The 72,089-nt window shown below is 36.9% G+C and overlaps 3 protein-coding genes and 1 long non-coding RNA gene across 4 annotated transcripts; 3 read left to right on the top strand and 1 right to left on the bottom strand.

Annotated features, from left to right (window-relative positions):
• Positions 1-4,312: 4,312 nt before the first annotated feature.
• On the bottom strand, positions 4,313-6,814 carry LOC141628646 (F-box protein At5g03100-like). The gene is made up of 3 exons (XM_074441755.1): positions 5,642-6,814; positions 5,126-5,308; positions 4,313-4,871 (listed from the first exon to the last, which is right to left on the bottom strand). The coding sequence occupies exons 1-3, from the start codon at positions 6,710-6,712 to the stop codon at positions 4,542-4,544; spliced, it is 1,584 nt and encodes a 527-aa protein (XP_074297856.1). The 5' UTR covers positions 6,713-6,814; the 3' UTR covers positions 4,313-4,541.
• A 20,354-nt stretch (positions 6,815-27,168) lies between these two features.
• Positions 27,169-28,359, top strand: LOC141635986 (uncharacterized). The gene has a single exon (XM_074446729.1). The coding sequence runs from the start codon at positions 27,169-27,171 to the stop codon at positions 28,357-28,359; it is 1,191 nt and encodes a 396-aa protein (XP_074302830.1).
• An 18,414-nt stretch (positions 28,360-46,773) lies between these two features.
• LOC141635955 (F-box protein CPR1-like) lies at positions 46,774-47,289 on the top strand. The gene has a single exon (XM_074446728.1). The coding sequence runs from the start codon at positions 46,774-46,776 to the stop codon at positions 47,287-47,289; it is 516 nt and encodes a 171-aa protein (XP_074302829.1).
• A 7,786-nt stretch (positions 47,290-55,075) lies between these two features.
• Positions 55,076-57,943, top strand: LOC141628642 (uncharacterized). The gene is made up of 3 exons (XR_012537170.1): positions 55,076-55,365; positions 55,572-55,911; positions 57,573-57,943. It is a non-coding gene; the product is annotated as an uncharacterized LOC141628642 (long non-coding RNA).
• The last annotated feature ends 14,146 nt before the right edge of the window (positions 57,944-72,089 follow it).

Raw genomic sequence — 72,089 nt, 5'->3', positions numbered from 1 at the left:
TACAACGTCTATTGTGATTTTTGTGAATAATCGTTGTTAAAGGGCCGTTGTGGTTGCCTGTATTTGTAGTAGTGCGGGTCGTGGGTAGGACATCCATTGTGTTCCTAGAGTCGATTCTTTTGACTATCAACTGTCTCTTGAGATTAAGACAGTTTTTGGGTGACTTTGGTTTCTTTCTCACGGTATACTGTAACTGGGGCTAAGTAGATCTTTTCTGGGTCATTTCATACTGTGCTTACATCTGCAAGATTTGAGTTGAGGAAAATATCCATCCCTTATCAGGTATAGTTATTTCTCAGGGCCACTCGAGGAGTTGTAACTGAAATGCATGGCCATGCTCGAATGTTGATTCGTTTATCAGTTAAGTTACTCTCTAGTCGGGAAAACCACTCTTGATACTGATCGCTTGTAAAATACGACCTTTGTGAATTCGGATTTGCAAATTGTTTTACATTGAGTGGGAGAAATTTTAAAGGATATGAGAATCGGTTATCGCACATACACTTGTGAGGACAAGTGAGAGTTTGTTGGAGCTGGTGTCCTCCACAAATTAGTGTGATAACATTTGTAAATCTCTTACAGGTTCACAAGGGTATACTTCGTATATTTAATCAGTTGATTAACGTTTACCTAATAACGGTTGGCTTGCTAGAGAGTTTGACGTTATTATCATACAGATGACGGTGATCAACTGGTCCCTAAAGGTCACACCTATAGGGCGTGTTTGAGAAATGTGGTTATAGAAATATAATTACATTGATGCCCAAAATGACTAAAAAGGTAGTCAATGTGTTGATGAGATAATTATTTAATGAAAATTAAATAATATTAAGTTGAGACGAATTAACTGTCAATTCGTAAATTAAATATAATAAGTTATATTTAATTAAATATATATAAGGTTAGTTTGAAAGAATTAATCTGTTAAATCGTAGTTAAATATAATCAGTTGTATTTAATATCAACAAGTTGAATGTGTCATAGTGGTAATAGTGAGGGTACACAAACCAAGAGGTCATGGGTTCGATCCTCACTAGATGACAATTTAACACACTTTATATATTTTTGGAAAGACCAAAAATAAGGAAATTTAATTCCTTATTTTCGGATCACATTGGCCGAAATTAGGAGATGTAAATCTTTCCGAATTGATTTCGGATTTCGGTCTATATAAAAAGAAAGGTGGAGAATTATTTCTAACCTAATTCTTTTTCTGACCTAGCCTCCTCTTTCTCATCACAAAACACAAAGACAATAAAATTTTACAGAAAATTTTAGATTGATTTCTAGCATAATCAAAGGGTATATCTTAGATCGTCTTGGGTGCAACTAATAGGTGAATATCAATTTTGATATTGTTCTTAGGCCAATTTTGCAAGGACCCGAGGTTAATTCTAAATCTTTTTACTTATGCTTATGTATTTTATTTTATGACCGTAGATCATCTTTATTATATCGTTATAATCCTTCATGTTAAAGGGAAGTATACAGATTATTTCCCACAATGAGATCACAATAAATTACAACCGAATCGATATTCCCATACATTTCGGGTAATACCAATTAAAAAACTAAGGTCATACTAAGTAAAAATTACATAATTAAAAAATTACATAAAATAAAATTATGTCAATCATAAATAAAATGCAGCATTATAATATGTATGAACATGCCTAATTTTATGTTAAATCGCCTTTAAGGAGCCAATATCATATATTAAACGGTTTTTACGGATTTGCGTGATTCAACCTTTTAAAATCACAATAAAATACATAAATTCATATTTATGTACAAGTTAATTACCCTTACCAACTTAGGACTCAAAATTAGTCTCCACTAACCATTTGACTATAATTAACTTATATTTCTTAAAATTGTTCATTAATGGACTCAAAATTACAATAAAATGCTATAAACTCCAAATAAATCATAAAAATTTCAAATAAATTTGAAATTTGAAATTTAAACTCATGAAAAATATGGAAAAAATACCATGACACTCATAATGTTCAAAAAACTTAGGTTAAAAATTTTGAAATTTATCGGGAAAAACAATGTTGCGGTTTATCGGATTTATCAATTATAATCATAAAAACATGAGAAAAAATTATATTCATCAACTTTTAAATTTTAGATCTGAAAAAGATAATAAAATGCAACATGTGACGTTTTTCCTTAGTCATGAAGTATGTTTTAGCAATTATTCACTAATTAAGTCACTATTTATGCTATTTTTCATCAAAAATTCATAAATCATGCATGAAGACTTCATTATAGCCTATTATTTTACACACATCTTGAAAAATTGCATGTGACAACATACTAAATTTATATGACCAGATTCGAAATTTATCTCATATTAACCCATTTTCATTTAAATCCGATTTTTATCATGAAAAATCCATATTTCGAGCATCAGAACTCCAAAAATTATGAAACTTTACAGGTCATCTAAATATAATCTATGTGAAAACATATCCAAAAACCACTATAAAATTCAAAGTTTAGCTAATTTTAGTCCGAAAATGACATTTTAATCATAAAATCACATTTTTAATGCCATTATTATATAAGATGAACAATAAAATCCATAAATTAACCAAAAAATCCTAAATACATTTTAGGATCAGAAAATTTAACATGCATAATTTATTTCGTGATATATCATAATAACACAAATTTACAAGTTTTATATGTTAATCGTATAACTCGGAAAAACTATAACCGATTTGCATGCACACAACCAAAGGCTCTTGATACCGCTTGTTGGAAATATATATCTCATTACCATACATATTCATATATATTTTAATTTTAATTTAGTCATAAAATTAAAAGATGATCTTATGCATGCAAACAATAAAAGAATAAGAAAGAAATCATCATCTTACATTGAAGATTTCGGATTATTTGGGCATAAGTGAGTTCTCCTACTCACTTGTTCTTGAGCTTCCTTAAATGGATGAACAAGGATTCAAGTAGAGAATCTCTCCCAAGGAATAATACCCAAAGTAACAACTTAATAAAATTAATATTATTATTACTAGAACAATATTAATTTTGTATAAAATTGACCAAAATATTATTTTGTTCTCTCAATATTTCGGTTAAGAGAAAGGGAGAATAAGGAAGAATTTATCTCTCTAAAAACTCTTATTTTAGATGAATAGAAAATGAATAATGCACTAATGTTTTAGGTAGTGTATATTAGGTAAAAATTAAGGAGAAAAAACCCATGGTTTTCTCCTCTTAAAACCGGGTGGAAGGGGGAGGTAGTGATGCCCAATGCATGATCAAAGTGCTCTTCACAATAACCACTAGGTATGCATGGCTAGGTATTAGGCAAATGATTATGTTTACCACTTACTTAATCAACATAATATTTTCCTAATATCACCCCTAATTTCGGTCCTTATAGTGTAAAATGGAAAATCCATTTTACACATTATTTTGTCAATTTGTCACATGTAACATGTCATGTAAAATTGTTATGTATTTTTAACATATTAAAAATCAACGCATTAATAAAAATACGTCATATACAAAATTGACTTAGTAATTCATAATTACTTGTACCAAAATATTTTACCAATTATAAATCACAACATCTTGTATTTATAATAATTTATTCATTCAAATGCAATTGTTTCCTTAAACAATAATTTCATCTAAGCAATAAAACAATTCAATTGCTTAGACCGTATCTTATTTAATCAAATTACAATGAGACACGTAAATATTACTTCCAAAATCGTCCGTCAATTTTAAGTAATTTAATTAACCCGTATCGTCATACGATCAATTAAATGATCAATTAAGAGTGTTACCCTTTAGGTATGACCTAAGGGGATCAACTGATCACCACCGTCGCACGACAGTAATGTCAAACTCTTGTCAGCCAATTATATATCTATATGTGTGGACCAGTTGACAGTAAAATATCACTTCGCAATTGTATTCTTTAGAATGAGACACACATATTCCAACAACTGTAAGAGTATAATCATCTATGTCTACCATGTTTACATGGTCCGTCTCGCACTATTTTGTGTAAGACTGTCTTTGAGAAAACTTGAGATCAGCCGCCATCTATTGATTAGACGTTACACTTAATAGCAAGTAAAACCGAAAATGCAACCCTTGGGCAAAAGATGGCTAAGGCATATTCTCAGAGCATTAGAATAAGAACACGAATTATTAGGAAAATGTGGTAATAATTATGGGGCAAAGATGATTTTATTCACCTTCAAAAAAAAAAACTATTGCATGACTTGAACATCTTGGACAACTTATCCATAATCATCTACATTATTTAAAACGATTTCACAATTTAACAATTAGTATTGTGAGTGAAACAAAATATCCAATTCTTGAAGAAATAACAAGACTAAGAAAAACAAGGGAACATGGCCAAAGCCGTTACTGCCTCTTTCTCAGTTGATAGTTATTTATGTTCGAGATTTCCCTCATAAAAAAAACACACAGTAGCTAATAAATTAGCATTTGGGACTGAGGGAGTATTCCAAACACCATGTGTGAGATTACAATAGTAAAACTCTGGCATGATGCGAACATCTTGGACAACTTAGCAATTTCAGCATTATTTGAAACAAACTTGAATGCCGTAAATCTGACGACCGAGATTGTCGGTAAGTGCCTTCACCTGCCTTTAACACCAATTTCTCCAAGACCTTAGCATGGTCGAGCACATACTCTGCTAATTCCGTCATGTACTTCGTCTCCATTATGTCGAATAACCTTATGAACTGTACAACCTTGAGGTGCTGCCATGGATTGTTGAAAGCCGCCCTTTCCGATGACTTCCAATAGTTTTCACAATTAAAGTCTTTGAGCACGGTTGGGTTTTCTACCTGATCAAAACAACATGAGCATTGAACTTAATCACCCTTCTCCCCATTTTCTATGTTCTTCCCATTTGTTTTTACACGGTCTCTAAAATGGTACTTTGACTGTATTAATGAAAAAAATACAGAGTAATATTTTGTGAAAGACTTTTTGATAACAAGCTTTGACAAAAAAAATAGAGATGTGAAGAACAAAAGGAATGCGAGGCCAGAGTATAACAATTATTATGTAATACGATTATACGAGAGTAATAGATTACCTCATGATAATCGAGGTGAGGTTGGAACGGTTCCGTATCAATGGTTAATCTCTCTAAGGAGTGTGCGCTCCGCAACAATCTGGCAATGCCTGGTATGCTTCTTTCATTTAATGAAAGAATTTCCAAAGTCTTGCATTGTAATGGTATTGTAGGCTCACCTTCCAACTCACAAATAGATAGAACCTAGAAACATTGTATTATTTAGAATATAGATGACAAAATATAAAAAAAAGTAACCAAATGACTCTCACGAGGTGAGTATTCAACTAATTAGTTGGTGTGAGTGGTAAGAGCTCTCATCTCTTAAACAAGTGGTCAGCAGTTCGATTACTGACGATTCTTGCGAATGATAAAACCAAACTAGAGAGGGGTTCACCCATTAAATTGCCCTGATTACCCGAAGGAGATTGCCTCAGCTGTCAGTAGGGAATACTCCTGGTCAAAAAAAAAAAGCCCAACAGACAAAGAAGGTGATACCTAGACTCGATAAATTTATACTAAGTAGTAAGTACTAACCTGTGTGCACCAACTCCCCAATGATAATTTCTCGACATGGCTAATATTTCGAACAAGCAGATGCATCATCTTTGAAGCAGCGTCGCTTAAATTTAGATTGTAATCTCTATGATAGACATCCAATTTAGAAGCATAAAATCGGAAATTCACTTGTACCAGTGAAGATACGTCTTTTAACCGGCAATTCTGCCATTCCATATAACCCGAAATCTCTAAGCTTCTAATATTTGGACCCGAAATCTCTAACGATTTATCACTTCTATCAGCATCGTCATCGTATCGGTTGCCACAGTAATTGATCACAAGATTTCTTAACTTACAACTAGAAGAAACATTAATCCGACTAAAACCCGCACAATGCGACAAATTAAACGACTCCAGTCCCGGACTACCCTCAATAATCTTATGAATCTTTTCATTAAACAAGTTTCTGATATTTTCTAAGCTCAATTTCTTCAACGATTTCCAAAAAACCGAAAAATGACCCCAATCGAATTTCGAAGCACTAAGACTTAATTCCTTCAAACTATCACAAGAGAAAAAACTATGAGGCAAAGGATACGAGTTTTCGTATCTATCAATTTCAAGCACGAGCACTTCAATTTGCTTATTAACTGCACATTGTAACCACAAATTAGTTGGCGGTTCGAGATCGTTGTAACCCTCAATTTTGGCTAATGAAAGTGTGTTAAGTTGCCCTTTATGTAGCATCAGAGTATTAGTAATGAATTCATTACTACTCTTAGGGGAAAACGTTAGTACTGGGCTTGAAGCCCAAAGGTAACGCCATCGTTTCGACAAGAGTTGGGTTTTCATGGCGGTTTCGACAGGCAATAGAGATAATATTTGTGTGATCAATGCATCAGGTAAATTGGTTATGCGGTCTACGTAGGTGCGTTTGATCCGCTTTCGAGGCGATTCTTGTTCATCGCTTGAATAAAAAGGATCAAATACTGGCAATTCGTGCTCGTCTTCTTGTTCATCGCTTGAAATAAGGTAATCGGATTGTTCTTCGGAGATATATTCATGATTTAGGGAAGAATTACGAGAATCATTGGAACTTGAGTCCATGATTGAAGAAAATTGTTTCGGAACTCTATCTTGGGTAAATCGTAGGGTTACTATATATTGCCCTAATATACTGGTAGTCTAGGCTTTGGTTAAACCCTAATTTGGTCTTTTTCCCCAAGTATTCTTTTTTTTTTTTTTTTTGGCATGAAGATGCAAAATGAACCAACAAATCTCGGTGCAATAGTTTATCGGAAGTTCCCATTGTTTGATGATTGATCATGAAGCAAAAAGCATGCGAGTGAATCAACAAATAAGTTTGTTAATATTCCTCCAAATTGGATCTTCAACTATGGAGAGGCTCTTAATTCTCCTCGAGTATTCTAATCCCTTACTTCCGTTTACCTTTATCTTTAGTTTTTGCACAAAGACTAAAAAACAGTGTGAGACCATTTGTAGTGATTATTATTGGATGACATGTGGACATAATGGATGTGTATGATCAAACTACTTACAAAATATCTCACTAATGAATGAGATTAGACACCGTAAAATGGAATAGGTGAACAAATGATCAAGACAAATGGAGTATTTTAGTCTACCTCACTATAGACCTGTCAAATTCTAACCCGACCCGAAAACTCGACTCGATTTTTTCTAGGCTCAAGACCCAAAAAAATCTCGCTCGCTACCATTTGACCTAACATGAAATGCAGAGAGATTTTAGGGGAAATGGGAACTGTCCCAACAGTATTAATAAGGACAGTTTGACTATTGGGGAAGGGACACAGAATATGGCTTAGGAATGGAATGAATTGAAGAAAATAAACTCTTATTTAAACACATATAATCACTAGCTCCTCTATCTAGAATCCAAGAATTATTTCAAGTAAAAAGTTGTTGAGGCTAAGTGGTGTTACAGGCAAAATTAGCATGAGACATCATCTGAGGAGCCGGATGAGCAAGAGAATTGTTCCACATCTCCATCAACTGGTCCATGGTAGGCACGGTACTTGAACTGGTTCCTTCAGTAACGTGAGCAGCCTCAAAAGCTCCTAAGATGCTCCCTGGATCAGAGGATTGTGCCTGATTGGCAAACTTCTTTCTGTTTTTACTCTCGAGTTTAGGACAATTGCTGATGAAATGGCCTGCTTGCTTACAGTAATTGCAGGTCTTAGGTTTAAACTGTCATCCGTTGGAAACTGAGGAACCTGAGGCACTGGGGGTCTGTATGACTTTGCCATGTACAGATTGAAATCAAAAGAACCAGAAGGGAAACCTGTATTCTTGTAGTTGTTGTACTGCTTCTGGTACTGGACGGGTATGGGATTGTTATGCGCATAGAAGGAAGCAGAATTTAACTGAATTGGTGTAGAGGTCTGCATCTCTCCAGGGCCGTCCCTGACACTTTGGGAGCCCTGTGCGATTTGAAAAAATAGGCCCTCAAAATATATACACTTATGTTATTATATAAATAAAAATAATTAATTTTTTACAAATATTAGAAAAAAAAGCTAAAAAGTCCAACAAGTATATATGATAAATTAAATTTCCCTTAAAATATCATTGATAGCTTCATTGCTCTCTTGGTTAAGAGTACAATTTGTCATAACTGAGGCAATTGAACAACTCGCTAATCCTGCTGAAATTTGACGAATTTTTCAGAATTACAACAAGTGCAGGCACATGAACACCGAGGATACTCCCATAACCTCAAGTTGATCCCACAACATCTTAAGCTTTGTGAAATAAGTAGTGATACTATCGTTTCCTTGAGAAATATCATTCAGTTTCTTTATGAATACCAAACACTTGAGCACTATTCGTTTTACCAAAACGTTCCTCTAATTGTAACCAAGCATCCTTAGCAGAAGTACGGTAAAGAATAGAAGCAGATACCTCTTCCGATACAGCGGACATAATCCATGCAAGAACCATCGCATCGCACCGTTTCCAAAGATCAGCCGTAGCATCAGTAGAAGCAGGTTTAGGTAGGTTGCTGTTGGGTTCCTTATGTTGATGATAACATGCCCATTTGACTTGTGTCATCTTAGTTTACCTTTTCAGGATATATGATCATATCAAGCATGGATTAAGAAGTGTTGAAGTTGTTATTAATCCCATTGTAATAAGTCATGTGTCATCTAATGTACAAGTGAGAAAGTAGAGTATATTAGAGTAATAGAAACAGTCCAGACGACTGTTGCTTTTACAAGTAAACAGCTGCTTGGATTGTTGCCACAACTCGAGAAACTTGAAGTCCCTTTTTATCTTTCAAAAGCCTTTCACTTGACTCTTATTTTTCAAAGATAAAAATCAGATTTTTATTAAGGAGATGGTATCCAATAAAGAGTGGTTTGAATTATTATTATTTTCAAAATGTTTCCTCTTTATGCAAATTCAACCCTTTGGTTCTTTAAGAAAACAAAGAATGCTTTTTGCCATTTTAGTGTTAACTTGTCATCATGTGACTTGTCTTTTCTCTCTTTGTTTTCTGAATTTGCAAGAGCTTTTAAGGTTATCTTTCAAACACTCTTTCTCCATTCTTACCTTTGCAAAAGAGGCCTTTTTGGTGCAAGTTTTGGGTGGTTGCTATTGCCCTTCACATGTGAGGTCTTTGACCCTTCAAAACCCTAGCAACCCCTTCACTCACCTCCTCTATATAAACCGTGCCTCACCTTCATAAATCCTCAAGACTTTTCTGAAATAATTCTTTCAACTTTGCAAATTGTTTTTAAGCTTAAAAATCGTGTTTATTTGCAAAAAACCTTTAAAAGTCTTCAAGTGTCTTCAAGTTGCTACAGTCGTGGCTACTGTTACTTTTCTATACTAAACTCTCTTGTTTAAGAATTGTTGATCTTGTAAAAGTTGTCCATCTCTATTCTTTGCTAATAATATGTTAGTGGAAACTTGATCCTATAACATTCTAAGTGTGTTAGTAGAGTTTAGGACGGAGTAGTCTTTAACTCTTGACAACCGGAGTAGGTTGTGAGTTGTTGAGTTCTAGGACGGAGTAGTCCTTTAACTCTTGGCAATCGGAGTAGATTGCGAGTTAGCTTGTCATAAGAACGGAGTAGTTCTTGTACTAGCTTTACAACCGGAGTAGGTTGGTATCTTTTATTACAAGGGTCTTTTAGTTGTTGGAGTAGATCACTAAAGGAAAGTAATAAAAAGGTATATTGGACGTAGGCACTTGAGTTTCTTGCCGAACCAATTCAAAAATCTCGTGTTCAAGTGTTTACTTTATTTCCGCTGCAATTTACTTTGTTTGTTTGTTTGTTTTGTTTCGCTTAACCTTAGAAGTAACAGTTCAGCATACTGTCGCATTTGGTCTGCAGTCATATTCCACAAACTGAGACAAATAGATACAGTCGGAATGATTGTTGCTTTCTTACTTCAGCAAACATTCATCGTGATACTTGTTCAATCTTTCAATATTATTCAAAGTATCTTCTCATCTCTTTTGTCCTAGTAACTCACTTTAATTCAATAAAGTTGGAGTTATAAATTTTTAAATAGTACCTAATTCACCCTCTCCCCCTCTTAGGTACTTGAATCCATAAACTCAACAATTGGTATCAGAGCCTCGCGCTCTTGATCGAGGCTAACCGCCTTAGAGTTTGATTCGTGGGTAATGGATTCCGAGAAACACTCCAAGATCCCGGTCTTTACCGGTTCGAATTTTGGATGGTGGAAACTCAAAATGGAACATTACATCAAAAGTATCGATTATCAATGTTGGAACATCATCCAAAATGGACCTCTTGCCATTGAGGAAACCGATATTCTAAACGGTTTCACCAAGACAAAAGAGGAAAGAAATTACAATGAGAACGACTTCAAGCTTGCCGAAAAAAATTCCAAAGCAATGTCGATTCTTCAACGTTGTGTTGGTGAGGGGGAAGTTAGTCGAATCTCCGGATGTCCTACGGCAAAAGCTATTTGGGATTCCCTTGTACTTGCCTATGAAGGGACGTCCCAAGTAAGAAAACACCGTATTGACTTTCTCATGCAACAATATGAGATATTTAGAATGTCAAAGGACGAGTCTTTAAATAGTTTCTCTTCACGTTTTTCTTGTATTATTAATGAGCTTAAAAGTATAGGAAGGAATTTCGAGTCCGAGGACATCATTCGAAAAATCCTTCGTAGTCTAACTCCTAAATGGCAACCTAAAGTCACCGCCATAGAGGAAGCTAAAGACTTGTCAACCCTATCTCTTCATGAACTAATGGGTTCACAAATGGCTCTTGAGTTTAACCTCGACAAGCATTCTAGTGAGTCATCAAAGGGAAAGAGTCTCGCCCTCACATCTTCTCCAAGTGATGAAGAAGATGAGGAGGAAGACGAGTTTGCTATGTTCACAAGGAACCTAGCCGGGTTGGTCAATGGACAAGGTAACAATAGGTTCACTAATAATTACTCGAAAAAACGCTTTCCTAAAAAACGACCTAACTCCACCGTGGGATGCTTTAAATGTGGTGATAAAACTCACCAAATTAAAGAATGTCCCAAGTGGGAAGAAATCAAATCTAAGGAAAGAAGAGAAAAAGTTAAAAAGGACTATAAACATAGAGTCATGAGTGCTATTTGGGGAATGTCCGACTCCGAGGAAGATGAGGAACTCATCGAGGAGGAACTTGAGGCTAAAATGTGTCTTGCAAATCATGATAAAGAAAAAGTCTCAAAAACCTCAAAATTTGAACACTTAAGATGCCTCATGGCTAATCCCGACGATTCCGACTCCGATTCCGACAAAGAAGTAAATCATCTAAAGGCCAAGGCTAGAACTTACTCCAAAGAGAAAGTATGTAAGCTTCTTGACCAACTTTTTGATAAGTGTCGGTTTCAAAATGATAAACTCGAGGTAATGCAAAATGAGATTGAGGAAATTGCTCAAGAGAACTTCAATCTGAAAAATGAACTAAAAAGCAACAGACTGCGTCACTGTCACCTCTGAGGCATATGATGAAGTTAAAAGAGTCAACAAGTTAAACAAACACTTGACTAAAGAACTAGAGCGTCTTAGGTCGACACCCACGGACGTCTCTGACCTTGAAAATGTCAACACTACCTTGGTGATGCAAGTTTCCTCACTAACCAAGGAACGTGATGATCTTTTGAAGGACAAAGATGATCTTGAAAATGAGATCTATGACCTTGTAGTTGAAGTTGTAGACTTAAGAGAAACAGTGTCTAAGACTGTTGCTTCTGACCACGATTTAGACAAGTCTAAAAGAAAGAGTGAATGGTTGGAAAATGAAAACGAGTGTCTTAAGAGTGAGGTTGTTTGTCTCAAGAATGAAATAGAAGATCTCCATGATAGGCTTACCTTCTTTCAAAAAGGTATGCCCGAATGTAGCACTTCTAGCTCTTCTCCTCACCATAGATCCGATGAAGTCGTTGATCTAAACAAAAGACTTGACAAGATGACATCTAAATATGAAGAGTCCAAAGAAAGAATCATATATCTCGTGTCTAAACTCAACAACCACACCCATGACTTCATTGTTGAGAAAAGATTGTCCATAGAAAGTACTAACAATGATGAACTCAAAAGAGAAAAAGAAAAGAATTTGCATCTCCTTTCACGTGTCAAAGACTTGACCAATGAACTTGTTAATGCTAAGAACATCACTGAAAAATGGGAAGGAAGTCAAACCGTGTTAAATTTCCTCACGAATCAAACCGAGAAATGCGATAAAGTTGCTGGTTTGGGCTTCAAATGGAACAATCGACCGATGTTGCATCCGTGAAGCCGAATAACGATTTTAGAGGAAGGAAGTATGTAGGTCTTCCCGAATACATCATTTGCAATTATTGTGGTGACAATGGTCATGTTTTTAATGGATGTACAAAACGGTTTGATGACATTGACAAGAACACCAAAACGTTAAAAGAAATGAGCATTAAGAAAGACACCACAAGTTATGTTGATCACAAAAAGGGACCCAAATTTATTTGGGTTCCTAAACTCAAAAACTAATCTTGTGTAGGGCTTGGTGAGAGGCGGCCGCAATTGGTACTTGGATAGTGGATGCTCTCGTCACATGACGGGTGATAGAAGCCAATTCCTCTCACTTAAAGCGTATGATGGTGGCACGGTAAGGTTTGGTGACAACAAGAAAGGTGAAGTAATTGGCATTGGAAAAGTTGGTAATTCATCCTTACTTTGTGTCGACAATGTGCGGCTTGTCAAAGGTTTGAAGCATAATCTCCTTAGCATCTCTCAACTTTGTGATAAGGGTAATTTTGTTGAATTTCGTGCCAATATGTGTCGAATTTTTGATGCCACTACTAATGAACTAATACTCGAAGGAAGACGTGTCAAAGATGTGTACTTAACTAATTTGAACACTCTATCCGGTCACACCATGTCTTGCATGAGTGTAATGAACAATGATTCTTGGTTATGGCATAAAAGGTTTGGTCATGTTAGTACAAAAACTCTTAATACCCTTAAAAGACTTGACCTAGTTGAAGGTATTCCTAACATGAAGTTTGAATTTGATAAAGTTTGTGATGAATGTGCTAGAGGTAAACATGTTAGAAGTTCCTTTAAATCCAAAAGAATTATGAGTACATCTCAACCTTTGCAACTTTTACATATCGACTTGTGTGGACCAATGAGAACTAGAAGTAGAGGTGGTAGTCGTTATGTGTATGTCATTGTTGATGATTACTCTAGGTTTGTTTGGGCACTCTTCCTAAGCTCTAAGGATGAGACATTTGATGAGTTTCTAATTTGGTTAAGAAAGATTCAAAATAAACTTGGTTTAAAACTTGTTTCAATGAGAACCGATCACGGAACCGAATTCGAAAACTCATCATTTGGTGCTTATTGTGATGACAATGGTGTAGACCATAACTTCTCGGCTCCTAGAACCCCACAACAAAATGGTGTGGTTGAAAGGATGAATAGAACCCTTGAAGGAATGGCTAGAACAATGTTATTATCTAGTAAGTTGCCTAAGAACTTTTGGGCCGAAGCGGTAAATACCGCTTGCTACATTCATAATCGTGTCATGATAAGGAGTATACTAAATAAAACTCCCTATGAATCGTTACGTGGAAGAAAACCCAACATTTCATATTTTAGATGTTTCGGAAGCAAATGTTTTGTTCATAACAATGGTAAAAATAACTTGGGTAAGTTCGATCCACGTAGTGATGAAGGAGTATTTATTGGGTACTCCGATCATAGCAAGGCCTATAAAGTTTACAATAAACGAACCTTGTTAATTGAAGAAAGCATCCATGTCATTTTTGATGAATCTAGTGTGCTTGGACAGGTACAAAACATGGATGATGATGAGGATGAGGATGACGAGTTTGAAATTGGTCTTGTTCGAAAGGACTTCGTGTTCACGGATGAAGAAGCTCCCAAAGATCTTGAATTGCAACGCATACGTAGACTGTCACCTTCAAAGGAAATTAGCAACTCGGGGGAACACGTAGCACCTCTCGCTCTTCGATTCTTCTCTGGAAGCAACAGACCCAACGATCGTTGCATCCACCTCCATAATCAAGTAACCCAAAACAAGTGAGGATGAAGAACCTTCCGTGCCAATAGAAACAGATTCTGTGATCGATGCTTTGTTGAGGGGGAACAAGAAACCATTGTTCTAAAGAAGTGGAAACATCAAAGCTCTCATCCACTCACTAATCTCACAAGTGATCTCAACTCGGGAATTCGAACAAGATCATCCGTCAACAATCTCGCTCATCTCAATGAGTATTGTGCCCACAATGCCTTCCTTTCTCAAATTGAACCTTCAAATGTAATGAATCGATCATTGACGATGAAGACTTGTTGCTTGCAATGCAAGAAGAGCTCAATCAATTCAAAAGAAACGAGGTATGGCACTTAGTCCCTAGACCGCCTAATCGTACCGTCATTGGTACTAGGTGGGTCTTTCGCAACAAGCTTGATGACTCGGGAGAAATCGTAAGGAACAAGGCTAGACTAGTGGTGCAAGGTTATAACCAACAAGAGGGTATTGATTACGATGAAACCTATGCACCGGTAGCTAGACTTGAGGCCATACGATTGCTTATAGCTTTTGCGGCTCACAAAGGCATTAAACTCTTCCAAATGGATGTCAAAACCGCTTTCTTAAATGGATATTTGGAAGAAGATGTCTTTGTAGAGCAACCACCGGGTTTTGAGAACAATGACTTGCCTAACCATGTTTTCAAATTAGACAAAGCTCTTTATGGTTTAAAACAAGCACCAAGATGTTGGTATGATAGATTGTCTAAATTTCTTATTGAAAATGGTTTTAAAAGAGGCTCCGTTGACAAAACATTGTTCTTGAAGCAACAGTCCAGTGAACTGTTGGTTGTACAAGTATATGTTGATGACATTATATTTGGTGCAACAAATGAACTCCTTTACTTATATTTTTCGAACTAATGAAATCGGAGTTTGAAATGAGCATGATGGGAGAGCTAGGATTCTTCCTTGGGCTCCAAATTAAGCAATCAAAGGATGGAATCATGATCCATCAACAAAAGTATATTAAGGAAATGCTTAAGAAATTTGGGATGACTAATGGTAAGCCTCATGATACACCTATGGTAGCCGGGTCCAAATTGGACAAAGATGAACTCGGTAAGAATGTTAGTGATAAGGTGTATAGAGGTATGATAGGCTCACTTCTTTACTTGACCGCAAGTCGTCCCGACATTCTCTTTAGTGTTTGTTTATGTGCTAGGTTCCAAGCAAATCCGAAAGAATCACATTTCAAAGCCGTTAAACGAATTCTTCGGTATTTGATTGGAACACAAAATCTTTACCTATGGTACCCTTTACATTGTCCTTTTGATCTTATAGGCTTTTCGGATGCGGACTATGCGGGGTGCACGGTGGATAGAAAGAGTACCTCCGGAATTGCAACGTTCTTGGGTCCTTGCTTGACTTCTTGGGCCTCAAAGAAACAAAACACGGTAGCTCTTTCTACGGCCGAAAGTGAGTACGTTAGTGCGGCACATTGTTGTTCTCAACTCCTTTGGGTAAAACAACAACTCTTGGATTTTGGTATTATTTTTGACTCCATTCCTTTAATGTGTGATAATACGAGTGCAATAAATATTTCCAAAAATCCTATTCAACACTCTAAAACCAAACATATTGATATTCGTCACCATTTTATTCGTGATCATGTGGAAAAAGGACATATTAAACTTATCTTTTGCAAGACCGAAAATCAAATTGCCGATATTTTTACTAAGCCACTTGCAAGAGAACATTTTGAGAAATTTAGACTAGAAATTGGGTTAATTAATAGCTTGTGATTGTTAGTGTGAGTTCTACAAATTTCCTTAATTGATTAAATTAAATTTGGATATATGTTATCAAGTGTTCTAAGTGCATTGAAATCATGTTTAGACCAAAAATTGACACCGTATTTGTGAGTCGGTAATCACTCAACCTCATATCTAAATTTACGTTTATTATATTCTACCTTGCGTTTTTATTTCGAGTGATTAAATATGCTTAGTTGGGCCAACCACCTCACTTACCACATTTAATGGGCCATTAACTACCTCAACCCACCTTCCACTCCTACCCGTCCAAACTTACTAACCCAAAATCCATCCATCTCTTCATCTCCCTAAACTTACCATATCACCTACCCTAACCCACCATGGTAAAAACATCTCTTAACACAATTATACCCATCAAACCCACACCACCTGTCACATCAAAACCACCGACAATAACAAATCAAACCATGCCTTCCCCTAAAGTCTCCCATGCCTTCCCTCCTCAAACTTCAAACATGACTCCATCACCTCAACCAAACCCAGACCTACCAAACCCTCAACCATCACCGAACCCCACTGATCCACCATCATCCGACGACATTCCCATCTCTAATATGGTAGGACGTCGCACACGTGGAGGTCGGAAGAAAAGCACCACTGTTCCAAGTTCGTCCTCTGAACCCGTTACCGTGGTTGTTGAAGATATTGAAGAAGAAACCGAGTTTGATTTGAATGAGAATCCCTCTAAGTCCGGCGAGTCTGACCCGACTCCGGCGAAAAAGAACCTCAAAAGAAAAGAAAAAGCCTCTTCATCCCAATTACCCCCAATTTCAGAAAATATCGAGCAGAGTAATGTTGATAACCCCATTGTTGATACTCCAATTGAAAATCCTAGTGAACCTCCCCAGAAAAAATCGAAACCTTTGAAGAAAAAGCTTGTATACCTTTCTCCCTCTGATCCGGTCTCCCTAACCTCGAAATGGGACTTGGCCATTGTTTGGGATCATCTTGAAAGTATTGACCTCCCTACCTCCATTTACAAAAACTGTGAAAGGTTGATGAACATCAAAGCAATCCACTCTCCTCGGGTTTACAACCAAACATGGTTCGAGCCGCCTGCTTTTCACTCAGTCCGTGACATGGTCTTAGCTCAAGGTTGGGAAAAATTATTGGAAATGCGTGAACCGGTCTTTGTGAGCGAGGTGATTCAGTTCTTTGCAACGGTACGGGTTGATAAATCGGGTGAATTTCTTACGGCTAAGGTGAACGGTAAGCCTCTTAAACTGTCTCAATCTGATTTCGCTACCGCCCTTGATATTCCAGTCGGAGGTTATGACAAACTCCCTTCCGAAACTTGGGTTGCTTTACCTTATGCCTCACCTCTTAGTGTTGCTCAAACCGTGTGTCCCAAAGCTGTCTCTCCTGGTCCAATTAGCAATACCCAAATCCCACCTCCTCTTCGTATCATTTTCAATATGCCTTGTCGCTCTATTTATCCCTCGGGTGATAGGGGAAAACTCACCATAGCCCAACAATACCTTATTTATCACATTGCAACCCATAAAAAGGTGAACCTAGTCGGGTTAATGTTTAAACGTTTTCAACTCATTTCGACCAAGCTTCGTCGACCTTCTTCTAGCATGATTCACTTACCCTATGGAATGTGGTTATCGGTTGTGCTCAAGGCACAAGGGGTTTTAGTGAATACTAGCTTGGGTTCGTTGGATATGTGTGATGTTATGAGTGATGGGCAAATGGGGAAGATGCTTATTAAAATTGAAAATGATGAATTAATTTCGGTGAAAATTAAGAAGGATCCGGAGGTTGGGTCATCGAGTCAGGTGAATACGGGTGGTATGCGGGAAGTGCTTAATGCCGTGGCTGAGTTGGGTGCGTGGCTTAAGGAAGATGCTCGTCAAAAGGACTTGGCAATCTCGGCCCTTGCTTCTACTATGGACCTCATCCGTGGTGAGGTGGATATTATTTCCACCCTTGTGTCAACAAAAGAAGTTGGTGATGATGCTCATGTGGATGATGATCCTTTGGGTAGTGGCTCGGATGGTGAACAAGCCTCCTCCCCTTAGCCTTTCCCCTCCCTCTCGGCCTATTAACCTTTTACCCGTACCCTTTCATTTTGTCCCACCGGTTGTGCCTCTCTAAAACAATATTTTCTTTGCTTGTTATTTTGACATTTGGTGGTGTATTTTAAACTATCTTTAGCCATGTTGAACTTTGATTAACTTATGTTTAATCTTTGTTTATGTTGACCTTGTTACCTTGTTACAATTACATGTGTCTTTTTGTGTTTTCTTGTGAATTATCTGCACTCTAATGCTTTTGACATCCCTATCCGTTTGATGATGTCAAGAGGGGGAAAAGGTAAACTCATGCTTTGAATCTCTTTGCTTATTGATTAAACTAATGGCTTGTCTAACCTTCTTAGCTTGATTCTTGTTTTGGGGCAATGTAAAATTGTCATGGTAATTTGATTCTAACTTTTGCCTTAGGTAAGGTAATATTGTCCCTTCTCTATCATTTGATCTTGCTTGCTTAAAATCTTGAATTAAGGTGTTTACATTGCTTATACATTCGTTTGGGCTTGTCATCATCAAAGGGGAAATTTGTTGGGTTCCTTATGTTGATGATAACATGCCCATTTGACTTGTGTCATCTTAGTTTACCTTTTCAGGATATATGATCATATCAAGCATGGATTAAGAAGTGTTGAAGTTGTTATTAATCCCATTGTAATAAGTCATGTGTCATCTAATGTACAAGTGAGAAAGTAGAGTATATTAGAGTAATAGAAACAGTCCAGACGACTGTTGCTTTTACAAGTAAACAGCTGCTTGGATTGTTGCCACAACTCGAGAAACTTGAAGTCCCTTTTTATCTTTCAAAAGCCTTTCACGTGACTCTTATTTTTCAAAGATAAAAATCAGATTTTTATTAAGGAGATGGTATCCAATAAAGAGTGGTTTGAATTATTATTATTTTCAAAATGTTTCCTCTTTATGCAAATTCAACCCTTTGGTTCTTTAAGAAAACAAAGAATGCTTTTTGCCATTTTAGTGTTAACTTGTCATCATGTGACTTGTCTTTTCTCTCTTTGTTTTCTGAATTTGCAAGAGCTTTTAAGGTTATCTTTCAAACACTCTTTCTCCATTCTTACCTTTGCAAAAGAGGCCTTTTTGGTGCAAGTTTTGGGTGGTTGCTATTGCCCTTCACATGTGAGGTCTTTGACCCTTCAAAACCCTAGCAACCCCTTCACTCACCTCCTCTATATAAACCGTGCCTCACCTTCATAAATCCTCAAGACTTTTCTGAAATAATTCTTTCAACTTTGCAAATTGTTTTTAAGCTTAAAAATCGTGTTTATTTGCAAAAAACCTTTAAAAGTCTTCAAGTGTCTTCAAGTTGCTACAGTCGTGGCTACTGTTACTTTTCTATACTAAACTCTCTTGTTTAAGAATTGTTGATCTTGTAAAAGTTGTCCATCTCTATTCTTTGCTAATAATATGTTAGTGGAAACTTGATCCTATAACATTCTAAGTGTGTTAGTAGAGTTTAGGACGGAGTAGTCTTTAACTCTTGACAACCGGAGTAGGTTGTGAGTTGTTGAGTTCTAGGACAGAGTAGTCCTTTAACTCTTGGCAATCGGAGTAGATTGCGAGTTAGCTTGTCATAAGAACGGAGTAGTTCTTGTACTAGCTTTACAACCGGAGTAGGTTGGTGTCTTTTATTACAAGGGTCTTTTAGTTGTCGGAGTAGATCACTAAAGGAAAGTAATAAAAAGGTAGATTGGACGTAGGCACTTGAGTTTCTTGCCGAACCAATTCAAAAATCTCGTGTTCAAGTGTTTACTTTATTTCCGCTGCAATTTACTTTGTTTGTTTGTTTTGTTTCGCTTAACCTTAGAAGTAACAGTTCAGCATACTGTCGCATTTGGTCTGCAGTCATATTCCACAAATTGAGACAAATAGATACAGTCAGAACGATTGTTGCTTTCATACTTCAGCAAACATTCATCGTGATACTTGTTCAATCTTTCAATATTATTCAAAGTATCTTCTCATCTCTTTTGTCCTAGTAACTCACTTTAATTCAATAAAGTTGGGGTTATAAATTTTTAAATAGTACCTAATTCACCCCCTCCCCCTCTTAGGTACTTGAATCCATAAACTCAACAGTTGCCATTGATAAAACCGAGCTTGTTCTTGGCGGAAAGAGCGATTAGCATAGAGCGTTTCCAGCGGCTGAAACCTTAGCCGTCAAATGATTGAGAAACGAGCTTTGAACTAGGAGATTCAGAGGTATGAAGGAAAAGCGGATTATCAGGTGTAATTGTCGTAGGCGCCATTGATTAGAGAATGAAATGTCAAGAAATTAAGTAAAAAAAAATGATTAATTTGTAGTGCAAATGAATGGAATCGACAAAATTAGGTAAAGAATGATGAATTTTAGGGTAAATCGACAAAATTAGGTAAATCGGAAAATTTGAAAAAAATCGGAAAAAATTGGGGAAAAACAACGAGATTAGGTAAAAACTAATAAATTGATTGAAATAAATTGATTGAAGAAACAAGAAGAATGACGGAAAATCAATGGCGATCAGAAGCAGTTTCCTGCTCTGATACCATGAAGGATTGCACATACCACCATGAAAGAGTAATTGAAGCTTCGAGAAATGAGAGAAGATTTTAGTAAGAGAAATTAGAGAGAGCGAGGTAAATAAACTGTGTATTATTATTAGAAAATGAATTAGTTTACACAGCATAAATAATATCTATTATATACAAGAATTAGTCAACTAATGATTGACTAGCAACTGAACTAACCAACTCCAACAGGCTATGATTGTCAAAGGAATGATCATCGGGTGGTTAAAATTAGTTATTCGGAAATAAACAGGCCACATTTGGTAGAGGTTTATTTTATTCGGTTCAAGAACGAACATGGAGAAGTAGTGCAGAACTATTTGCGCTAAATATTTGGTAGATAATGTAAAAGATGAATATAAATTGTATTGATTATTTAACAGAGTACAAAGGGTGAGTATATATACAATTAGGTTAAGAGAAGGACTAAGTAACAGTATCCTAGATACAAGCTAATCAACAACTACAAACAAGGGATATAGTAGACAAAGTCTAAAACAGATTAAGTAAGACTAGGAGAAGAAATAGGAGCTGCTTGATTCGGTTGAGGTTGACTCGGTTGTATATTCCTAATACGCTCCCTCAAGATGGACGGTCGTAGAGTAAGGCCAATCTTGGAAGTAAGCAATGAGAAACGAGGCTTAGACAGAGGCTTGGTTAAGGCGTCCGCAAGTTGATCATCGCCATTAATATGTTGAATTCGAATTGTGCCCAATTGAACTTGTTCTCGTACAAAATGAAAAGCAAGGGCGAGGTGTTTCATTCTTGAATGAAATATTGGATTGGCAGAGTAGTTTGTCGCTCCAAGGTTGTCACAAAATATGGCAGGGGAACTTGGTAACTCAATACGGAGCTCAGATAAGAGCGACTTTAACCAAAGAATTTCTGAAGTTGTATCAGCAACAGCACGAAATTCCGCTTCGGTGGACGAGCGAGATAGAGCGCGCTGCTTTTTGGACGACCAGGAAATTGGATTCTGTCCAATGAAAACAATATACCCAGTAGTAGAGACATAATCAGCGTGATCACCACCCAAATCCGCATCACAAAAGGCATGAAGTTTAAGAGGAGCATCTTTGAGAAGATGAATACCGTGATGTAAAGTACCTTTGAGATAACGCAGCAAGCGTTTTAATGCAGTCCAATGAGCGGATGTAGGATGCGTAAGAAATTGTGCAAGCTTGTTGACAGGAAATGCGATGTCAGGCCGTGTCAATGATAAATATTGAAGACTACCAACAATTGCACGGTAGGAAGACTCATCTTCGATCGGTAAAGTATCCTGACGAATTAGAGGAGGATGACCGAGCATGGGAGTAGTAGACGGACAGCAATCAAACATGTTGTAGCGAATAAGAATGTCTGAAATATACTTAGTTTGATTGAGATGTAGACCAGCGGAGGTGGGAGTTACTTCCATCCCGAGAAAATAAGAAAGCGGACCCAAATCTTTTAGCGAAAAACGTTGAGAAATAGCACGAATGAATGAGTTGACATCGTCTGAACTTGAACCTGTAATTATTATATCATCCACGTATACAAGAGCAAACAAGCGAATATTAGTGCGATCATAAATAAATAAAGAGGATCGGAAATAGAATTTCAAAACCAAAGACTAGAAAATAGTTCTTAAGCTCGATACCAAGCTCTTGGAGCTTGTTTCAAACCGTAAATAGCTTTTTGTAGTTTGCAGACATGAGTTGGGTTATCGGAATTTGCAAATCCCGGTGGCTGAACCATGTACACGGATTCGGTTAACGTTCCTTGAGAAAAAGCATTATTAATATCGATTTGACGAAGACACCACCCATGAGTTACGGCGAGAGAAAGGAGAAGGCGAATAGTGGTAGGTTTAATGACGGGACTAAAAGTGTCAGTGTAATCAAGACCCGGTCGTTGATGAAAACCTTTAGCAACAAGTCGAGCTTTGTGTTGCTTGAGACTCCCATCCGGATTATATTTTATTCGGAAGACCCACTTACAACCAATGACGTTGCGTGCTTGATCAGGTGGAACAAGTGACCAAGTCGAATTGCGAAGAAGAGCATCAAACTCGTCCTGCATAGCCGCGCGCCAGAGGGGGTCGATTAAAGCTTGCTTAACTGTATTAGGAGTGACATAGGTAGTGGGTAAAGCGGAAACTTTGGCATATTTGGGATTCGGTTTACGAATATTATTGGAGAGACGAGTGTTATGAAGCGGAGCGGATGCGGCGTTAATAGGAGTAGTGGATGCAGGGGTTGTCGAGGAGGATGGGGCAGAGGAGGAAGCAGGGGAGGCAGAATTGGGACGAGTAGTGGCAGTGGTGGAATCGGAAGGAGTGGAGGAGGATGTGGCGGGGTTGGAGGTGGAAGTCGAGGTGACAGGAGTTGATGTGGGAGTAGAAGTGACAGGTGTGGTGGTTAACAGAGGGACTGAAAGAGGACACCAGGTCGTGGGAGTCATAGTGGCAGGAGGAGAGGAGAGTTTGAGAAGAGTAGGATACGGGAATTGATCTTCGATAAAGCGGACATGGCGGGAGGTATAAATACGGGATGTAAGTGGATCAAGACACAGGTAAGCACTCTGTGTTTGAGAATAACCAATAAATACACATTGAGTGGACCGTGGGTCGAGCTTATGACGGGTATAAGGTCGTAACCAAGGAAAGCATAAACAACCAAAATTGTGTAATTTTTGAATGTTGGGCTCTTGGTTAAATACTATGGAATAAGGTGATTTATTTTGAAGGGTATATGTGGGAAGGCGATTTATTAAATAAATTGCGGTTGTGAAGGCGTAAGGCCATAAGGTAAGGGGAAGATGTGCGTGGGTAAGCAAAGATAAGCCCGTTTCAACAATGTGACGGTGGCGTCTCTCAAAGAAAACCATTGTGTTCCGGGGTATGAGGTGGTGAGGTGAGGTGGGTAATGCCATTAATATGGAGATGATTAGTGAGTTTTACAAATTCACCGCCATTGTCGGAGTAGAATTGACGAATCGGTTTATTAAAGTATTTTTCAACGATTGCCCGGAATTTAAGAAAGGTAGATGCTGTGTCGGATTTTTGCTTGATTGGGTAAAGCCATATATAGTGAGAAAAGTGATCAACAAACACAAGATAATAGCGAAAAGACTCGGATGACACGATAGGGGAACACCATACATCAGAATAGATGAGATCAAGAGGGGCAGTGGAACGTAGAGTAGAAGTAGCAAAGGACAGTTTGTGGCTTTTATTAATATGGCAAGAAATACATTGATCGGAAATAGGAAGACGTAAATTAAAACGAGAATTAAAAAGCTGCATGATTTTGTTGGAGGGATGACCAAGCCGATGGTGCCACGACGATTGACCTGGCGAGATAGCTAGTTGGGCTTGAGGCGATGACGGAGTCCACACATACATACCATCAATGAGTGGACCGTGAAGAAGCAGTGTGCCCGTCCGGATTTCCTTAATAGAGAAAGAAGAGTGTGAGAATATAGCGTATGCATTATTATCATAACAAAATTGAGAAACGGAAAATAATTTATGTGAAATTTTAGGGACGACGAGAACATTAGTAAAGGAAAGCGTTTTAGAGGAAGAAGGAAGAGTGAATGAACCAGTATGAGTTATTTGAAGCGGAGAGCCATCACCGATGTATAGATCATCAGGGCCTTCATACGGGGTATGGAGGGAGAGAGTATTTAAGTCATCCGTTATGTGGTGAGAGGCACCACTGTCAACCACCCATGACCGTGGTGGTGCGGAACCCGAGGCAGCAGCGGTATTAGCTTGTGGGCGAGGGCCACGTGGTTGGCGAGTGGGAAAAACAATGTCGGGATAGAGGCGTTTAAGTTCGCCACAATCAGAAGCAACATGACCGACTGTATCGCAAAAGTGACATCGTCCTTTGTAGGGATTTTTGTAGTTGGTCGTGTTGGTATTTGGTGAGGAGTTGCTGGCAGTTTTTGGGGTATAAGGCTGACGAGATTGATTATTTTGATAGCGGGGTTGATAGTTGGATCGATTTTGATAATTAGGGCGATAGTTTGCTGCATTGGCAGATGGAGAAAACGTGGTGGGAACGGGATTGTTTTTGATGCGTAATTCGTGTTGAATAAGTTTCTCGTGCAGTGATTCGAACGAGATTGGTGTGTCTCTTGCTCGAACCGCTTCAATGACGGAGCGATACTTGTCTTGATTAAGACCGTTCAAGATTTTGTTCGTGACATCGTCAATGTCCATAGGGTGCTCGAGTTGGGCGAGGTCATCGGTACATGCTTTGATGGATGTCATATACTCAGTGATAGACATATCGTCTGTGTGAGTAATGTTTTCAAGGCGATCCTTGATTTGAAGTCGATGCCCTCGGGAGGAATTGGCAAAAGTGCGGATGAGAGTCGACCAAGCTTCGTGAGATGTATTGTCATTGACAATGAGGCCGGCAATAGGTGAGGAAAGCGTGCCAGTTAAAGCACCCAATACGAGTTGATCTTGGCGGTACCAAGTCATGTAAGCAGGGTTGGCAATGGTGGTTGGTGCCGTGGCAGGAGGAGTCGGGTCTTGGGTGATAGTTTGTGGTGGGGCAGGCTTGGTACCATCAAGATACGAAAACAACTGAAGTCCGTTCATGATGGCACGAATCTGAAAACGCCATTGACGGAATGTCATGGTGTCCTTAAGTTGGATACAATTTGAGAAATTGACAAGGGTGAGGGGTGAGTTTGGTTCAGCGGAGTTGGTCAATTGAAGTTGGGCAGCCATGGTAAGGAAGGAAAAAGGGATGGGACGTTAACCGAAGGGGCCGTGTAGATGAGTCGGAGCTCACGGGGGTTGCGTTTGAAAGATGATCGTGAGGATCGTTTAGACTCGTGATACCATGTAAAAGATGAATATAAATTGTATTGATTATTTAACAGAGTACAAAGGGTGAGTATATATACAATTAGGTTAAGAGAAGGACTAAGTAACAGTATCCTAGATACAAGCTAATCAACAACTACAAACAAGGGATATAGTAGACAAAGTCTAAAACAGATTAAGTAAGACTAGGAGAAGAAATAGGAGCTGCTTGATTCGGTTGAGGTTGACTCGGTTGTATATTCCTAATAGATAACTCTATCAATCAAGTGTCTTCTTCTCGCTGCTTTATGAATGGAGTTATTCATTGGCATGCTCAAGGCAAATGGATGCTTTTGTTTGATGTCTCAGAAGAAACGTTTGCGAAAATGGAATTGCCAGTAGAACTTGTAAACAGGTGCATAAGTGATTTCGGACTATTTGAGTACCAAGGTAAAGTTAGCCTGATGTGGTACACTACTGTTGTTCATGTGATTAACTAAGTTGTGTTTTGTTTTGCGGTGAGCCGGTGATTCATTTGGTTTTATCAAGCAAGATAATCCCACGACCGAAGCTTGCACTTGGATTAGAATTCATCTTGGATCAGTGACATGATGTGGAAGCGGATTTTCAAATATTCAAATATCGTGTTTAGTTCAATTTACTCTGTTTTTTCTTTCTATACAACATTTTGTCTCGGTTTCTTGTAAGCTTTCCGATGTTGTAATCTTTCCTGGTGCGATAAGAGGAACTTAATTGTTGATTGATACGAGAAGTCGAGAACCATTTGACCTCAAGGTAACATACTAACTCTTCTACCAATGAACCACATTATACCGTGTCCAACCGTCTAATTTGAGAATTATGAAGATGAAATAAGAGGAACTTAATTGTTGATTGATACGAGAAGTCGAGAACCATTCATTTGATTATTTCCAATGTCAACCTCTTTCGCACGTGGATCGAGTAACGAAAGCCTTGGAAATGTTGATACGAAGTTATAGGAAATCACAATGCACCAAGCCCTTCTACTTGTTTGAAAAGAGTAGACTTGGATATTTAGGATAAGACGATTGATGTTGTTGCTCCGATTTCCAAAATCGGAAATCTCTCTTGTTTATACTCATCAAGTTCCTTGTATACCATCGAGGAGGAGAGAGTGTCCACTTTACAAGTCCAATGGGGTTCCATCCCAAAACCAATTGGCTATGGGAGGAGTAGCCCCTTGGATTATAAGCTATATCACTCTTCTCTGCGATGTGGGAGACCTACATGTGATTTGTTTAAATTTTATGGTTCATGAAGAGTATTTTTAACTTTGTAGCCAGCACTTGTGTAGTCTTATGTCTAGTTATAAGTGAGATGAGACGGATGGTCTTCGATAGATCATTGTACGATCTCTAACATACGGTCTCACAATAATTTTTGCCCCACACGGCCACACTTGATACTCTGTACATGATAGCAAATTAGCAACAACTGAAATGAGTAAACTATTGTAACACCGTTGTATATACCGTGTTCAACCAACACCCGTCTCATTTTAGAATTTATGAAAATGAGATAATAGGAACTAATTTATTGATTAAAACCATTAATTTGATCATTTCCAATGTCAATCTCTGTTGCACATAGAGAAACCAAAAAGCCTACATACTATTACTTGTTGGAAATATTGATTGATACGGAGTTATAGGAAATCACAATGCATCTTATCCTCTCCTTCTACATTAATAAATAATCTAATTCGTCAGACAATTCACTACTACTTCAATGTACTAAAAATGTCAGACGTAATTCCATGTTTCTCTGAAGACATATGGTTCGAAATCCTTAAAAATCTTCCTGTGAAAACCTTAGGTAAATGCCGTTGTGTCTGCAAATCATGGCATTTCCTTATTGTTTCTCCTTTTTTTATGGGTGCACACCTTAAGCATTACACCCAAAACGACGCCAGTTCATTAATTCTATGCAAAGAGATTACAAAGCGTTCAGAAACCGAAGAATTTGAGCAGTGTATTTTTTTTCGTGATTTAGTTCAGTTAAGACAAGGAAATAGACTTCACACCTCAGTCTGCCCTTTGGACGTGTCTTTTTGTGGGCCGTGCCGATTTTATTTTGTGGGATCCGTTAATGGTTTGTTGTGCATCTCTGATAATGGTTATCTTAGACCGACACAGCGTATATTTATATGGAATCCCTTAATTCAGAAATCCATTAAACTTTCTCAGTCAACAACAGACAAATATTCTGTGGTGGGATTCGGCTATGATTGTAGGAGGAATGATTATCGGGTGATCAAAATTAGTAGTCTGTGTAGAAGGAAGCAGTTTTTAGTAGAGGTATATTCGATCCAAGAACGAAGATGGAGGATTATTTCCGCTAAATATTTGATTGATAACTCTATGATTAAATTTATTTCCGCTTCACACTTGTTTTATAATGGAGTAATTCATTGGCTCATTCGAGTCAATATGTTGCTTTTGTTTAATGTCTCGGATGAAACATTTGCGAAGATGGAGTTGCCTCAAGGACTTGCAAAAGTAGCGTTATCTACAATCGGTTTATTTGAGTACCAAGGTAAATTATCGGTGTCCTATTGCAGCTTAACGCCCCATCACGAATTCCGTCTTTCACCAGAGTGTCAAATTTGGGTGAAACGAGACTCCAATTATTTAGAGTGTTCATGGTGCAAAATCTTATGTATTGGAGTTGGAATGTTACCTGACTTGTGCCATCTTGGTCCAGTCGAATACTTGGGAGAGAACCAGGAATTAATCGGGTTTTCTAAGGTAATCGACGGAGAGCCAGGCCCACTGGTGTCCTATAATCCTAAGACAAAGGAAATTAAGGAATTTGGTCTTCGTATGACTAGATCAACCAAGTTCAGTGCTTTTTCGGAGAGTCTTTCATTGCTTGACCAAAAGATTGACGATCTTACTACTGATGAACTCGAAATGTCTAAAACAGCCTAGCAGGTTTTTCCATGTTAAGTTGTCCGTTCGCTTTGCTGATTCATGTCAACCGACCCCAAATAATTTTGGGATTAAGGCTTTGATGTGGTTGTTGTTGTAGAGAAAATCTTCTTAATTAGTAGCCTCAAAATGTGTGTGACGGTCTTAAGTAAGACTAATAATATGATACACGAGTTGGATAAGATTAGACTACGATAGTGAGTGTAGGAAGGATCCAGAATTTGTGTCTCGTAAATAGGTTTTAGATTAGATGTTTGCAAAGTCAGTGTGGACGTGTGGTAGACCACAAAAAGCAGCAATCACGTATAGAGGATTGAATAATCAGTCTCGGAAAATAAGTCAGTGTGGCCCAAAGCCCGTCCCCGAGCCCGAGCCCGAGCCCGGCCCGGTGTGATGTGCGCGCGTGTGTAGTGGTACGGTTCCTTTACCATTGCTTATCTAGTAGTCCAACATAGGTGATCACTTATAAACTATATTTGTAATACCCTTCAAATTTAATCTTTTCTATTTTGAGATTTTTATTTTTATATTGAACTTTATATCTCCGATAAAAAAAATAAAAATAATAAATAATAATCAATACTATATATTAAATCCAGAAACCAAAGGACTTCAATATAATTAAAGAAAGTTATACAAATTAATTATACTATATAGTTTTAAATCATTAGCACCGTGTGATGGACCCAATTAAGGGATCTCAATGCAAATATTATATAGTTTGGGTTAAAATTAAATTATATAGAAACTTGGTAATTTTCCTAAATATTTGTAAGAGACTAAAACATGGTCAATTTCCTTAAAATAAAATAATTAATTAAGATGGTCAATTTCCTTAAAATAAAATAATTAATTAAGATGGTCAATTTCAAAGAGACTAAAAGAGAGAAGATGCTTGATAATTTTCCTAAATATTTATAGAAGACTAGAAGATGGTCAATTTCCTTAAAATAAAATAATTAATTAGAATAAACATGCACACTTATGGTATTAATTATTATCATCATAAAATTATATATTAAATTTAAAATCTATGCAATTTTATTAAACTTTATAGTTTATTAGATGTATAGAGATGTTAATTATTTAACATACAAAAATATAATAAGTAGGTTATAAGTTATTCAAGTTAAATTTCATAATATATAATATTGCATAATTCTTTCGATATGATTTAATGAATATATGTAATATATTTATATAAATATATAATCCTCTTAAAATTGCATGCCTAAGTAGTAAAAGTAATTTCGTCAGTAAAGAAAAAAAATGTAGTAACATTGGATATAGTTATATGATAATAATCACTCATTTGAATAGTAAAAGTAACAATATTATCAGCGAGATTAGTGAAAGTGGTAGAAACAACAACGGGAGTAATAAAATAATCAACATCAATGAGGCAATAGTGAAAGTAACAATAATTACGGCGTGAGTAGTGAAATTATCAAAATTAATGCGGCCGGCGGGAGTAGTGAAAGTAACAATGATTACGGGCAAGTTGTGAAATGTTATTACTATTGTTTCATTAATATGAGTTAAATATTAATAGCGGGAGTAGTGAATTTGTCTTAAAATTTATTTCATCGTAATTTTAGGATATGTCATAGAAAAATATATTAATGATAAATTTATAAGTTATGCAACTTTAAGTAATTTCATTTAATGAAAAAAAAATTAATGGTAAGTAGATGTAGCCCGGGCGAAGCCGGGCACCAATACTAGTAATAATAATAAAGAGGTATTTATAGTCATAATAATATTTTCGGTTTTGACGGGATTTCCTTATAAACAATTGTACATCGTATAGAGGAAACATACTATGTTGGTGTGCCAACCACGGAGAGTTGTCTTTGCCGTGTTATAATTTGAAGAGACTTAGCGAGAACGAAAGAGCAAGGACACGTTTCTGCCATCATCCTTTGTTTCTGTCTGCGCTCCATTCCGAATCAATCAAGGTATCACCTTTTAGTTAGTATACATTCTTTATTGAATAAATTGAATGATTTGGCGAATACAAGTCGTTTAAAAACGGAAAATATGGTTAATATTACTATCTAACTTAGTGAGTAGTTGTGTCGATTATTTCGGCTTGAGTTAGTTATATGCTAAAGGATATAGGTAAGAAGTGGAGTAGTTTTTAATTGGAATTCTTGTTGGCTTGGTTGATAGCAGGAAGGAATTAGCGTGAAAGAGTTATGGTGGTCATGCTGTGGCTCATGGTTTAATTGAAGTTAGGTGTCGGGTTTGATAATGAGACGGGGTGTGCTTGTTTTTGCAAGTTCATCTCGTAAATTTGAGGGTGTATAATTAGTGATTTAATTTAAGTAATATTGAATTATTATAATTCGAGAAGAGATAATTCATAAGAGAAAATGTGTTATTGATGTTAGTTCGTTCGTATCTCGAATGATTACATTGCCTCGATATTTATAGTACTCACGAGATCTAAATCGTATCAACTAATATCGCAATATAATATAATTATTCTAATACATATATTATTCCGATTACGATAATATTATCGTAATATTCCCCTAACATCCCCCCTCAAACCCATGGTAATCTGTCAAAATTTCCATGGGTTTGCAACGTAGACAAGGAGAAACGACTCTCTTTTCGAATCGGTTTCGTCGGATGAGAACGTCGTCGCTTTTCGAACCCACCAAATCGTTGAAATTTCGTTGTCAAGAACGTCGCATTTTTTCGAACTTGACAAATGTCGGTGCGTAACTCGCCAGTCGATGCGTATAGGACTCGCCAGACCGAGTTTCGCAATTTTTCGAATCAAATCGTCAATCCAAAATACCGTGAACCAAGTCAGTCACTGATAATTGTTATAATGACGCATCAGTGCATCATCATCATAAGTGGTATTGTCTGATCAATCATAGATCAAACTAAACGCATTAGTGTACAAGAGCCACGTAATTGTTTTTGAAACTAACAAAATTGCTCAATGAATCGATCGTTTGAACTTTTTTTTTTTTTTTTTTTCAAATGAAAAATAGATCATCATAATAAAATCCCGCCGGAGGGCACCGTAATTCATTAGCCCCTCCGACAGGGTAGCGGAAGTTCGTTTTTAGGCCTCAAGAGCGTGAGGCTCTGATACCATATTATAATTCGAGAAGAGATAATTCATAAGAGAAAATGTGTTATTGATGTTAGTTCGTTCGTATCTCGAATGATTACATTGCCTCGATATTTATAGTACTCACGAGATCTAAATCGTATCAACTAATATTGCAATATAATATAATTATTCTAATACATATATTATTCCGATTACGATAATATTATCGTAATATTCCCCTAACAATCATTGAATGTTAAGGTTATTGTTTAAATGAGTATTATATATCTGAAGTTTGTTGGTAAATCGTCTAATAGGAAGAAAGTGCAGGGAATTTTGTCAGATCAGGTGACACTACTTCGTATTTTCGTATACCTCCTTCTTTCTCTGTTTAACGATGGATTACATGTTATGGCTAATTTTTCTCAGTCATAGTTCAGTCCGATGAAAGACTCCATACATAGATATGTTATTAGTTATATATTTTATACTTAGTAAATTATTCTCCCGGTCACCGAGATGGGTTGTTTAGTTAATTCAAGTAAGTTGGAAGTAGTTTGCATTATTGGTATAATTGGTTAGTTTAGTGGCCCTGTTTACATTTTCCATTTAAAACAATATTGTTCATTGGAAATTAAAGTGAGTAGTAGGCTAAAGTAAGGAGTGGGGCTTGGTTCTGGTGGGTGGTATACTGGTATGTGAACAAGAGTTATCAACTCTTGAAGCAAATTACTTAGAAGATGAGATGAGCTTCTCTGTTTGGAGATTAGAGCTAAGACAATGGTTTTGTACTAAGATTGAGATATGATGAATTTGGTTTTCTGATTTGACTTCTGGTTCTTTATTGTGTTTAAAATTGTGTTCGCCTTTGACCGTGATTCATGGGTGAGTAGGTTGGAGTTTTACCCCGAATATTGAGTAGTCCCCTTTAAAAGGGACGATTGACGATATGGATTATGGATATTGAAGTTAAGATTCGTATTGAGCTATGGGGCCTTTGTGCCATGTTATATGATCAACGTGCGACCTTGGTTAATGAGCTCTTTATTATTGAGTTTTATGTCGATATTGAGATGAAAGTATTGTCTCTCGGTTTATCCGCCACTTCACTTGTACTTGGTTTAAGGACGGTAATGAAAACATTATATCCGGCTACTTTGAGTTTTAAACTCCTAACTAGGAGATGAGTTTGGAGTAGTGAGATCGAATTTGCTTAATTATGGTGGTGCATAAATGAGTATTGTATTAAGGTAATAAATTGTATGAAGTTATTTTCTTTGAGATTAGCCGTGTTTATTTTTATTTACACATAGTAAGTAATCGAGTTATATTATTTTTGAAGTAATTATACTATTTTCTTTGTATATAACAAGTCAGCTTTGTTTCAGAATTTTACAATTTATTTAGCGTGTCCGGTAAAATTCAAAGTCATAAGACTAAAAGATTATAGTTTGGCTTATAACCCGCAGTGGCGAGCCAGGCATACAAAAACTCCCTTAGAAGATTATAGTTTGGCTCATAACCCGCAGTGGCGAGCTCGGCATACAAAAATGCCCTTAGAAGATTATAGTTTGGCTCATAACCCGCAGTGGCGAGCAGATATGGGCATACAAAAATGCCTTTAAAGGATTATAGTTTGGCTCACAACCCGCAGCGGAGAGCCGGACAACCAAAAATGTTTTTAGTTGTCGTACAAGGTAGAGTGAATCCTACCTGAGTCATTAGATATTGTTGTCTGGTGCTGGCGCTGACCTGATGATGAACTGACATACCTGCCATACAGGTGTGCTGTGTGCACATTAGTTTAAGGCCAGTCATAGTCGTCTTGTTAATCTGTTTCTCAAGGAAGTAAAGTTTCTTACTTGTTAGCAGTTGAATTGTCTTTTGAAATGTTTTATGACCAAACCATGTTGTAGACATAAAATTAGTTCATTTGTTTTACCATTTGAAATACTAAATTATAGAATTCTCGTTTTCTATTCCTTTAGTTCTAATATTTAAATTGCTTGAGCTTGACTCACGTGTTTCTCCCTTTTGGGCTACCCGTCATGTGGGGGTAACTCTCTCTGTCTTTTGGTTTTCTTTTTCAGGTAACTTCTGATGCGATGCGGTTTAAAACGATGATATTTCAAGTGAACGTTTTATTAAAAGCTTTGTAAAAGTTTTGTACCATTCTTTATTATTTTAAAAGAGGTTTTGTAATAAGAGACTTTGTATATTAATTATAATATCTCTTTATTTCGGCGAGTTTTATATGTAAAAGTTAGTTTTAATTTAGCCGAAAATCAGGGGTGTTACAATATTAGTCCAACATATTTTATCAATGTGGGATAAAGAAAAATTCTCTTAAAGCAAAACTAAGCAATACTTCCAACACTGATTACCAGTAGGGCTGATTAACTTTAGGTTTGGACCCGAAAGATAGACCGGACCGGAGCATTTGGTTTGGACAGAAACCGGATCGAATTCTTTTAGGTCCGGTCCTGGGTCCTCTTTTAGACTTCGGTCTGATCCAAAATCGATTTCGATTTTTTTTAAGATTAACCTTTATAATTAATTTTTGAAATAGTTTACTAATTCACCTTCAAAAGAAATTACAAATTCAATATTAACGATTATTTAAATAAAAATATAGTTTGATTATTTATTATGTTCGATTTGGCGAACCTAAATTTAATTGGATCTTTATTTTCGTAGTACAAATTTTAGTCACGCAGTACACCGTAGACGATATGACCCCTCTCAACTATTAGTGACAAATAATAATTTTTGGCCGAATTAGGTCTAAGACCGGACCGGACCGAGTATTTCGGGTTTGATCCGCTCAAAAACCGAAACTTTTGGTTCCGGTCTTCAATCCACAAAATTCACGATTTCGGTCATCAATCAGGTCCGATCCGCCTTGAACCGATACTCGCCCCTATTTGCCAGGTCTAATTAACCCAAAATTTAAAACAAACCCAACAAAATAAAAAGCCAAAATAAAGCGTGAACCCGTGAGCTCCCAATCCCATTCATATTCCACCTTTCCCATTCAATCCCCCAGAAATTAATTCCCTCTTTCCCAGATAATGCTCAGAATTCGCCCAAATTAATAAACTCAGAGTAGGGCGGATTAAAAAAGCTGGCAACACAACATTCAGTCGGGAGCAATAGTGGCAACCTTAAACCGGATCATCGCTTAAATCGGGTCATTGAGGGTGTGTCACTTCAAACTTTGGTGCTGTTTGGCCAAGCTTAAAAAGTGCTTTTGTAATTGAAAAAGTAGTAGCTTGGCCAAACATGGTAAATTAGAGAGTTTTAGAAGTGCTTTTGAGAAGTCAAAACTGATTATTCACTCCCAAAAAGAGAAGTAGATATTTACTACTTCTACTTTTTACATAAAAACCAAATAAGCAAACAAAAGTTGTATTTAAAGTAGTTAGACCAAACAAGTAAATTTTGTGAGAAACCGCTTTTACAAAAGCATGGCCAAACAACTAAAACTTTTCTAAAAAGTAACTTGTGAATAAACTCCTTTTAAAAAGAAAAAAGTCATTTTCCATAAGCAAGGCCAAACAACACCTTTATTTGGTTCAAAATACACGTAATGATTAATTTAATGAGAGTATATTGCCAACAAATTAGGAGTTTTAAAACTACTTTTAAAAAAGTTAAAAAAGGGGGTGTTTGGCCAAACTTTCTAAATGCTTTTCTAATTGTAAAAGTAGAAGCAGGGTCAAACACTATAATTTAGGGAGATAAAAAACTAATTTTGAAAAGTCAGAAGTTAATAAAAAGCTACTAGAAAGAGAAGCATCAAATTGACGCTTCTGCTTCTACTTCTCCCAAAACCTCTTAGGATTATGGAAACTAAAAAAAAAAAAACTAAAAAGTAGTAGTAGGCAAACACATCAATTTGTTAAGAAACTACTTTTACAAAAGTTAGGCCAAACAACCACAACTTTTTCAAAAAGTAGTTTATGAAAAAACTCATTCTATAAAGTAAAAGCTATTTCAAATAAACTAGGCCAAACAGCATATATTTTCTACTTCTACCTCTACTTTTCACAAAAACAGCCAAAAAAAACAAAACGAAAGTTGTATGAAAGTAGTTAGGCCAAACACATACATTTTATATAAACCGCTTTTACAAAAGTATGACCAAACAACCAAAATTTTTCCAAAAAGTAACTTGTAAATAAACCCTTTTTATGAAGGAAAATCTATTTTACACAAACAAGGCCAAACAACACCTAAATAGAATGAGGTTTAGGAAACGGAGTCCTAGCCATAATCAATTTCCTAATGTCAAAGATGATACTAGTAGGTTAGATATTCATTCTTACCATAATACGGAGTATATATGGACCGTAGCCTTTAGGTTAAAAGATATAAGTAGCCACCCAAATTACTGCCTTGGAGCTTAAGCTTATAGGACCGTCCAAATACAGTGTTTATCAAAATTCCAACAGTTTATTGTGCTACTCTTGGAATGGCAGCTTATCGAATCCCATCAGATGTGATAGCCGAAATACTGGTTTGTCTTCCGGTGAAATCACTATTACGTTTCAAAAGCGTATGCAAAGATTGGTATACTCTCATTAATAGTTCCCTCTTTATTCAACTCCATCTTAACAAATCCCTCTTATTCAATTTTCGACACAATCATACCCTATTCTATACCAACGACGATTCCTTTTGTGTTGTTGATGATATTTATCGCCCCTCGAAACCCATCAAATTATATTGGCCTACAGATATCGATATCATTAGAAACAGTGTGGACAATATTAGATGCGATTTGGTCGATGTACGTGTTGATGCTGTAGGGTCATGCAATGGTTTGGTTTGCTTATGCGTTAGTGCAGACAACTTTTCTTTGAATGTTTTGTGCTTCCTCGTATGCAACCCTTCAACTCGTACTTTCAAATTCAAACCAAACTTGCCTTTTTCGGAGTTCAACTGCCCGGAAAATGAGGACTTATCATGTGGTTTTGGTTATGATGGCGAACATGATGATTATAAGATAGTTGTCACACACACATATTTGAAAAAGAATGTAAGAGACAATCATGTGTATATTTATAGCTTCAAGGCTGATTTATGGAAGTGCGCTACTCATACTCCGGCCGAGGGTTCGACTTGGAATTATTATCAAAAAGTAGACAAGAGGGTTGTATATGCAAACAACATGCTACACTATATTTTTTTTTCACTTGCGGAGACTACAATAACGATAATTCAAATAATATAATAGCGCGTTTTGATGTGTCCTCAGAAACATGGAAGGATAATGACTTGAGTTTCCCCCTGTAGTAGATTGGGGTTGGAAATATATCGAGCTTGGAGTATTGGATGATTGTTTATACCTATGTCTTGAAGAAAGGGATGGTCTCCATAATGTATGGGTGATGAAAGGATATAAAGAGGAAGATTATTCATGGAGCATCAAGTATAATATTCCTGGAAATTTTCACAATCTTATTACTCTCTTTGCGCCTTTAAAGGAAGGACCTCTTCGTTTACTGTTTGTGTACAGAGATATTGATTACCGCGGCAGCACCGGCACCAGCACCTATCGCATCTTGTGGTATAACTCACAAGATGCCACAACCGAAACATTCAAACTCAAACTAGAACAATTATCGTCATTCAACTCTTTACTCCGTCTTTGTATAACAAGTAGTCTCGTTACGATTCCAAGGAGTTCCTTCGATTATATAGACTATAGAGCAACCCGGAAACTATGAAGATGAGAACAAAAATCATCAATTGCGCTTTTGATACACTAGCTAAAACTATAATATTATTTCATTCCTTTGTTTTTTTGGATACACATACAGTAGCTATTCTTCTACTGTTTTCTTAGGCTTTTGGGGTACTATTCTACTCAGATGTGATTGTCGAACTACTGGTTTGTCTTCCAGTGAAATCACTACCACGTTTCAAAAGCGTATGTATGCAAAGATTGGTACACTCTCATCAGTAGTTACTTCTTTATTCTAAGTACTCCATCTTAACAAATAATGCCTCAAATTCAATTTTCGACATAATCGTACCATTTTCTATACCCAAGTCTATTCCGTTTGTGTTGTTATTGGCAGCCGAGTTGTAACGTTAGGTACGAGTTCAACCATTTCTATAGTGAGGCTATTAATACGGTTTCTTTTTGCCGAATTCAACCAATTCTACAGTGCCTGTTACAATTGGTAAGGCCCGGTCCTAACTATTTGCATCGTTTATAATGTTATATCTATAAGAGATTGAGATTGAAGGTAAAAACTTGTATTAACAATGATACATAGAGGGAGTATTTATAGGTGTACAAGGGAGCTATAATGCTATACAAAGATATGGAAAATATATACGGTTTCCTATTTTGCAATATTTACAGGATCAATATCTTTGTTTGTAGGCAATGAATGATATGGAGATATTGTGGTAGCTTGGGGAATACGTTGGCTAATACGCCCCCGCAAGATGGACGTCCTGTGGGTAAGACCAATCTTGATTCGTAAGTCCAAGTGATGAGCTTTGTGGAGGGGCTTGGTGAGAATGTCAGCTAATTGGTCCTTGCTCGCTATATGTTGAACACGAATGTGTCCTCGTTGGAGTTGTTCTTTGACAAAGTGGAAAGATAGCGCCATGTGTTTCATTCTGGAGTGAAATACGGGGTTCTTGGCGTAGAGTGTAGCTGAAATGTTGTCGCAGAATATAGCCGGAGGTTCGGTGACAGTGATGTGAAGTTCATCGAGGAGATTGCGAAGCCATAAAGTTTCAGTCGTGACCGTAGCAATGGCGCGAAATTCAGCTTCTGTGGTTGAAAGAGCAAGGCCGTGTTGCTTTTTGGAAGACCAGGAGATTGGATTTCTACCGAGATACACGATATAGCCTGATGTTGAGAGAAAATTATCCTTGTCGCCTGTGTGATCTGCATCGCAAAAAGCATGAAGACGAGGTGGTGAGTTTCGATATAGTTGAATACCGAGAGGTTGTGTCCCTTGTAAATAGCGTAAGAGTCGTTTGAGAGCGGTCCAATGCGTGGCCGTTGGGTGGTGTAGAAACTGAGCAAGACGGTTTATAGCAAAGGCTATGTCAGGCCAAGTGAGTGATAGATATTGAAAGCTCCCAACGATTGCACGATATGTTGCGTGGTCTTGAACGGGGTTGTGGTCTTCACGAGTCAAGGACGGTGAAGTAGCCATAGGTGTAGAGTTGGGTTTTGCTTCAATCATTTTGTATTTAGTTAATAGATCAAAGATGTATTTCGATTGGTTGAGATGTAAGCCGGAAGCATTGGGCGTGACTTCAATGCCTAGGAAGTAGGATAATGGTCCAAGGTCTTTTAATGAGAAACATTTTGATAATTGAGAGATAAAATGGTGTAGTTGCAGCGGATGAGGTCCGGTGACGATAATGTCGTCCACGTAGATAAGCATGTAAATGTAGGTTGTGTTGGTACGTAGAATGAATAAGGATGAGTCAGAAATAGATTGCTTAAAGCCATAAGTGATGAGATAGGTTTTCAGCTCAGTGTACCAGGCTCGAGGAGCTTGTTTTAGACCATATATTGCTTTGTGAAGTTTGCAAACATAGTCGGGTTTGGTTTGATCAACAAAGCCAAGGGGTTGGGTCATAAACACATCATCATTTAAGGTGCCTTGGAGGAAGGCATTGTTAACATCCAATTGTCGTAATGACCAAGATTGCGTGACAGCGAGAGATAGAATGAGACGGACTGTTGTAGGTTTGACAACTGGACTAAAGGTTTCGGTGTAGTCAATACCGGGTCTTTGATGAAAGCCCTTTGCAACGAGGCGTGCCTTATGTTGCTTAAGGGTGTCATCCGGGTTATACTTATTGCGAAAAACCCACTTGCAGCCGACAATATTGGTGGCTAAATGTCGTGGGACAAGGGACCAGGTGGAGTTTTTCTCAAGAGCAGTGAATTCGTCTTGCATGGCTTGTCGCCAATGGGGTAGAATGAGAGCTTGTTTGACGGTATTAGGGAGAGTGTCAGAAGATGGAGAAGCATGTGCAAGATTAGCATAGCGAGGGTTTGGTTTGCGAATGTTGTTATCAAGTCTCGTTGTTATAGTTTTGTTTGGTGGAGGTTTAGTGATGCTATTGGCAGTAGTGATGGGTGGAGGAGTAGCTGTGGCAGCGGAAGGAGAGGGGTTAGCTGAGGGTAGTGGCTGTTGGTTAGGGGATGATGACGGGATGGGAGGTGGTAAGGTAGAGACAGGGGTTTCGATAGAGGGAGGAACATGGGTCGATGGGCGTCTGGTGTAAACAATTGTAATGGGTTTCGAGATACGAGGTGTGGGAGTGGTGGTGGGTTGGGCCGTGGTGGTTTCTGGACTAGGTAGAAGAGGAATATGAAGATGACACCAATCATCAGACGTCGTGTGAGACGAGGGTAGCGGATTGGAGTGTTGGAAAGGGTAGACATCATCGATAAATTTGACGTGTCGTGAGGTATAAATTCTGTGTGTTTTAGGGTCGAGACAGTGATAAGCGCTTTGGGTATTGGAATACCCAACAAAAATACATGGTGTAGAGCGATTTTCTAATTTATGTTTTGTATACGGTCGAAGCCACGGATAACAGAGGCATCCAAAATTATGTAATTTATCATAGTCAGGTTTTATATTATGTAGCTTAAAGTATGGTGAGTCGCCATTTAAGGTCTTAGTGGGTAATCGATTTATGAGATAGGTCGCTGTACTAAAGGCAAATGGCCAATAGGACGTAGGTAAGGCTGCGTGATTGAGTAGGGCTAAACCGGTTTCGACAATGTGGCGATGTCTACGTTCGGCATAGCCATTGTGTTCGGGAGTGTGTGGTGGACTAGTAAAATGAGAAATTACGTCGTTAAGGAGAGATTGGTTTAATTTAACATATTCGCCACCATTATCGGAGAAAAATCGTCTTATTGGTTTTTGAAAATATTTTTCAACGAGGTTTTTGAATTGATTAAATACTTGAGTGGTCTCGGACTTGCGTTTTAATGGATATAGCCAAGTGTATTTGGTGAAATGATCAACGAATATGACGTAGTATTTGTAGTTGTCTCGAGATGCGATTGGGCTAGTCCATAAGTCCGAAAATAGGAGGTCGAGAGGAGCATTAGAACGTAATGAAGAATTGTAAAAGGGAAGTTTCTTGCTTTTGGAAACACAACACGCAGGACAGTAAGTAAAATTTGGTAGACTTTTATTCATAAGTTTGATTACATCATACAAAGGATGACCGAACTTATGGTGCCACGATATTGGCGTGGTTCCTTTTTCTTTGACGGCGGCGTGAGCGACGGGTTTAGGTGGGCTCCATTCGTAAATTCCCTTGGTTGCTTGGCCCTGGAGGATCGTTCTGTTGGTTTTGAGTTCCTTTACAAAAAATGAATTGTGTGAGAAGATTACATAAGCATTATTATCAGCACATAATTGTGAAATAGAGATGATATTTCGATAGATTTTTGGTACATGAAGTACATTATTGAATTGTAAATTATGCATTTGGAACGAACCTGTAAGCTCGATGGAAAGAGCGGAGCCATCACCAATTAGTAAGTCGTCGAGGCCGTCATATGGTGAATGGAATGCGAGGGTGTCGAGGTCATGGGTTAAGTGGTGGGATGCACCACTGTCAAGAAGAAAGTTTTGGTTTGGTTGAGAGCCGTAGCTAGCAAGGTGAGCTTGGGGTTGTCCCGGGTTTTGACGATAATTGGGTTCGGAAAAGACGATGTTCGGAAATAGTTTCTTGAAGATGGGGCAGTGTGCGATGACGTGACCCGTTTCTCGACACCACTGACATCGACCTTTGAATGGACGAGGGTTGGCAGTGGTGTGGGTTGGTTGTTGAGGGGTGTGCGAGTAAACAGGCGGGTTTTGGTAGCGAGAATAGCTGCGATTGTGGTGTTGTTGGTTGCGGTATGCTGCGTTGGCAGAAGGTGAGAAGTGGGTGGTGGTGGTGTCGTGGTGGAGGAGAAGTTCTTGCTGGAGTAATTTCTCATGCAAGGCTTCAAACGTAATCGGAGTATCGCGAGCGCGAACGGTTTGGATTACTGGTTTGTAGGTTTCATAATCAAGTCCTTTTAGGACTTGTGCGATGATGTCTTCGGGGTCTAATATTTTGCCCATGAGGGCGAGTTGATCGACACAAACTTTTATGGAGTTCATGTAGTCAGAGATGGTTTGGTCCGTCGTTTTGACGAGTGAATCGAATTTTTGTTTGAGTTGGAGTATGTGTGCCCTAGACGGGTTGGCATATGTGTTGGCAAGGATGTCCCATGCCTCTTTTGCGGTTTTTGCCCGTACTATGAGTGGTTGTAGGGCAGAGGTGAGAGTACCCATGAGGGCACCAAGGATTAACCCGTCTTGCTTGAGCCAAGACAGATAAGCCGGGTTGGGGGTTTCCTTTTTGGTGTCATCAGTAACGGTTTGAGGTGGTGGGAGTTCAGTGCCATGGACGAATCCAAGGAGGCTAAAACCAAACAAGATGTTGGTTAGTTGGAATCGCCAAGCCGTGTAATTGAGGGGGTTTAGTTTAACGCAGTTGTTGAGGTTAAGCGAGGTGAGGGGTTTGGTGTTTTCGTGTGGATTTGGGATCATTGTTTCGGTTGGGTGGGTGGCCATGGTTGCTGGACACGGGTTGATGAGGTGACGGGAAGGGCGTTTGAAGGTGGGACGTTTTGGACGAAGTAGGTTGGATCGTTGGGGTCTCGTTGATACCATATAAGAGATTGAGATTGAAGGTAAAAACTTGTATTAACAATGATACATAGAGGGAGTATTTATAGGTGTACAAGGGAGCTATAATGCTATACAAAGATATGGAAAATATATACGGTTTCCTATTTTGCAATATTTACAGGATCAATATCTTTGTTTGTAGGCAATGAATGATATGGAGATATTGTGGTAGCTTGGGGAATACGTTGGCTAATAATATCCATTTCCGCTGTTTAATGATTTCTTGAATTATATAGTCCGTCGTCACAGTCATTTCTTTATTTTTAACGCGTACTCATGTAATTTTTTTCCATGAAGGGAGGCAAAAGAGACGGTCTCACACTGCTGTAATAGCGGCGCCGTTGATTGTTCTAGGAGTCTTTGTTAAGATTATAGAGGGGAGAATTCATAAAAGATAATTGTATTCAGTTGTATTATTGATATCAGTAGACTGATCGGTATTTATAATACCTTACAAGAAACCCTAAGCATTACTAAATGCTAGGACGTAGCCGTCACTACCAAACCCTAGCCCTAATGGGCCTAATATCCTAATACCCTCCCGCAATCGTAAAGGCAGTACATAGTACGAACTTTACGATTGGAGAATTACAATCATAATAAAAAAAACGTCTTCATCTCGATCTTTCTTCAAAAAACTTCTCATCTTCACGAGGTGGTAAGGGGTGCGTATAGGACTCGCCAGACAACTTTCATTGCGTATAGGACTCGCCAGACAATTTTCATTGCGTATAGGACTCGCCAGACAATTTTCATTGCGTAACTCACCAGTATTTTTCTAGTGCGTAACTCGCCAGTATTTTTCTTTTGTACCACCTCGATCAAAATTGAAGAATTTGATTAAATTCAAAGAAGAAGAGTTATTTGGTAAATTATTTAGACTTGCTTTGGTACGGATTCTCCTAGAAACCATTCATGTGGATGCCAATTACTTCTGGAAACTATCAACGAAATTTAGGAGGGAGGATGACCATTTTTTTTTTTTTTTTGATTGAGAAAATCCCTACCGGTGGGTGTAAATTTTCGGTCACCCACCGGTAAGAATGCGGAAGCGGTTTTTAGAGACCTCAAGAACGAGGCTCTGATACCATGTCAAGAAACCAACTCAACCAAAAGCTTAAGCCGATGGTTGAAGTTCCTTGATTCGTTTTATGCTCTAACACTCCCCCTCACACGAAGGCCCTTTTTTTTTTCTTTTTGGGCTTGAAGTGTGGGTGCAGGCGGGATTCCCTGGCCTGTTCTGATTATCCACTTTTTTTAGAATGGAGGGGGGTGGGATTCGAACCCGTGACCTTTTGGTCACCTGGCTCTGATACCATGTTAAGATTATAGAGGGGAGAATTCATAAAAGATAATTGTATTCAGTTGTATTATTGATATCAGTAGACTGATCGGTATTTATAATACCTTACAAGAAACCCTAAGCATTACTAAATGCTAGGACGTAGCCGTCACTACCAAACCCTAGCCCTAATGGGCCTAATATCCTAATAGTCTTGCTGCTCTGCTGCACTTGTTTATGCATTTACCTTCAGAAGCGCAGAAAATCTCGCCTTGGTATAGTCACAATTTATGTTTTGAAAATCTCTGTTACTCACAAAATTGAACTATGTTGTTAATTGCTCTTTTGTCAATTGCTACTCAGGGTTGGAGGAAATCACAGCAACAGAATCGCTTCAGTTCGATTTCAGGACGATTAGGGAAGCAACAAATAACTTCTCAATCGATAATAAACTTGGACAAGGTGGATTCGGTTCAGTATACAAGGTATAGTAGTAAATAATAATGAAGGTAAACAAATGTCGTCTTAGACGAAAAGAGTACCGGTATTAATTTAGGTTATACATTGTGAATTCAGGGAAGACTTCATAATGGTCAAGAAATAGCAGTGAAAAGACTATCGATAGACTCAGGGCAAGGCGTTGAAGAGTTTAAGACCGAGGTTCTTTTAGTTGCGAAACTCCAGCACAAGAATTTGGTTAGGCTTGAGAAACTTGCATAACTCATGTTTACTAATTATACTGAAACCTGCCAATCAAACCAGCGTTTGCATTTGCAGAGCAACCATTTCTCATATTTCTCTATCAGCCGCTAAATTTTAATTTCTGCATTCTCTACTCTCAGTTTGATTATACTTTCACTTGCGTTATATTTCCTTTGTGCCATCGATTGTATGTATTAATGTATTATTTTTACAATTACTTTCCATGTAACTAATTTTATGAACCCTTTAATTAGTTGAGGTTGTTTATTGTCTAAAACCTTAATCAAGTTTTTATTTTTACTTTGTTATTATCGTAATTATATAACTAAGTCTCGAAAGTAAAGGTGTAAGTGTAAGCTTTGTTCAGAGGATGATGTACTGTGTTGAGTGAAATAATGTCAGATGAAGTTATTAGCTTTGCATTGAACTACTATGTCTCTCACTATTTTTAGTATTAATAAAATTTCTTGCCAGTGTCGAGTATCTTTCTCCGTGTATACATATCATGTTCTTTCTTTTTTTTTTTTTGCTTCATTTGATTGTTTACGTTTGCTTTTCGTCGTGAAGTTTTTAGCGCACATGAAAGTAGACTTGGGGAACTGCTTGTCCCTCCCCGGGAGTTAAAAGTGTTTTGATTTACGATCTTGAACTGCAAATGGTAGGTATTACGCAATTGTCTCTCCATTCTGTAAGGCCTACATTATGTATAGGAGAAAGTGATACGTGACCGCCCGGTAGCGGTGTGACACTTTATCATTCTCTTGACAATAATGATATTCGTGTCTACCTTTAGTTATCGACTTAACATAAGATATCACACAAATTAGCGGGTAAGGTTATTTATAGCGCGCCACTTCAAACTTTATTTGATTCAAATATTATTGTATAACACAATCTAAATTTTACTCCTTACTTTATCTTTAATATAAAACACGCGTATTATTTAATTTAATAAAAGGATATTGTTAAAAAAATTAATTAGTAGGAGCTTTAGGAAAGTGAGTCCTAGCTTTAATCAATTTGCTAAAGTAAAAGAAGATATTAGGTTAAAAGATATAAGCAGCAACCCAAAATACTGCTTCAGAGCTTATAGGAATATAGGATTACATAAATTTGGGGATTACACAATTCCTCTTTAAAAATTCCAACAATTTATTGTGCTACTCTTGGAATGGCAGCGTATCAAATCTCATCCGATGTGATCGTTGAAATACTGGTTAGGCTTCCAGTGAAAACACTATCACGTTTCAAAATTGTATGCAAAGATTTGTACACTCTCATCAATAGTTCCCTCTTTATTCAACTCCATCTTAACAAATCCCTCGTCTCCAAATTTCGACATAGTCGTACCCTTTTCTATACCCAAGTCGATTCCCTTTGTGTTGTTGACGATATTTATCTCCCCTCGAAATCCATCAAAGTATATTGGCCTAATAATATCATAGGTAACCGTGAGTATCTACATACTGTAGGCTCGTGCAACAGTGGCGTATCTAGGATTTAGATCATGGGGGTGCGGAAAGTTAATAACCAAAAGATGTCATGTGTAGATGAAATTTAACTCTCCGACAACGGTGCTCAATTTAGGCGTAAAATTTATATATATCTCATCCTTTTGAGCAATATTGTGTTCGATCCAAAACAAAGTTAACCGGAACTTAAATTCCTATATATTTATTTTAAATACTTCATATAAAGTTATTAAGTTGACGAGATGAAATTTATTCATATTATAGTAATATATACCCTCTTTTTGTTTTATAATATGTATACTAAAACGACTTATAAAATGAAATAAACGAAGTAGAACATAAACTTTGGAAGTACATATATAATTCTAAAACAACTCAATTCAAAGGATTCAACTAATAAATATGCTTAATAAAAAACGAAGTATTTTATATGAATTTTTCAACGTAACTAATTCATTTAATATGGTATAGTAGTTATTGACGAAAATTTGAGACAACAAAAGCATTTAAATATGGCATGGTATTAATGACGCCAGTAATTGCAAAAGCAAAAACACAAAAGCATTTAAATACGGCATGGCATTAAACTATTAATGACGCCAGTAATTGCAAAAGCAAAAAAATGTTCCACAAGAAGAATTGAACCCAGAATCACTCGATCAAAATACAAGGGACTTGCCACTAGACCCTTCACATTTCCTTGATACATAACTGCACTTAATATTATTTATTTCTGAAACCAAAGGGGATGCAGTCGCACCCACTGCACCCCCTTTGGCGACGCCACTGTCGTGCAACGGCTTGGTTTGCCTATGCGTTACTCGCCCGCTCGTCATTAATTGGAATGTATTGTGCTTCCTCATATGCAACCCTTCAACTCATACTTTCAAATTCAAACCAACCTTCCCTTTCTCGAAGTTGAAATTCTTGAAAAGCGGGGAATTATCATATGGTTTTGGTTATGATGGTAAACATGATGATTATAAGATAGTTGTGACACGCAGAGTTTATAAAAAGAGTGCAAGAGATGTGTATATTTATAGCTTCAAGGATGATTTATGGAAGTGCGTTATTCTTACACCTGCTGAGGGTTCGTCTTGTTTTTATCTTCAAAAACAATACAGTAGCGTAGTATTTGCAAACAATATGTTACACTATATTGTTTCACCCGTGGATGTCCAAGAAAGTAACTATCCAAATTATAGAATAGCGCGTTTAGATTTGTCCTTAGAAACATGGAAGGATGACTTGAGATTTCCCGTTGCAGTAAAGTGTTCGACTTGTGTAGAACTTAGAGTGTTGGATAGATGTTTATACCTGCGTCTTGGTGAATTTTATTCTTATAATAATATATGGATCATGAAAGAGTATGGAGATGAAGATTCATGGAGCAAAACGTATAATATTCCATTAAATTTTCAGGGATCTGCTCTTGTTGCTTGTTCAAAGGACGGACCTCCTCGTTTACTGTTTGACCGTAGATATTTTGACAACGATGCCCACAATCTCGTATGGTATGATCAATATGCTGATACAATTGAAGCTTTTAAACTAAAAAAATCGTCAAGGGATACTCCTCTCCATCTTTGTATTGCAAGTCTCGTCAGAATTCCAGGGAGCTCCATCAATTCTAGAGACGAATTAGACGACGGCTTTACTTAGACTATTATATATACATATATAATACATGCAGGGTTCCTAAAGCATGCTAAATTTATTATGATGCATATTCATTCCTTTGGTAATCTAATGCACAAGGTTGGGCCCAAATTTGGTTTGACCGATCTTGAACGGAGTTTTGACCTAACCGAATCCAAGGGTCCGAAGAACCAATTCAAATTATATACGGCGCCTACACCTAAGAGTGAAATGTCAGATGAAGTTGTTACTTACTAGCATTGCATTGAACTATGTCTCTCACTGTATTATCAATTTATCATTGTTGTATTCAATTAGTCATTCGTGATTTCACTATACTCGGGAGTAGACCTGCAAAAATGCCCCCAAGTATAACCCCCGAATTGTCCCAACCCGATCCGAACATGACTCCAATAAAACATAACTCTAATTAAACAAAAAAAAAAAAAAAAAAAAAAAAATCCCCAAATATTTTCCTCAACATTTCCCCCTAAAAATTCCCCCAAATCTCCGTCATAACCGTAACTTGAATTATTGAGATCCTATATTTGAAAGTTTGTTCATCCATCCCCAAATTTATGTAAATTTTCCTTCTTTCTCTTTTTTCCATATTTGTTTGTAACTTATATTCAAAAGATAAAAATAAAAAAGGCAACCTAGTTATAAAGAACTGTTGAGGCAATATTCTCGGAATATTGCGATATTGTTTGTTAGCACAAAATCGCCATATATGTTTATTCTTATTCAGTAAATCCTGTATTTTAGGAATAGCTATCACAAGTATGACGGAAACAATCAAAACCGATTTCCCGAAATATCTTGTTTAGGTTGTATATAAACAACATTCATATGGGCAATACGATACACAGAATTCCACATTCAAAACATTCTCTTTCACTTTTCTATATGGTATCAGTTGGGTTTCGTTCTTATCAAACCTAAACTATGTCAGGCGATTTAATCATTCCGAACTCCACCTCTACGCCGCATATCACCAAACCAGCCTACGCTCTTTCCAACGCCGATGGGGTCTCTGCAAAAATTACGCATGTAATACTGACAGGCCCTAACTACGCGGAATGGGCCAAGGGTTTCCGTAATGGTTTGGGGGCAAAGAGAAAGCTCGGATTTGTTGAAGGTTCCCTCAAAAAGCCACCGGCTGACTCCGAAGATCTGGAGGATTGGTCCACAGCCAATTACACGGTGATTGCGTGGATATTTACACAATTGATCCGGCTATTCGTTCGTCGATTTCATATCGAACCACAGCAGTTGAATTGCGGGATGATATTCGCAATAGATTTTCTCGTGGTAATGGTATTAAACTCTACCATTTGGAGTCAGAAATTTCCGATTGCAAACAAAAAGAAGAGGAACCTGTAATGGATTTCTTTGGGAGATTGAAGAAGCTTTGGGACGACGTCAATGATTATGACGTTTATCCTACCCGATGATTGTACCGGTTGTAGGTGCAATATCGCCGCTAAACCGCATATTCGTCGAGAGACTCGACAAACTCGTCGTTTTTGATGGGTCTTCTCCCTGTTTTTGCCACTGCACGTTCTGGCATATTGGGTACGGATCCTTTGCCTTCTTTAGATTCCGTATATTCTCGCATAGTGCAGGAGGAGGAAATGCGGAAACTCACTCAAGAACGTACAACTGCTATGGCGTTCGCTGTTCAAGGAGGCGGACAGGGTGGTGCTAAACAGGGGAGGCCACGGATTCGTTGTTCCAGCTGCAACAAACCAGGTCACAGTGAACCGAACTGTTGGGAAAAGCACGGGTATCCAGAGGGAAGAGGACCACGCACTGCGTCTACATCTGCGCATACCAATGCGGTGTTTGGTGAGCCTGTGAGTGATGCAAATCACGTCCGTCTTCATGGTAAGCAAGCTGTCTCTTGGATAATCGATACAGGCGCTTCGACCCATGTGTGTGGTGATTTAAATTTGTTGGATGCTTGTGTTCCAATAACGCCTCTTGCTGTAGGGCTTCCTAATGGAGCTCGTCTAAAGGCCACCCATCGTGGCACGGCGAAGCTTAATGACGGACTCTTATTGCTTGACGTGCTTTATGTTCCTGATTTTACCTGCAACTTGTTATCTGTTTCACAAATGTTAATGTCCCAAAATTTGTGTATCCGTTTCACTAACTCAACTTGTGTTATTTAGGACCCTATCTTGAAGACGAGGATTGGTGAGGGTGTACTCATGGATGGCCTCTACCATTTACCCATGGAAATTTCAAGACGTGTTAATGTGGTCGAGGATGCTGGAAATATCGATCTATGGCACAAACGGTTAGGCCACCCATCTATTAAGGCCATGGAGTGTTTATCTTCCCTTCGTAATTTCAAGTCTTATTTAGCAAACAATAAACATTGTGATATTTGTTTTCCGGCTAAACAAACTCGGTCTATTTTTCCGTTAAGTGCCAATAAAGCGGCTCGTTTATTCGAATTATTGCATTGTGATGTTTGGGGACCATATAATTCAAACCAATCTTGCGGGTCGCGGTATTTTTTTGTCACTTGTTGATGATTTTTCACGTACTGTGTGGGTGTTTCTATTTAAAACCAAAGATGAAGTTCCTCGACTTATGAAAGAATTTTTCGCTTTAATTATGCGGCAATTTAATTTCACTGTTAAACGAGTAAGGAGTGATAATGGGACGGAATTTAAACCTTTAAATCCTTACTTTCGTGAACAAGGCATTATTTTCGAGACTTCCATGGTGAAAACTCCACAACAAAATGCTCGGGTTGAACGAAAGCATCGACACATACTTAATGTGGCTCGAGCTTTGAGATTTCAGAGTTCATTACCGACCGATTTTTGGGGTGAGTGCGTTCTAACAACGGCACACTTAATAAATAGAACACCAACTCGTGTTTTACAGGGAAAAACACCATTTAAGATTCTCTTTGGTAAACCGGCTGAACTTAACTTGCTTCGGGTCTTCGGTTGCTTGGCTTATGCTAAGAATTTACATCCGGTTGATAAGTTTGATAATCGTAGTCGGAGATGTGTTTTTCTTGGATATCCATTTGGTAAAAAGGGTTGGACTTTATTTGACCTTGAAACAAGTACGTATTTTCAGTCCCGTGACGTTAGTTTTGTCGAGAACATATTTCCTTTTTCACGCAAAACAGGGGAGGAACCTTCCTCTAATACTTCTATTTTCGAGGATGAAGAGTTGGTTGTCCCGGAAAATGAGCCTGTTTTGGATCGTCTTGGTTTTGGCGAAATGGACAAAGGGATTGGGTCTACTGATTGTAATGATAAAGGGGTCGAAAATCAGGAAAATGGCAGCAGTGACATGGTCATTGAGGAACATAGGGAAATTCCGAGTATCGAGGTTCTCGGACGTGGGAAGCGAGACAAAATTCCGAATAAAAATCACAAAGATTTCGTTTCTTGGGATCACATTAACACGTCCTTGGAAGATTCACCCACCGCCAATTCCGTCTCAGGTAGTTCTTATCCTTTAACAAATTTTGTGAAATATGATAATTTTTCGCAACCACACCGTCATTTTCTTGCAGCTCTAACTCGAGATGTTGAGCCTAAATCTTTCAAGGAAGCCATGGGTGATGCCCGGTGGCGACAGGCTATGTCCGAAGAAATCGCCGCTCTTGAAACCAATAATACTTGGACCGTGAGTAATTTGCCAACCGGGAAAGTACCTATTGGTTGTATGTGGGTGTTTAAAATTAAACACAAGTCCGATGGAACTGTAGAACGTTTTAAAGCTCGTCTCGTGGTGTTAGGTAATCATCAAGAAGCAGGTGTGGATTTTCACGAAACATTTGCTCCGACAGTCAAGATGGTCACTGTACGCACATTTTTAGCAGTTGCCACTATCAAAAAGTGGGAGTTACATCAAATGGATGTGCATAATGCTTTTCTTCACGGCGATTTATCGGAAGAAGTGTATATGCGCATGCCGCCTGGCTTTAGTAAAGGGTTCGAGGGTAAAGTTTGTCGACTTCGCAAGTCATTATACGGTCTTCGTCAAGCTCCGCGTTGCTGGTATGCTAAACTTGCTACTGCTTTATCCTCTTATGGTTTTATTATGAGCGCTTCCGATAATTCATTGTTTACATTCCGCAAAAATAAAGTTGAAATACATATACTTGTTTATGTCGATGACTTGGTTATTGCCGGAAATGATACACAAGCTATTTCTACGTTTAAAGCATACTTGAGCAAATGCTTTTATATGAAAGACTTGGGAAAATTGAAGTATTTTCTAGGTCTTGAAGTTGCACACAGCTCGAAGGGGTTATTTCTTTGTCAACGGAAGTACACTCTCGACTTGTTATCTGAAACGGGTCTTACCGGATGTAAACCCGTTAGTGTTCCCATGGACGAAAAACATCAACTTGCTATGGCAAAGGATGCTCCTCTTGAAGATGGTACACAATATCGATGGTTGGTTGGTAAGCTCATTTACTTAACTCTCACCCGACCCGATATATTTTATTCGGTTCACATTTTGGCACAATTTATGCAAAAACCGACACCTATTCAATGGGAAGCTGCAATACGGGTTGTTCGTTACTTAAAGAATAATCCCGGTCAAGGAATCGTTTTTCGCACTGACTCGACACTACATCTTGAGGCCTATTGCGACGCGGCCTACGCTAGTTGTCCGATTACCCGACGGTCAATTACTGCCTATTTTGTGTGTTTGGGCGATTCTCCCATTTCCTGGAAAACAAAAAAGCAAGCAACGGTCTCCTTATCCTCCACCGAAGCAGAGTATAGAGCCATGACCGCTGCCACCTGTGAAATATTATGGTTGAAGGGATTGCTTGATGGGATCGGTATTCGTTTTCATGAACCTGTTCGATTACATTGCGATAATCAAAGTGCCATGCACATCGCCAATAATCCAGTGTATCATGAACGCACCAAACACATAGAGATTGATTGTCATTTCATTCGCACTCACATTAACAATCGGGTTGTGCTACCATGCTATATTCACACTCTAGCTCAACTTGCGGATATTCTCACCAAAGCCTTGGGACGTCCTCAGTTTAAAGTGCTACTCGACAAGTTGGGCATTTCCGACTCTCATGCTCCAACTTGAGGGGGGGTGTTGAGGCAATATTCTCGGAATATTGCGATATTGTTTGTTAGCACAAAATCGGCATATATGTTTATTCTTATTCAGTAAATCCTGTATTTAGGAATAGCTATCACAAGTATGACGGAAACAATCAAAACTGATTTCCCGAAATATCTTGTTTAGGTTGTATATAAACAACATTCATATGGGCAATACGATACACAGAATTCCACATTCAAAACATTCTCTGTCACTTTTCTATAAGAACCTTAACAAAATTTAACGAAGATCTTAAATTTAACGAAAATAAAACAATGGGGAATGCGTTAACTTGAGGATGAGGAACACAATGAAGGGAATCAAATTGGGGAGATGAGAGAGAAAGATGAAGAAGGGAATGAATGATGATTTTAAACATTTAACATGCATAAGCTTAATAAAGGAAGGAAGAAGGGCAAAATCGTCCTAAAATAAATATTTGGGTGTAATTTATTAAAAAAAATGTTAAAAAAAATACTTATTTGAGTGTAATTTATTAAAAAAATTTGATGTGAGAATAAATGTAAAAAAAATGGATTAAGCGTCGTAAAATGATAATCTTATCTTTATTAATTCAGAAGACAATACTGAATGCAGGATGCGCCACGTCATTTGTACAAATTTTTTTCTTTTTTTTTTTTTAGAAATTCATGTTATATATAATGGGACCCATTGGTGTGCAAAGAAATTGGTTCTTTAAATCGTCCAGCAATACAAACATGCGATAATTTCCGTCTTAGAAAAAAATCTATGAAATAATTTTATACAACTGGAATAAATGAAATTAATTGCATATAAGCGGAATGCATTAAAAATCGGAATAAATAAAATTAATTACAAATAATCGGAAAGAATTATATAATTATTAAAAAAATTACATAATTACGAGAAGAAATTACATTTAATTACGGGAATGAATTACATATAATGCGAATAAATTACATAACTTGCATAATTTTTAAAACTAGATAGTACGATATATTTTTAAAAATAAAATAATCGTGACGGAGTATTTACTTAAAGTAAAAAACTCGGCAACTTTTCTATCAGCCGCGCACACCGAAAATGGTAGGCGACAATGATAGGCTACAGAGTAAGTTTACACTCCAACAAGCATTTAAAGCTAAATTAAATATTTTATTTCGTTAAAAAAACAAAATAAATTTATAAATTTATTGAAATATTTAAATTTACCAATTTTAAAAAATTATACGACAAATGATTCAAAATTGTTCTAAAAAACATTTTTTTAAAATATAACACGATAATGACATAATTGTAAAACGTTAACATATGTTTTTTTTTAAATAATCCTTTCAGATCTTTACAGAAAGTCGTTCATCACCTAGGATTTATTTACTTAGGGGGCGTTTGGTTAGAGAAAGGGAAAGGGAAAGGAAATTAGAAAGGGTAAGAGGGAGAAAGGTAAGGGATTACCTAAAACTTAACTAGTTGTTTGGTTACATCAAGAAAATAAAGTGTGGTGAATTGTGGTTTATTTTGGTGTGCATGTGGTGGTTTAGGTGGGGTGGTTGTGGTGGTGGTGGCATGATGGTGGTGGTGGTAGTAGGTTGGTTGTGGTGGTGGTGATAGTGGTGGTGGCGTCATGGTGGTTGTGGCGTTGGTGTTGTGGTGGTGGTTTATGTGGGGTAGCTGTAGTGGTGGTAATGGTGATGGTGGCGTCATGGTGGTTGTGGCGAAGGTGTTGTGGTGGTGGTTTATGTAGGGTGGTTTTGGTGGTGGTGGTGATGGTGGCGTCATGGTGGTTGTGGCGGTGGTGGTGGTTTATGTGGTTGTGGTGGCGGCGTCATGGTGGTTGTGGCGGTGGGGGTTTATGTGGGGTGACTGTGGTGGTGGTGGTGATGGCGTCTTGATGGTGACTGGTGTGGTGGGAGTTGTAAGCGTGGTGGTAGGTAAATAAGGTGGTTGGAGGGTAACAAGGGTAATGAAATCTCATACCTTAGGAGGTGAGGGGTAAGGAATTAGATGGATTGAGAGGTAAGGAAGGGAGTTTCATTCTCTTTGTTTGTGTCAAACAAACACCAACAAAGGAAATCAATAACTTTGTTTCCCTTTCCCTTTCTTATAGACCTCCAACCAAACGCCCCCTTAGAGCAAAAATTATGGCAATTTTACTATCAATCGCGCACTCGGGGCTCGGAAGATGACAATTATAGGCTACCGAGTTATTTCTACTTCGACAAGTACGTTTTATAAGTAACATTAATATCGTCATATTAAATACACTTGAACCGTCAAACTTCAAATCATAAACTGCATGAAATCAGAGAATCAGTTATGCTGACATAATGACATTTGCAGTTAATTAAGTGATGACAAAGTTTGCTAGGAGTGGAGTTGTGGCTTAATGGCAATAGTGGGGAAGTTAGGGTTACATTAGAGGTTATATAGATCGTTGATTTAGACCAACTATAAAAAAAAGTTCATCCAAAAACATTAATATCAGCCCAAATACATACCCGTGCAAAATTGCACGGGTATCAAACTAGTTACTCTTTTATTTCAATTAGTCTCCCTTGTGACGGACGCTATCCGTCACAAGGTGAAGACGGGGCAAATCAATACCATATTGACTAATATGGATACTAGTGGGGCATGTGTAAGTATTATTTTATTTATAGGTGTCTTGGAAAAGCAAAAAAAAAAATACTAAACAATTGGGGAGCTCCCAATATTCCGTCTGATGGAGATGAATAATTGTACTAGCTCACCCTCTCTCTTCACTCTTACATCACTTTCTCAATTTTTTATTTATTACTATATCATCACTCTCACTCTCTCATCAACATTAATCGCCATTTTTAAACTTTAATTGCCATTTTAAAACTTCCATCAACATATTCATCAGCTTCATCTCTTCAAAATTTCAACAAACTGTGGTAACATCTGATTTATCTTCCTCAACAAAGATGGGAAAAAAACAAATGGCTAAGAGGACACACCCAAAGAAAAATATGCAAGGTATTGTTGAGCTTGTTGATTTTTTTGTGTTAATTTTTGTTTGATAATTTATAGTAAAAATGGGTGACATTATTCAAATAAATCTTTGAAAAAACGAAGAGTTTATGTTGGTTTGTTGGTGGATGTTGCATGCATGAGTAGATTTAATAAATGCAGTTTTTTTGTGTTGATTAAATAAATTAATTGAGCTATTCCTGCATGAATAGCTAACAACAAAGGGAAAGGGAAGCAGGCGGCGGAGAAGGGTACAGAAAAGGTGAAAGGGAAGGTGACATTTGCAGATCCGAAAATGGGGACGGAATAAGGTGAAGGAAGTGATGGGTCAGATGCAATTTTAGAGGAGACGGAAGACAGTGGTGAAGAGGAGAAGGATGTGTCGGAATCTGAGTTTTATTTATCAAAAATCTTAGTCACTTTTGTTGGTTAATAATAGATTTATTTGTGGTGTATTACTAATGCATTTTCGTTGTCATGTAATAGCGCTTAACGTCGTCGTTAGCTGCTGGCACAAAAAAGAAGAGCAAGAGACCGATATGCGCGGAAGAGGTATGACTATAATCTGGAATATATTTTTGCCATAACCTGAGAAAAATGTAACCACCTTAGTGCTGACAATGTGACCACATTTGTTGAGAAATGTACCTACGTTTGAGTGTGTTGCTATTTGTATTTATGTTTATTTGGGTTTAAAAAGAATCTTAAAACGTTAACAGAAATGACTAAACATGGTGACATATGCGTGTGTTGAAAATGTGACCAACTGAGCTGAAAAATGTACCTACAGTTATAAGTACGTTGTTCATTATAGAAATGTTTATTAGGGTTTAAAACGAATCTTAACATGATAACATAAATGAGTAAACATGGTGACATATATTTTAATGTTGAATATGTGACAACCTTAGTTTAGAAATGTACCTATTTCTGAGTGTGTTGTAATTTATATTTATGTTTATTTGGGTTTCAAATGAATCTTAACATGTTAACATAAATGACTCAAGATGGTGAGAGATGTGTTAGTTTTGAAAATATAACCGCCTTAGTTGTGAAATGTGTCTATGTTTGAGTGCCTTACTCATTATAGAAATATTTGTTTCAGTTTAAAATGAATCTTAACATGTGTGTTAGTGTTGAATATGTGACCACCTTAGTTGAAAAAATGTACCTAGTGATAACATATGTAACCATTACACTATATGTTTGTTTGAATTTGAATGAATGTTATAGTGATAACGTCTAAGAATAAACATGGTGACATATGGTTTGTGTTAAAAATGTGCCCATTTTAGTTTCGAAATGTAACCCTATTTTAAATATTGTCATAGTAATGAGGTAAGCTTAAGGTGGTCACTTGTTTGCGTAAAACATGGTGGCATATTTAATTGTATTGAAATGTGATCATCTTAGGTGTAAATGTGATTATCTTATGTGTTAATGTACCATATTTGAAAGTTGAAATAAATCTTAACATGTGATCATAGTAGACAATACATGGTGACATATATATGATTATTGTCAATGTAACCACTTTTTCGATATATGTAGATATGTTTTAGTGCTTTGACCTTACCTTAACCTGATAACATGTGATTAAAAGATGGGGACATATGTTAGTTTTTTATTTCTGACCAGCTTAATTCAAAAATGTACTCATTTTAGGATGTGGTTGATTAAATAGGTATATCCATATTTTAGGATGTTTTTGAATTGTGACCTGCTTAATTCAGAAATGTGACCATCATAGTAGGGATAACGAGTTTAGCTTAATGTGATCACTTCTATTAGTAAAACATGGTGGCCTATTTTATTGTAGTCAAATGTGACCATTTTATGTAGTTAATTTACCATAGTTAAAAGTTGAAATAATTCTTAGCATGTTATCATATTAGACAAGACATGGTGACATTTATATAATTATTGTCAATGTGACCACTTTTTCTGAGATATGCAACTATATTTTAGTGCTTTGACCTTACTTTAACTTGATAACATCTTATTAAAATATGGGGACATGTGTTAGTTTTTCATTTGTGACCTGCTAAATACAGAAATGTGACCATCTTATTTAGCTAATGTACCTATTTTAGGTTGTGGTTGATTTAGTGAGACAACATCTATAAATAGTGCAATGAGTGTTTTTCTAGCAATATCATAATCTTATTCTGAAATGTGACCATATGTCTAACATTTTCATATTGATCACGCAGAGATTAATATGGAACCCAAGCCGATAAAAGTGGACAAGATAAAGTCAACTGTTAACCCATCGGGTCACAAGGTTAATATACCGTTGGCCGTCCTCCAAAGCCTAGCAAGAAAAAATGAAACAGGGCAACGTTCGTTTATGTAAGCGTCGGTCTGTAATAATTAAGACTGTTGGTTTCATCAAGGATGTGTTATTTTGGGTCACACTTTTTAGTCCCTCTTGATGTTAGGGAGGATGTGAAACACTCCTTGTTTTGTAAGTATGAACAAATGTGGTCATTTTTCTATTGAACAATTAAGGTCACATTCTGAACAATGTTGACATTTGTAAACCAATATGGTCACATTGTTAGCAGTAAAGTAGTTACATTTTGAAGATGTTAAAAAATATGACCATGTTATCAAGCACAGGTGTTATCATGTTAAGTTCAAGTGAAAGTCCTCAAATATAAGTACATATCATTAATAAGATGGTCACATTTTCAACAAATACGAATATGTCACCATATTTAGTCAATTATGTTAACATGTTGATAATATTGGTATATTTCTTAAACATAGTTACATGTCTTTAACAAGGTGGTCACATTGTCCTCAATGACATGTCAGTAATGCTTACATATTAATAATATTGCTACATTACTCAAACAATAGAACATATTTTTGATAAAGTGGTCAAATTTCAATAGTCAATTATAAGTGACCCTGTTTAGTATCTTCTGTTTACATGTTAAGAATAATTTGTACATATCTTTTTTGTACATATCTTTGGTAAAGTGGTTCCATTTTCAACAACCACTGATATGTCACAATGTTTAATCTATTATGTTTAAATGTTAAGAATAATTTAGAACATACATTTTTATAATCTTCCAAAAAACCAAATGATTGGTACATTTCAGTTCTAAATTAGCAAAAACATACAATCAAACATGGGCACATTAGTAACCTAAAATGGTGACATTATTAGCATTTCCTGTCCTTTTTTTGCAGTGGTCATATCAGACACGGGACAACGACGTACATTACAGTTCCCCCCCCCCCCCGACCCAACCTCAGTCCCTTTCCTAGCCTTATTTTTCGAACCCATGATCCTTTTTTTCGTTGGCTGCGACTCTTTGTTGTACAACGTAAGGGGTCAAGAATAGGAGGCACGATCACCTCTACGGTTGGTTGATCTTCCTCTATGTTGAGGTTAGAAAGTAACAATTGCATTTCTTCGTTAGCCTTAATGAACAACTTATAGCATTTTGTTGAATGTGCTTTAATGAACGACTCATGGCATATGGTGATTAGATAAGTTTTGGAACGGACGATCATCCTTTAATTTTCCAAAGTGAGATATGACATTTTGTTGAATGTGCCACTGACATAGACGATGTCTTGTTGTTGGATAAACCTGTGAACAAATGTTATCACTCATACGAGTTAATGTAACCATAATACCACTGCTTTATTGGTCTTAGCACAATATGACACAATGTAACCATGTTAACTTATATTGCTACATAGTAAATATGGCAACATTTATGAATGAAGGTGATGACGTAATAAAATAGGACACAATGTAACAATATTACCCTACAAAGCTAAACACTAACATGGAAACATTTATGTAGGAACGTGGTGACATAAGATAATATCTTGTAATGTAACCATGTTAGCTTACATTGCTACATACTAAAGATGACAACATTTATGTAGGAAGGTGGTGACATAATAAAATAAAACACAATATAACTATATTACCTTACAAAGCTAAACACTAACATGAAAACATTTATGAAGGAACATGGTGACATAAGACAATATCATGTAATATAACTATGTTAGCTTGCAATGCTACACACTAATGTAACTATAAAATTAGTACATTTCTCAGTTAAGGTGGTCACATTTGAACAATCACTTATATGTCACCATGTTAGTAAGGATGACGATCCATTTTGAAAAATATGTGATCTCATTTGAATTTTGATCTAGTCTTAAAATGGAAACATAAATGAACTCAAATGATGACATATGAGTTTGTGTTAAAAATATTACCACCTTAGTCAGAAAATGTAACCACTTCAGAGACTCCTAAAATATTGGTACATTTCTCAAACATAGGTACATATCTTTGATAAGGTGATCACATTTTCAGCAGTCACATATAAGTGTTCATGTTTAGTATATTATGTTTACATGTTAAGAATAATTTGTAACACAAAAAATCATAATATTATTTGTACATATCTTTGTTAAGGTGGTGACATTTTCAACAATCACTTACATGTCAGTTTATTATGTTTACATGTTAAGAAAAAAATAAAACATAACATTGATACATTTGTCAGTTAAGGTGGTCACATTGTTAACAATCACTTATATGTTAAGAAATGATATCATCTTAGTCTGAAGTGTTCCCATTTTGTAGCTTTTATTCAAAGTAAACACCCTAAAGATCAGTACTTATACAAGATCAACCAAATTTTAAGCTTTAGTTAAAATGGTAACAACGAACTCTAAAAGGGTCATACTGTACGCTAAAATGGTAACATATATAAAGATTAATACCTATAACAAGTGCAACCAAATTTTAAGCTTAGGTTAAAATGGTAACACTGAACTCTAAAATGGTCACATTGTAAACTAAAATGGTAACATATATGAAAGATCAATCTATGACAAGAGCAACCAAATTTTAAGTTTTGGTTAAAATGCCAACACTGAACTCTAAAATGGTCACACTGTTATTACCACCTTAGTCTGAAAACATATATGGGTACAAATGGTGACATAAAGGTATCTGTACAATGTTATTATCTTAGAGTACAGTGTTACTATTTGGATACAATTGCTCAAACATGCATAAATGTCGTCATCACAAAAGTATACAAATGCAGACGCACTGCAAACTTGCATATCGTCTCACGCCTCATTCTCTTGGACTTAAACTCAACACGGTTTTGAAATCAGTAACCAAATCTAAGTTAACAATAAATCAGTAATCACCTCTCTGATTTGGATAAAAACCTCATTTTTTGCCATAACAACCCCAGATCTCCACATGAAAAAAAAAAGATCCAAACTTTTCAACATAAATCAAACAATATTCCAATAAAGTTATCAACTTTGAGTTAAAAAAAATGACATAAAATTGACTTTTTACAAAAATAAAAAAAAACCCAACACAGTAATCAACTTAAAGTAACAAAAAATACAAATAAAATCAAACTTTTTAACATAAATCAAACAAAACCCAATAAACTAATCAATTACCATTAAGCAATACATCATCGTCGTTCTCGATATCATCAATTTGCTCGTCTAAACCGTCAAAGTAGCTGCCTCCTTTTCTATTTTTTTTTTTGTGGATATATTTGTGCAATTTTAGATGAAGATTGGAAGGGAATTGGTGTTGGAAGAGGGAGTTGAAGATTGTGAGATTTTAGGGTTTTAGAGAGAGGAAGTTATTTGGTTTTTAAAAATCAAAATAATTTTGTGTAGAAGAAAAGAGAAGTTCACAAAAAACAAACAAAAAAAGAAGAGAGAAGGATTGACGGATAGCATGCAAATGCGAAAAAAGTGGTGAAGTGATGTAGTACCTATACAATATAATAATACTCCTTATAAAGCCTATAAACACTACAAATAATAAACAAACAAGCCACTTGCATTGTATATCCAACCCATTTGCTTGTAAAGTGATACTATCCGACCCGTCTTCACCTTGTGACGGATAGCTTCCGTCACAAATGAGAATTTGTGCTTTTATTTATCTTTCCCGACACTTGATTTGCTTGCAATTGATTCTGTCGGTTCACTTGTTATTCAGAGTTACCCAACGCGAAATCCCGCCAATCAAGCCCGCCATTTTTGGGCAATCACATGCACACATTGCTCAGATTTCCAATCAGGTAAATCTTGTGGACTCTCTACTCTGAATTTTGATTATAATTTACTCAGATTCCTCCCAGTATTATTTTTACAATTAGGTTGCAATTACTCAATTACCCCGAACCCTTAATTATTTTTACAATTGTCTCGAATATTCCGTATTAAATCAAGCTCTTAGGTTTCTTATTAGAATTGAACTATGTCTCTCACTGTATTACGATTATTCTATTCAATCAGTCATATGTGATCTCTTGTATCAGATGTGACCACTTTAAACTCGGTAGGAATCGGAAACGGTCCGAATTTAACTGGATTGTGCAAAAATTGATGAGAAGATATGTAAAACAAATAGGTAGTCGTAATATTAAGAGTGAGGAAATTGAGAGGATCTTGACTCGCAATTAGGTGTTCTCTTTTATATTACTCCTACTAGTTATGAGTAGGGATGTCAGTGGGGCGGGTTTTGGCGGGTCTCGCCCCACACCCGTCCTAAGTGGGGCGGGTGCGGGTACGGATTTGATGGGTCGTGGGACGGGGATGGGTTTCAAAAGTGTCATTCGTCGCGGGTCGTGGGGCGGGTGTGGGTATCACGTGAGACCCGCCTCATACCCACCCCGCCCCACCCGCCCCGGCTCGTATATCCCCGCTCCGCTTATACTCGCCTTACTCATAAACCTAGACAACTTTGTAATATATAAAAATTAAATTTATAACTTACATACAAAGCCTAAACCATTTTTTTCATAAACCTAGATAAATTCCATCTACTTCTTAATTCTTACCCACCCAAATACGCAACAGCCTAAACCCAAAAAAAAAAAAAAAAAAAAAAAACGCTAATCCTCAAACTATTTCATGGTTTGAAAAACTTGTGTACTAGTTAATTAAATGTTGGACCATTTTGCGGAAACTTATTTGTATAAGATGTACGAGAGTACGAGATTAGTATGTTTTAGATTCAGTATTTATATTTTAAAAAATTATTTTGTGAGGAGATAGGTAATTTGGCGGGTCAACGGTTCCCGCGGAGCGGGGACGGGTTTGAAAAGTTTAACCCGCTGCGGGTCGTGGGGCGGGTGGGTACGCATTATAGTTCGCGGATGCGGGTGTGGGTTACCCCTCCTCCGCACCCACCCCGCCCTATTGACATCCCTAGTTATGAGTTGCTCCCTCCGTTCAAGCCAATTCCATAGGTTTTGATATATATGAGGTGTGTGCTTAAACGGAGAAAGTACCTTTTTTTTATGGTCCAAAGTAACCATTTTAAATGGTAACATTGTCATGATTTTATTGATCCTTTTCTTCTTGTTGATGATCCTTGCGACCTGGTCATTTGTTTACCTTTGGTTTTGGCACAAAGACCAAGAAAAAAAGAGGGAGCCAATTATTAGATAACAAATGGGCTAAATTAAGTGTGAATGATCCAACTGTACATCAAAGATATTCCTAAAATAGAAAAGTAAACAATTCACTAAGACACCCTAAAATGAAATAGGTAAACAAATGACCGGAACAGAGAGAGTATTTGATGCAATTTCAGTAATGCTTGCTTTAATTTTCAACTAGTATTGGTGCCCGGCTTCGCCCGGGCTACCTCTACTCTTCGTTAATTTTTTTTGTTCATTAATATATTTTTCTATGATATATCCTAAAATTACGATGAAATAAATTTTGAGACAAATTCATTACTCCCGCTATTAATATTTTACTCTTATTAATGAAACAATAGTAATAACATTTTACTACTTGCCCGTAATCATTGTTACTTTCACTACTCCCGCCGTAATTATTGTTACTGTCACAACTGCCGGCATTAATATTGATAATTTCACTACTCCCGCCGTAATTATTGTTACTTTCACTATTGCCGCATTAATATTGATTATTTCACTACTCCCATTGTTGTTTCTACCACTTTCACTAATCTCGCTGATAATATTGTTACTTTTACTATTCAAACGTGTGATTACTATCATATAACTATATCCAATGTTATTACAATTCTTTTCTTTACTGACGAAATTACTTTTATTACTTAAGCATGCAATTTTAAGAGGATTCTATATTTATATAAATATATTACAACATTAAATTAAATCGAAACAATTATGCAATATTATATATTATGGAATCTAACTTGAATTATTTATAACCTACTTATGTTATATTTTTGTATGTTAAATAATTAACATCTCTATACATCTAATAAACTATAAAGTTTAATAAAATTGCATAGATTTTAAATTTAATATATAATTTTATGATGTTAATAATTAATAGTAATGTTTATACTAATTAATTATTTTATTTTAAGGAAATTGATCATCTTCTAGTGTTCTATAAATATTTAGGAAAATTACCAAACATCTTCCTTCTTTTAGTCTCCTTGAAATTGACCTTAATTAATTATTTTATTTTAAGGAAATTGACCATCTTAATTAATTATTTTATTTTAAGGAAATTGACCATATTTTAGTCTCTTACAAATATTTAGGAAAATTACCAAGCTTCTGTATAATTTAATTTTAACCGAAACTTAATAATATTTGCATTCAGATCCATTAATCGGGTCCATCACACGGTGCTAGTGATTTAAAACTATATAGTATAATTAATTTGTATAACTTTCTTTAATTACATGGAAGTCCCTTGGTTTCTGGATTTAATATATAGTATAGTATTGATATATTCACCAAACTTGGATTTTTTTCTGATGTGGGACAATTCTACTATTTATACGTAATATATATTCATCAAACCTGCATTGTTTTTCAATGTGGGACAAATAACATACTCAGAATTACATCATCTTTTTTGCACTTAGTTCGACATCCAACCAGATCTCGAATACCGAATACAGACAATTGCTACTCATTATATCTAATAGTTATATTTAAATTTAATAATATGATCAAGTACTCTCCATTAATATTTGTACGCTGTTTTTCTTCAAAAAAAAATTTAACATAATTTAGATACGGAAATTTCTCGTGTTACCCCTTAATTTTGTCAGATTTTCTATGTTACCCCTAATTTTAAGAATCTGCCTATGGTACCCTTAAGGTTCCATTTTTTTGGCCATGGTACCCCCTAATGTAAAGGTTGTTAAATGGACGTTAAGTTTGATGGCATGACAATAAAATAACAATTAAAAAATAATATCCCTTTATTGTTTTATTGGTACGGATATCTCTCTTTTTTAAATGAAAATTCAATTAACTATATCATTATAATATTGGAAAATTTCTCATGGTAACCTCTTTGATAGATTACACATGCTACCATGGACGTTTGTTTTCTATTTTTTTTATCATGATTAAAATATGTGCAAATGATAGGAACTTATACTCTAATGATAGAATATTTTTTAACACAATTCTAATTATATTATTTAAACGTAATATATTTACCACACCTAAATTATTTTTCAATATGGGACATTTAAAATCTATAGGTAGAAAATATAATGATATGAACTTTTAAGAGTTCTCCAAGACAATACTTAAGAGACTCAAAAGATTTTGGCTTGATGCCTAAGTTCCAAGGATGCCTCCTATTTATAATCATATAATCACCCACCTTATGTTATATTTCGATGTGGGAAATTCTATTATTTATATGTAGTATATTTATCACACCTATATTATTTTTCAATATGAGACATATAACATACTATGAAATACACCATCTTTAATACGTGCAAATTATATGAAATCTATATATACTCTAATGATAGCATTTATTACCATGAATCTAATAATATTATTTTTATAATTTTTTTACCGACATTATTTTGCCAAATGAAATGTAAAGGTTTTATATAAAAATTAGAAACATCACTTGAATATAAAATAGGAAATACAGAGTATATATTATAATAACTAAAAGATTTTCCAAAGATTAACTTAGGTTAGAAATCATTATTGTAGAGACAGTAATACAAACTCTTTTAAGAGCTCTCTCTGACAATACTTAAGAGAATCAAAAGATTTTGGTCTATGATTTCTATTTATAATCATAAGATCACCCTGCCTTATGGTAATCTTCCGATGTGAACAATTCTAATATTTATACATAGTATATTCACCAGACTTACATTACTTTTCAATGTAGGGCAAATAACATACTAAGTACACCATTTTTTTTTGCACCTACTTTGACATCAACCCGATTTAATAATGAGAAAATACAATACAATACAATGTACACTCTAATGATAGCATTTTTTTGTCACAATCTTATTATATAATTTTCATACGATACTTTTTTGTCAAATGAAATATAAAGTTTTTATATCAAAATTATAAACATCATTTTAATATGATATAGAAAATGTATATATATGGGACATTTTTATTATTTATACATAATATATTCATCTCACCTACATTATTTTTCAATGTGGAACATATAACATACTAAAAAGTACATATCTTTTATATTAAAAAATTTTGGGTTAATACCTAAGTTTCAAGGATGACTCCTATTTATATTTATAGAATCACCCTACCGTATACTATTATTTCAATGTGAGATTCATAATTTAATTATTTAGACGTAGTATGTTCATCATGCCTACATTATTTTTCAATGTGAAAGATATAACATACCAAGAAATACATGTCTCTTCTTAAAAAAGCTACTATTGTATACATATTATTTTTCTTTGAAGGTAAACCACTTAGTCTCGATCATTAGAAAGGGATCTCTACATCGTACATATAACGACCCATTAACGCTCTATTACTGCATTCAGAAGACAACCATTAGTAAAATCTTTAGTTTTGTACTATGTCAGGAGACTACCATTAGTAAAACCTTTAATTTTGTATTTTTTAATTTTCTTGTTCATGTTCTTAACTTTTTCCCGGGTAGCTCCCTGCAACGATTTCCACTTTATTTTTTATATCATATCGTAGATAATAATAAAAAAATTTAAGAGCTCTTTAAAACAATATTTATGAGACTCGAAAAATTTTGGGTGGATACATAAGTTCCAAATATGCCTCTTATTTATAATCATAGGATCACATCAACTTATACTAATCTTTCGATGTGGAACAATTCTACTATTTATTTATATGTAGTATATTCACCACTCCTACTTATTTTCCAATGTGGGACAAAACATACTAAAAAGTACACAATTTTACGTATTAAGAAGTACACCATCTTTAATATGTGCAAATAATATGAAATCTATACTCTAATGATAACATTTTTTTCCACAAAGCTAATTATATTATTTTCATAATTTTTTTAACGATATTTTTTTGCCAAATGAAATGTAAAAGTTTGATATAAAAATTGGAAATATCACTTGAATATAATTTAGGAAATATACATATTATAATAATTAAAAGATTTTCCACTTTATTTTTTACATCAAAAATTATACTTTCCTAAATTTATTTGTGATGATGTGGACGCTCTCAGATCGCTCGAAAAAACTCTCTTTTATATCTATACTAGATTGTGAAATGCACATAGTGATATTAGTCTTACGAGAAACTAATTGGTCATTCATTATTCGTTTCAACCATTTAGACCCGTTGGCCCTCTCTATGTGATGAAAAAAGTGGGTAATGAGGCCAAATGAATGAAATAGAGGCAATAGTAATAGTTTGTATTCAAATCATGTCTTTATCTCCAATTCTCCATGTTTAAAATTCTGTTGTTTAATCCCGTGATTCGTTTGAGACGGATTGTTATCTGAAATCTGAATCATGCTTTTATTTTGAATAATCACTAGGTAATACTCACTTAAGAACCATGAAACCCCAAAAGCGTTTGCGCTCCTCAAAGGTTGACAGGTTGAGTGAGATGCCTGATCAAGTGATTGTACATATTCTTTCATTTATGCCTACTCAAGATGCAGTTAGAACAATGTTACTCCGCCGCTTTGGAAATCTTTGGACTATGCTCCATGTATCAACAGTATATCTTCTATACCTCAAGAATCTTCCTCAAGCAATCAAATATCCATATAATCTGCAAATATCAATCACCATATGCACATAATACTTTAGTCAATATCTTGTAATCATAATCTTGTTAATATAGTCAAGTCTTGCACAAGGCTCCATCTAATAGCCTTATTTAGCTCCCTAAGATTAGTATAAATAGTCTAGCTAACTTTGTAATCTGTACAATTCATTTCATTCTAATACACCTATCTTATATGGTATCCAAAAGCCTTCGATCCATCAAAACACCCGTCTTCAACCTCAGTCCTCAACCCGCCACCTTCAAAAAACCCAAAACCACCGCTGCCAACCTTCTTCAATCACCAACCATCATGACTCAATCCGACAACCGCGTACCCAACCCCCACGACGCTGAAACACCCCTGACTTCACTCAACTTGAATCACTGTGTGAAGCTTACCTCCGTCAATTATACCTCATGGCGGTTCCAGCTGACCCACATCCTTTTCGGGTTCAGTCTTCTGGGATTCCTTGACGGTACCCACCCTCAACCACCACCCACTGTCCTCTCTGCCGACAAAACAGAAACCCCCAACCCCGCCTACCACACATGGCGAAAACAAGATGGCTTAATTTTAGGTGCTCTAATGGGTACCTTATCAGCCACAATACAAGCATTGATTGTCCGCGCAACCACCTCGAAAGAGGCGTGGGACATTCTTGCTCATACCTACGCCAACCCATCACGCACCCATATCCTCCAATTAAAATATCGTCTCGATTCGATCCTTAAAACAGCTGACCAATCCATTACCGAGTATATGCACGCCATTAAAGCGTGTATCTGTAATACTCCGTATTTATAAGTCTTTAGGTACTCTATCGAGTAGGCCTTACTCTGTCGAGTAAGGGTGAGTTGCGTTTTAAAATAGTTTCTGACCTGTTGGGTACTCGATCGAGTAGCTGGGGTACTCGATCGAGTAGGGGGTACTCGATCGAGTATCCTTGGGTACTCGATCGAGTAGCCGGTTTACGGGGATGTTTTGTCGGGTTTTGTTAAATGATGCGAGATAAGTATAAAAGGTTGTCCGTCACTTTTCTTAGTTTCTTTTATATGTTCTAAAACCTAAGTGAGGAGAAAAGGAGTTACGTAGTTTGTCTGTCATCGCATCGTTAGCAAATCCCGGAGCTAGAGGTGTCGGATTTCATTGTTCTTTGCATCATAGTGTTCCTTGCGTCAAGGGTAAGTCCTACATACCAATTTTATAGCGTTTGGTTGACTTTGTTTAAACCCTAATTTTGGGATTGGGGGTTTTTATGATTTGTTGTGTTGGTAGTGATTATGTGATTATGTGTATAGGAGAAGGGTTCGTAGAGGAAAGGTTTTGAGACAGCTGCTAGATCGTCTGATGTTTGTGTTGCATTCCAGGTAGGATTTCCTACTCAGTATTAGTCCCATAATGGGATGATTGTTGATGTGTTGAGATTGATTGTTTGATATAGTAATTATATTGTGACGGCTGTGATTGTGATTGTACACTGTTGATAAATTCAGACGGTTGTTGATATTGTGATTGTGATTGGTTGCCTATGGTTCTCGAGATGCGTTCTCGGCTGAGTGGAGTCACTTGCGGGAGTGGCTTCACGCCCTAGTTTCGCCCTTCGTGGAACCCGCCACGGAAGGGGATGTGCACATTAATGGACAGGGTTATCGCTCACTATGTGGAGCGGGGATTTGGTGGGTACGGCTGCGGTCCCCCACTGGCAGGGCTGGTCCAGTGGACAGTCAGTGATTGAGATGATTGGAGTTGGTTGGTTGCGTATGTGTGACAGTTAAGCTGTCTGTTTATCTTATTGTGACATATATATTAATTGTGTGATTAGTACTGACCCCGTTTAAATGTTTTAAAATCGTGTCTTTGATCCATTCGGGGTGGTGAGCGATTGCTTGGCGGTATATCTTGGATACGCGTGGGATCTAGCTGGGGATGGAGTCATCACATATCAGAGTCTTTAGTCTTCCGCTGTGTTTGTTAGGACAGTTCCTTTCAGTTGGTTTATAGTTTGAGAACAGTTGTATTTTGCTTACAGTTGGTTTTGTTATGTAATCGCTAAAACTTATTTAATAAAGTATGTTTCTTCATTGTCTTATGATTATCATGCCTCGGGTAACCGAGATGATAGCATCCTTATACCTGAGTGGTCCTGGTAAGGCACTTGGAGTATGGGGGTGTTACAGTATCGACCAACTCGCGTTAATGGGCAAAGTATTGGACCCCGAGGATGTTGTATCCAAGGTTCTAAAAGGTCTCGATTACAACCTATTCAAACCAGTAATCGACGCCGTCCGAGCCCGAGACACCCCGATTACATTTGAAGCTCTTCATGAGAAGTTGCTTCAACATGAACTTCTCATTAAACAAATTCCAATCAATGACCCATTTCAACCCACTGCCAACCTCAATTATCGTCACAATAATCAATACCGGGGCAATTACCGTTCCACCACTGCCCAAACACCTGCCTTCAACCAATCCCACGGCCAACCCTCCACCAACCAGCCTCCTAGACCCTTCAAAGGTAGCTGTCAATGGTGTCGTCAGGTTGGTCACGTAATAGCTGACTGTCCGCTGTTTAGAAAGCTATTTCCCACCATTATTTTCCCTGCCCCTCCAACCCGCCAGCACCAGCTAGGACCGCAGGCCCACAACGCCGCCACCCAGCCACCCAACAACAACTACTTGCTCGACAGTGGTGCGTCCAACCATGTAACCCATGACCTTGATACACTCGCCCTCCATTCGCCCTACCTTGGCCCTGATTCGCTGATAATTGGAGACGGTTCCGCACTCGAAATTGCCCATACAGGTTCGTTTCAATTACCTAATTCAAATATTCAATTGACTAATGTCTTGCACGTACCAAAAATCTCACGTAACATTCTGTCTATTTCGCAATTATGTCGGGATAATAATGCTTACGCTATTTTTTCTTCATCTTCTTTTATTATTAAGGCAATCTCGACGGGTGCGACACTCCTTCAGGGCCGGGCTAAGGACGGCATATACGAGTTGAGTCCGAAGCAACCACAAGTCTACTCAAACCAAAAGGGCTCAACTACCCTCTCATGGCATCATAAATTAGGACACCCTTCTATTGATGTTATGAAAGCTATTAATAAAAATGCATTATTTCCTTCTATTTTCTCTAATTTTGAATACTGTGATAGCTGTCAAATTAGCAAAAGCAAAAAGCTACCATTTGCAACTTCAACAATTAAAACCACCGCACCACTAGACTTAATTTATTCCGACCTATGGACTAGTCCGGTTTACTCTCGCGAAAAATACAAATATTACGTCATATTTGTTGACCACTTTAGCAAATACATTTGGTTATTTCCATTAAAACAAAAATCTGAAACCATACAAGTATTACTACGATTTAAAGCCTTAGTCGAAAAATATTTCCAAAAACCAATAAGACAATTTTTTTCCGACAACGGTGGAGAATTTCAAAAAATGACTCCCGCCTTACTAGAAAATGGAATTAGTCACTTTACTTCTCCGCCACATACCCCCGAACATAATGGGTATGCTGAAAGACGACACCGTCACATTGTTGAAACGGGTCTCGCCCTCCTTTCTCACGCAGGTCTACCCACCACATTTTGGCCATTTGCCTTTAGTACAGCTACATATTTAATAAATCGCCTCCCTACTAAAACGCTAAATGGTCAAACACCGTATTTTTTAATGCATAATGTACAACCCAACTATAGCAAATTACATAACTTCGGCTGTCTGTGTTATCCATGGCTTCGGCCTTACACAAAACACAAACTTGACTACCGATCAACACCTTGCATCTTTGTTGGATACTCATCCACTCAAAGTGCCTTTCACTGTCTTGACCCAAAAACAAATCGCTTATATACCTCTCGTCATGTCAAATTTGTAGAAGACGAATTCGCTTACACTCGTCTTCTCACCACCACGCCATCACCATCGACCAACACTAACCCGGATGATTGGTGTCACCTTATTCTTCCTGTCTTACCATCACCTCTCACAACACAAACCCCTCTTACTCAGTCTCAAACCCACTCAACACGACCACCCATAACCCAAGTATATACTCGACGTACCTCCCACGAACCACTCCCTTCCACAACTTCCACTGAACTCAGTACTGACGATACCTCCGCGGCCACCAACCCTTCCACGGCTCCTCAAATCACCACGGAAACACCTCTCTCGGCCCCTAACGTATCATCTACACCGCCTTCTCCTCCTCCTCCTCCTCCTCCTCCTCCCACTCGCAATGTTGTCACCCGCCTTGATAACAACATTCGCAAGCCTAACCCGCGATATGCAAACCTTGTCCTTGCTTCCGCTACACCCACCTCCTTACCAAAAACTGTTAAACAAGCCCTTGTTTCAACCCAATGGAGACAAGCAATGCAAGAGGAAGTTCAAGCACTTGATCGAAATAAAACATGGTCATTAGTTCCTCCTCAACCTTCTCAGAATATAATTGGATGTAAATGGGTCTATCGAATAAAATATAATCCCGATGGCTCCCTAAAACAACACAAAGCTCGGCTAGTAGCTAAAGGTTTTCATCAACGACCCGGCATTGATTTTACTGAAACCTTTAGCCCGGTCGTAAAACCCACCACAGTCCGTCTAGTTCTCTCACTCATGATCA

Source organism: Silene latifolia, chromosome 2 (genome assembly GCF_048544455.1).
Source record: "Silene latifolia isolate original U9 population chromosome 2, ASM4854445v1, whole genome shotgun sequence".
Lineage (NCBI taxonomy): Eukaryota > Viridiplantae > Streptophyta > Magnoliopsida > Caryophyllales > Caryophyllaceae > Silene > Silene latifolia.
Note: the sequence above shows the minus strand (reverse complement) of the source record. Positions and strands in the feature narration are given on the sequence as shown.

Bases quoted from the DNA above. Each gene is read 5' to 3' on its own strand.
- LOC141635986 (XM_074446729.1), top strand. From the start codon at position 27,169: ATGTCAGACGTAATTCCATGTTTCTCTGAAGACATATGGTTCGAAATC.
- LOC141628646 (XM_074441755.1), bottom strand. From the start codon at position 6,712: ATGGACTCAAGTTCCAATGATTCTCGTAATTCTTCCCTAAATCATGAA. The intron at 5,309-5,641 runs GTTAGTACTTAC...CAATGTTTCTAG, and splicing joins TGGGGAGTTGGTGCACACAG to GTTCTATCTATTTGTGAGTT. The intron at 4,872-5,125 runs GTAATCTATTAC...TGTTTTGATCAG, and splicing joins CTCACCTCGATTATCATGAG to GTAGAAAACCCAACCGTGCT.
- LOC141635955 (XM_074446728.1), top strand. From the start codon at position 46,774: ATGTTACACTATATTGTTTCACCCGTGGATGTCCAAGAAAGTAACTAT.